Genomic DNA, 72,089 nt, shown 5'->3' with positions numbered 1-72,089 from the left:
TCACCCCAAGTGGCAAGGGTATGCCCAGACATGACTCTTGTGCTCACTGCGCCACTGGATTCAAGCTAGCCTGGCTGATGAGGGGTGATACCCCAAAACAGTCACAGGATGCTTGTTTCCGGTTCAGGGAGGGCCTGGCTTGGCAGTTTGAGCTTAACTGTTCCCATAAGGAACAGGGTCAAGACTGATTTGCATATGACTGGGTCCAAACTGGGTGGCGTGGTGAGCAAAAGAATGATGGATTAAACCCAGATCCTTGTGACTGGGGGTGAATGTTTGCATTGTTCAGAATCTGTCCATCAATTGTTTCTTTTGCATTTGTTGACCTAAGTGGGAAGGGTATGCCCAGACATGGGTCCCCTGCTCACTGCGCCACTGGATTCAAGCTAGCCTGGCTGATAAAGGGTGATGCCCGAAACAGGTCCCAGGATGCTTGTTTCCGGTCCATGGATGACCTGACTTGGCAGTTCAGGCTGGACTGTTCTAATAAGGAACAGGCTCAAGACTGATTTGTATATGGCTGGGCTGAACTAGGCTGGCATGGTGAGCAAAAGAATGATGGATTAAACCCAGATCCTTGTCACTGGGGGTGAATGTTTGCATTGTTCAGCATTCCGTCCATCAATCGTTTCTTTTGCATTTGTTTCCCTAAGTGGGAAGGGTATGGCCAGACATGGGTCCCTTGCTCACTGCGCCACTGGATTCAAGCTAGCCTGGCTGATGAGGGCTGATGCCCTGAAATTGGTCCCAGGATGCTTGTTTACGCTGCAGGGAGGACCTGGCTTGGCAGTTTGGGCCGGATTGTTCCCATTAGGTACAGGGTCAAGACTGATTTGCATATGGCTGGGTCCAAAGTGGGGTGGCATGGTGAGCAAAAGAACGATGGATTAAACCCAGATCCTTGTGACTGGGGTTGAAGTTTTGCATTGTTCAGCATTTTGTCCATCAATTGTTTTATTTGCATGAATCATTTAAAACATGTAACAGTTTAGGCACATTCCCATGCACCATCTTTGGAACGCCTCCCTGGGGAAGACAAAAGCAACCTAGTTATTTGCACTGCGTTGCATTACTCTGGATTTATCAAGCCCCTCGGGGCCATGCAAGGTTGCCTTGCATGGTTTGAAAAATCTGACTTAGTAGTTGCATCGCACATGCACCCTGTTGCGTGGTGTAACTGCATGATAAATATGGCCCTTAGTGTATGTTTTGCTGGAAATAGAACTCGAGCACAGAAAGAGGCAATTACTGCCTGCATTTCCGAGCTGTGATATCAGCAATACATTCTCTAACTCAGAGATATTTAGAATTAATGTAGGGGCAAACGACACCAGAAAGAAAGACCAACATCCCTTCTGTGCTGAAATGCAGAAAACAGGTTCACAATACAGCTCAAGGTGTACCTTAACTGGTCTTGATTCAGGAAGTGCTGAATAAAGTCGAGTGCATAAACACATCACATTAATTTCCCACGTTTCTGAAAAGTAGCGCTGCAACGTTTTGGAAAAATGCTTAGATGGCATCCCGTTATGATAGCTAATGTCTGGATGTTCAGCATATTCGGGAACAATGATTTTTCTACCACTGCATGGCGGTAAATGATTCTCACTGGAACAAAAGCTGCTGGAGTCCTCACACCAGGCATGCCTATTTCATAATTTCTTACAGATTCTGTCTTGGAAAATATATTTCAAATGTACTGTGCATATGTGCACCATGAACCTTCTTACCACTCGCCCAAATAAGGTTTTATGCTGCAACGGAAGCACTTGCCACTGTGGCTGCCACCATGTTTGCATCAAAGACCAAGTCTGGCAAGAAATATATTTGTTTTTCCATAAGGCTGTACATGTCCACCCTCTGAGACAAGAGAAGGATTCATAAGAGCGCATTCCGTTATCTTGTAGGAAGTGTCACGATTCGAAACATTCTCTGCAGTAACAAATTATTATCCATACCATTCTGCAACAATAAACCCACATGAACACATTCTGGAAAGACGGAAGAGTTCCCACTACGCCATACGTTTTGAATTTATTCTAATCTCAGAATAATTTTTGCAAAATGATATGCTCATAAGCCAAGTGTAAGGGTAACAGTGATGCAGAAAGCTATGTGTATTGGAGAAAGGATGACGTGGAAGAGCATATGCAACTATGAAGCTCAAAGATTCACACAGATGGATCACAATGCCCCCTTCAGACTCGTTCACACAATATCACACGATTTTTGCTTTTAACCCCTTTTTAGGTCTCGCCTGAGCCAGCGCTTTAGCGCTGCTCCGGCGAGAGCTATAGAAAACGGGGATTGGGAAATGCAAACGAGTGCTTTTCAGGCCCCCAACTACAGTGCATGTGCGCCGTGCGCGTGCACCATTTGGCAGCCTGCGTGTACATTTCGCGGGCGCTTTGATGTTCTCAGTGAGCCGCGCGGCCACTGCGAACATCAAAGCGCCCGCGAAATGTACACCATTTGCCACCCCCTCCCTTATCCCACCTCCTGCTTGTTTCACAATGGCGACAGTGCCTAGCTCGCCGGAGGGTCAAGCCCTCACACACCCTATAAACGTCTTCATTGCTTGTAACATCCTGACTCGCGGTCACCACTTTCGGACCCTCACACCCCCTCAACACTCACACCGATGCATTTAACCATCACCACTCGTCATCTTCAATCTGTCGTTCACCCCTCTTTTAAACCTCACGTCAATTCGTCCCTTCCTATCTGTCCTTAAAAAACACTGCTGTGCCCTCTAAGTTCAACACCTTCTGTCATACACCGCTCCTAACACCCGTGCCGCAGGACTCAGAATTCTGCCATCTCTGTTACCCTCACACATCAAGGCTCCCATAGGTCTGCGTCTGAAGCACTTCATTGAGCCAGCAGGCCCTCGTTCTACCTTTACTAACCCTCATACCCTAACCACATGTATTGTGTATATCATAACTTCTTACTCCCACGTAACAATGACTTAGGGATAGGGAAAAAGTTAAGTGCATCACTGTTTCGTTAGGGTACGTGCATTATGATGATGATGGAAACAATGGCCTATAATAAACACGTGGCAATGGCACTTGCTGTATTGTCGGGCGGAGGAATGTTGCAATGTGCATTGTACGCTTAAGACGCACATCGGTATACCGTTCAGTGTTTCGTTTGCAATGTCAACATAAATACACTGAAATATAAAATAATAACTTCTAAATGCCAACAGCAACTCCTAACTGTCGTTTCACCTGGTCTAACCATCACACCAACTCAACCGGCCACCCCCATACTACCTCTGGTCATTCTCATACCGTTAAAACCCCTCAGACTAATAAATCACCACTTCCGGCTGCCTCGTCCATTCTCTGCTCCTTATACCGGCTCTTTCAACATTCGTACCACTGAGTCTTAAAACGTATATCACCCTTTTCTCCCCCTCTTCCAACCTTCAAAGCCATTCATTCCACTTCAAACACTTCCAGCCATTCCTTCCCAATCTTGGGCTGACACTTCCCAGCGCCTAGAGGCTGTCCAGTGCACGACGTCAGACAAGAACAAGCATTTATAATGCAATAGGTCTCGCATTTACGCGGGTTTGAGCTATTGGCATTGTAAATGACAATGCATTTATTTATGTTTTGGGTTTTTAAAACATAAATAAAAGGCATTGTCATTATACAATGCCATTAGCTTAAACTCACGTAAACGCGAGACCTATTGCATTGCAAATGCTTGTTCAGCAGGTTAACCCTCATCAGAGGCTAGAATGTAAGAGCTGAATAGGTGAGACGTTTCTCTCACCTGGTTCATGAGCTGGCACTAGAAGGCAAATAGTGACACTCATCTTGTCTTGCTGTTGTCTTTCCTCCACAAAATGATGCTTTCCGGAGTACTTGTGTTTTTGGAAATGCTGGGGTAACTAGAATGGGGGGTGGGGTGAAAGAGCACTGCTACCATCCATGTGATTTACACAATTCATTTTTAGGTCTTGCCTGACCCAGCGCATGCGCTGGTCTGGCGAGACATTTTGTGAGGGCTCCAAAAAGTGCTACCAGGCCAGCCTAGACCTACAGTGCATGTGCGCGGGCGCGCGCGTCGCGCTTTACCGCTATTACTTTCACTTTCGCGGCCGCACGGCCGCTGTGATGTTTGATAGCGAACGCGATCACATTCGCGGCCGCATGGCCGCTTTGATGTTCTCGGTGAGGCTTCAATAGATTGCAGCAGTTAAAACAAGCATTGGCATAGCCAATAGGTCTTGCTTTTGGGACCTTATAAGTGTTTAGTTATGCAACTGTTGCATGGCTAAACACTTATAAGGTCCCAAAGGCGAGACCTATTGGCTATGCCAATGCTTGTTTACACTTATTGGCAGTACACTCCATGTACTGATCTCCTAACCACGAGAAAGCCTGTGGGTAGTTGTAGCACTCATACACCACATCTCCTCCAAGAAGCACCGCAAGGATGGCGAAGAACGGCACCACGAACACAAGAAACACAAACACCTGGACAAGGAGTGCAGAGCCCATAGGCGTCCCCGCGAGCGAGGTGGTCGTGACCGAAAGACTAGCCGAGGGGGTTCTGCTGCCGTTGAGGGGGCATGCCAGCTGTCACTGCCCCTGTGAGCTCCAGTCGGAGGTTAAAGAAGAAGCTAAACCCAGGATATGAGCAGCAACAGCGAATGATTCAGTGTCACAGCCTTAATGGGTGTGGAATGTATCTTCCTGATACGTATTGAGCAAGGTCGTGTTGGCTGAAGCTTGCCCTGGGAGAAGGTTGCAGCAGCAGCACTGGAGCGATATGAAATGACCGAAATTCCATGTGTGTATGAATAGCTGGCACTGAATCCTTTATAAGTTGCTTTACAGCTGGTAGTACCGGGTATGTATATTCGAAGTGAAGTTCAGCTAGCTGATAATAAGCCATTGAGAGTTTTAATACCACGTACACCTTTTCATTGAACTTGTAACTTGATATATCTCCCACACTGTGCCCTCTCCAGAATGGCATGCAACGTTCTCATAGATATATCAAATAAAACAGCAAACAAGTGCTTGTTTTATTGCACTTATGTACCTTACAGGAGTCATAACTTTTTATGACCCCTGCCATAAATCACAAATTGAGAACTGTCATACATTGCTTGTCATAAATCACTTGCTTTGCTTCTCATAAATCATTTGCTGTCATAAATCATTTGCACATCATACATTCGTAAATCACTGAGTTTGTGGTTCCACTCATTTGCAGGCTACCCTTATTTCTTGCAGTGGCGTAACGAAAGTTGAGGGTGCCCCCCTGCCACGCACACAGAGGGGCCCCCGCTCCGGATTTAATTCGAGCTATTGGGCCTGAGTACTGTGCTGAGGGGGCCTGAGTTACGCCCCTGATTTCTTGCCACTTTTGGGGTCTGAAGATTGTTCTGTTTGTTTTTGTGCCCTTTGCATGTGGAGGGGCATCTTCTCCCCGGAGTTAGGCCCCAATTCGCTACCTTGTTAGTCTCTTTTTGTGCCCTGCATCTGGCGGAGTCTGGGCTGCAAGCGCCATCTCCGTTTGCTGCCCCCCTTTTGGCAGGCCTACTCACCCTGCCGTAAGGCATCCCAAAGTGAGTGGCCCTCCTCCTCCACACCGCCCCGTCGGTGTGCTGCCATAACCAACCAATGAACCCCCTCTTATCCGCTGCCTTGAACGTGGTACAGCACTGCGACACTGCTGTTCCTAAGGTGTGGGTGGGACAAGAATTGCAGCTGTACCGCTACCACAGCTTCACAGTGATAACAAGGAGCTGCATTGGGGAACTGCGTCTTTATATTCCCTTGCAGCTTTTCCCAACACTACAGGGCAGATTGCCCCCATTGGGGGATTCAAAAATCAATTGTGTCTCTCATTGGCCCAGTGACCTGGCGCCTCTCAGTCGCACTTTTCGGGGCAAAGAGAGCCACCCCCTTCCTAACTACGCAATTTGCAGCGACCTAAACCGGATCCTTCCGGGGCCCCAGCAGCTGCTATGGCACCGGCTCTCGAGCCCCCTTTGGGGTGGCCTTTGCAATAACGCTTGTGAACCAATAATAAGCCTTTAGTAAGGTGTGTATCGCATACAGTCTGCCGCTGAGCTTTCAAGTGAATTAGATCTATGTCTGTTTTCATGATTGTAAAGCAGGCGCGCTTAACAACCACTGAAGTGAATCTTTGAGGGTATGTTACTGACTTACGAGTGTGTGAGGTGTAGGGCAACCATATGTAAAGCCTCTGAATTGGTGTAGTCTGCGAAAAGCTGGCACATTCCCTGTGTGAGTATAAACAATATCCAACTCTGTATTCTATGAGTGTTTGTAGAGCGCGCATCTCACCTAAGAGGGTATCCAGGCGGTAGAAAGAAGGGACTGTCGGCTTTGACAGGTGCCTAATGGATATCATACTCTGTACACCTTAAAACTCCCCCCACCCCTTGTGCCTATGTCATCCTGCCCCTACCCTCTCCCCACAACTTTATACATCCTCATGCCCCCTACTAGTGTCATTCGTCTTTCTATCCCGCATTGTTGTTGATTTATTGTTTTTGCACATGTATTCCTTTGCTGTTCCATGTATACTAACTGATTTTTGAAAAGCCCCATAATACCGTATGGTTCATAGAAATTATAAATAAATAAACCTGTGATAGATTGCATCTCACCTTCAGCTTGGTGAAGTTCAGCCGCCTAGGTCTTTATTACTACATTCAGCAAGATATTTTTGAAATCCGAGTCAGTGTATAATACCAGTTAAGTGAATCTGAACATATGAAGGCGTTGTATCCCGTGGATAGCCTTGTACTTGGAGGCCCTTTCAGTATGTAATTCATACTTGCGATATTTGGCCTTCTAAAGATCTAATTTGTAATTGACAAACCTGGCCCTGAACCGTTGTGGTTTACACACATCACATAACTACTAACAAGCCTTCATTATGTCCCTTTAACCATGGATATCTCTATATCGAACCTGCTAGCATTAGTGCATGCCAACTGCAGAAATGCTAACTAAATGGTCAAGTTTTAATTTTGTATTCTCCAACATCAGCTAACTGTTTCCGAGCATATGATTCCCAGATGCACTTCTAGGCACGGTTTTAAAACTGATAACACTACATTCCAACCTATGCGTTCTGGGTGACCTCAACATTTGGTTTGAAAAAAAAAAATATGCCCCATCCGAAAACAATCATCACAGGCCTAGAGGCACTGAACCTGCATCAGATCGTCCACAAACCCACACAAATCGCTGGACACATCCTAGATGTCATTATTGCTAATACAGAACTAGTTACCTTTCAAACAATGACTCCAGTCACATGGTCAGACCACTTTTGGCTTGCCTTCTAACATAAAACAAAACTAAGCAATGCACCTAAAACCACCTTACGTGCATCCACCTATCGGCCATGGAACAAACTCAATTTGGAACACTTAGAAACACAACTGGCATCTAATAGAGATCTAGAAACAATCATTCTGTTAAAAAACTATATGAGTGGCTACAGGAAGCTTTTGATATCCTGATACCACTAAAAACCACACAGCAGAACAAAAGGAAACGAGCACCTTGGAGAAATTCAGAGATAAAAGAGATAAAACAACAAATTAGAAAGCTGGAAAGTGCCTGACTCAAAACAAACACCAACCATGACAAAATTCGCCTACAGAAAATTAACATATTTTACAAGTCGACAGGATTCAAAATGCTAAATGTGCAAATAAAGAATTCTATAAAACTCACAATAAATTTCATAAACCAAATTGCCTAGAAGCAGCTCATCCCATTACTCAAGAGTTCACAGACAAAGCAGACACGTTGGACTCGTATTTAAAACAGAGACAAATCATCAGGACTTACCCTTTTACAAAGCTACAATCCAAGAATACTCAAACCCAACCCCTCTGTTCCTACCAACACATTTCACATGATGAATTTATGTACCTGGTAAAAAGCAAGCAGGCCTGCCGGCAGCCCTTCTGACCTGCGTCCACCACAAACCTTCAAGACAATTCTTCTAACAACCTCTTCTGCCACTCCCATAAGAAGAATCATCAACAACTCCTTAACTACTGGAATATTTCCAGAAGAACTCAAAAATTCATACATACGCCCCTTACTGAAGAAAACTAACTTGGACAGCTAAACCCTGACAACTACAGACCGATTTCAAATGGACCTTTCCTGTGCAAACTGATAGAAAGAGCAGCTTTCTCCCAGATGTCACATTTCATTGAAGAGAATTCCATACTTTCAGAATTCCAAACGGGATTCCGTCCAGGAAGAGGCACAGAATCTGCCCTCCTTGCCATCTGGGATGGCCTGAAGAACACAGTTGACTGCAACGGGGTTGCTTCGCTGCTTCTCCTGGACCTGTCGGCTGCCTTTGACACAGTTGACCAAGACACTGTGATACAAAGACTACATGAAGCCGGCTAGAGGAGACTGCTCTAGACTGGATCACGCCCTACCTATGCAACAGAATTAATGTCATCCATACCCCACCCTTCTTGTCCAAACCGTATTTCACAAAAGCAGATGTCCCTCAAGGCTCTATTATCTCACCCATGCTATTCAACATCTACATGAAGTCTTTACCGGCACTGATAAATCAATTTTAACTCATGTGCTATAACTATGCAGATGAAATGCAAATACTACTTCAACTGCAATGCCCCAAAGATATTGGAAACTCACCAATTTTCAGCTGTCTCAGTGCTGTGGATCAATGGATGATGTGGAGCCATCTCAAATTGAATGCTTCCAAAACGGAAATACTCATGTGTGGTAATTGGAAACATTATGACCCACTTGCCATGTGGCCTGATAATCTGGGAACACTGCCTAAAATATCGAAGGAAGTAAGAAACCTCAGAATGACCATGGACTCCAAGCTAATGATGATGGCCCAAGTGGACAAACTAGCAAGATCAAGCTTTGTTACTATAAAAACTCTGTAACCTCTCTTTCCTCCTTTGGGATTTTCACACAAACTCCAGGCAGCTATCTCCCTTGTTTTGTTCAAACTCGATTACGCCAATAGCCTCTACCATGGATCACCTTTAACAACCATGAAAAGACTACAACGGATTCTGAACTCGGCTGTCAGACTACTGTTACATATAAAACTGCAAGATCACATCTCCCCTGCCTTGAAAGCCCTGCATTGTTTACCTGTTGCCAGAAGATCCACATTCAATCCAGGGGCGTAACGCAGGCCCCCGCATCCCCCGTGGTGCTGGGGGGCCCGACCTGCAGGGGGCCCCCTTAGCACAGTACTTAAACCTGAGCGCTCCATTTTAAATCCGGAGAGGGGGCCCCTCTGTGTACATTACACCACTGATTCAAGCTGCTTAGTATCACTCACCAAGCAATACACGGAACAGGACAACTCTTCATCTGGAAGAAAATCACCAAACACATTCAACAAAGGAACCTCTGCTCTAGAGTGGCACCTCACATCAAAATCCTAAAATACAAGAAAAAAACAATGGGTGGCACATTATTCTCTCTTCAAGCAGCCAAACTATGGAACCCTTTACCCCACCCAACATAAGATCCACAGATCACCATCTTATCTTCAGAAAACAACTCAAGAATTGTCTCTTGCCCACATAACCACCAAACGCAAACAGAAAAATATACAGCATATCTCTCTGTATATAAGCATTTATTTGTACTATAGATATGTACATATACATGTGTATTACTTTGTATAAATGAGTAGAATGTTTATGTTTAAAGTATTATATATAGATATTCATTAGTTCTGCTTCACAAATGTATATATTACTGATAGTTACATTATTCTGTGTTTTTAACATGTATATAAGTGACTGCATAAAATACTAAATCTTTATATCATAACTATTTATCTACAAGTACTTAACCTTGATCTTCAAAACAAATATATATGTATATAAAAATAAATAAAACTAATTTTTAGTACAACACTTGAAAGCCAAAGTTTATTTAATGCATTTTTAACCTACATATGCTACCTTCCTTTTATGTATCTATTTACCTTCCATGTACTTACGAATCTATATCTTTTTTACTTTTGGATCTATATATTTATTATTTTTACTTATTTATTACTTTTCTTCTAACTCAGCATATCTAATGCACTACTCTATTTTCACCCTATACCACTCTCAATATATCCTCCAGCTCAACTCTCTGACTCATCTCAAACCTCGTTCTACTACTTGTTCCAATGCACTAGCCTATTTTTCACCCTTTTCCTCTATCAATATATCCTTACCCTCCACTCTCTCATTCATCCTAAACCCCATACCACTACTTTGATCCCCAAAATACCCTACTCCACCCCTCCTTGCATCATCTAATACCTCTTTTTACTATTCCGAGCCCCAAAACATGCCTTTCTAAACCCTCCCTTTTACTCATCCCCCTCCACCTCCTTTTTACTCATCCCCTTCCACCTCCCTTTTACTCATTCCAAGCCTCCTCCTACTGCTATGAGGGCCGAAAAAAAATCTAAATCATTTCCTTCTATCCCTCTAATATCCTTTTCAATCTAAATAACAGACTAACATGTCCACCACTCAAATTAATTTCATATTTCCCTATACAAATCCCCATTATCCTTTATGAGTTCCAGAGTAGGGTGCTACTCGCTCAAAAAGTACTTCAACACCCAATCAGGGGTAGCAAGCGCTATACAAATGCAAACTCTTTTTCCTCTTCTACTCTTTCGTTATCCTTTCAAATCCAAATAACTTACTAACAGATCCACCAGTCAAATTACTTTCATATTTCACAACACTAATTTACCACTAACACTGTATGGGTTCCAGAGTAGCGTGCTACTCACCGAATAAAACCCATTTCAACCCCCATCAGGGACAGCAAGCGCTATAGAAATGCAAACTCTTTTCCCTTCTATATCCCTCCACTATCCTTCTCAATCCAAATAACTGACTAACATAGCCACCATTCAAATTAATTTCCTTTTTTCACTATACTAATTCATCACCAATCCTTTCTGGGTTCCGAAGTAGTGTGCTACTTGCCTAAAAAGTGCTTCAACAACCCATCAAGGGTAGCAAGCGCTATATAAATGCAAACCTTTTTCCCTCTTCTATCCCTCCACTATCCTTCTCAATCCAAATAACTGACTAACATATCCTTCAGTCAAATTAGTTTCATACTTTCACTATACTAATTCCCCACTAATCCTTTATGGGTTCAGGAGTAACGTGCAACTAGCTGAAAAAGTGCTTTGACACCTCATCAGAGGTAGTAAGCACTCTATAAATGCAATTACAATACAATACAATACATACTTATTCGCTTAGTACCTTTTGGTGGTTGAACGTATGCCCTTAAATGGGGGCGTTTGCAGCCATTGGTTTAGCCAAGTACCTCCATTTGCTGGTGCCCGATAGGCATCATCTTTTAGGTAACACTTACCTGATGTGCTCTGGAATGGTCCATATCCCTTAAAAGGACAAAATGTATCCCATCTTTCCCACCAGCCAATGTAACACCTTGGGCAAAGTTTCAGTGTTGTTGTCACCGCCAGGGACCCAAACGTGAGCATTGAAATCAGAGATTGCCCTGCAGATTCCACAGACTGAGAATTACAGGCCTTGCTTGAGCACCAGCAGTCACAACACATTCACAACACACTCTACCAGGGTTGGCCCAGCCCTTACCTAAAGGAAATGGATTATGGGTGGCTCCCTAAAACTTTACTTTGTAACGATACCATGAAGTTATAATATCCTTTTAAGGCAGTTATTTGTGGTACTTACAATTGAGTGAGCTCTGAGATTGCTACATTTTTATATAAAAATGAACTAAGGTGTACATAGAATAGTCTGCTATATACAGTGACAAATCTGCAGTTAGAACAGGCGAATATTTAAATTAGCTGAGCATTAATATTCACTACTGGACACTAAACAACATGCTTTCCCAATAAATACCACCAAAATCTGAAGAAACAAGATATTGTCACAAATTCAGTATTTAATATCTATCTCTTAAAGGATGATTTCTCTATAATTAGTGAATCTATTTTCAGCTTTTAATTCTTGGCAGTTGCTGAACTCAAGCTCTGCACACTAGCTCAGGAAGCATTAGCTCTGACTGTAGCTATCTCTATATGACCAGGGGGTATTGGTGACCTTGTCAATTGAATAATCAGTCATGCTAAATGATCAATACTAATTATATCTTCAAAAGTGTATCTACTCAAGGGTAACTTCACTGAGAGAGAAGCACACACACACACACACACACGCACACGCACACGCACACACACACACACACACACACACACGCACACATATGTATTCAACAAAAAAAGGTTAAAGATTAGGTATTCGATTAGTTATAGTAAGGGAAATGTGTTTCATTCTTTCTATACAAACCAAACTTAAACTAAACAAACATTAGAAATTCTAAAGCAATAGATGTAAGGTATAATTATAATTTATAGAATGTCTTTGTTTAGATTAGGTTAGATTTGTATGGAAAGACTAAAAAAGGTTTCCCTAACTATAACTAATCTTTACAACTTTGTTATTTAATTGAATTTGAAATGTTGTCATTTTGTAATAGAAAAGTGCTTCAAATTGTAGAGTGGAGTGTCTTCAAGTGGAGTATCTTTAAGTGACTGTCATAAAGTAGAGTGGAGTAGAGTGTAGTGTTGTACAGTGGAGTCTCATAGAATGGAGTGGAGTGAAGTGAAGTGAAGTGGTGTGGAGTGGCATAGACTTGAATAGCGTAGAGTTGGAATAGCATAGAGGTGCAATGGCATAGAGTGTAGTGGTGTAGAGTGGAGTGGTGTAGAGTGGAGGGGCCTAGAGTGGAGTGGCATAGAATGACGTATAGTGGAATGGAATAGGATAGAGTGAAGTGGTGTAGAGTGGACTCGTACAGATTGGAGTGGCTTACAGTAGATTGGCGCAGACAGAGCGGTGTAGAGTGGAGAGGTGTAGAGTGGAGTAGCATAGAGTGGAATAGCAGTAGAGTGGAGTTGCATAGAGTAGCGTGGAATAGTCTAGAGTGGAGTGGCATAGAGTAGTTTACAGTGGAATAGCATACATTGGAGTGGCATAGAGTGGAGTGGCATAGAGTCGAGTGGTGTACAATAGAGTGGCATAAAGGGGAGTACTATTGAGTGGAATAGCATAAAGTGAAGTAGCATAGAGTGGAATAGCGTAGAATGGCATATTGTAGAGTGGAGTGGTGTATAGAGCAGTGCCGTAGAGTGGAGTGGCATAGTGTGGAGTGGTATAGAGTGCAATAGCATACAATGTAGTGGCATGGAGTTGAATACCGTAGAGTGGAGTGGCATGGAGTGTAATAGCAAAGATCAGCATGACAGAGTAGAGTGGCGTAGAGTAGAGTATCATACAGTACAGTGGCATAGAGTGGAGTGGCATAAAGTGGAATGGTGTAGAGTGATGTGGCATAGAGTGGAGTAAAGATGAGTAATTCACTGTGGAATAGCATACAGTGGAGTGGTGTAGAGTGCAGTGGCATAGAGTGGAGTGGCGTACATTACATTGATATATAGTGGAGTGGCATAGAGTGGAATAGCATAGAGTGTAGTAGCACAGAGTGAAGTTGTGTGAAGTGGAATAGCTTAGAGTGGAGTAGCATAAAGTAAAGTGGTGTAAAGTGGAATAGCGTATAGTGCAGTGAAGCATGGTAACAGGGACGATTTGGTTGCCTTTATAGAATGGATCAATTTTGGAGATCCCAACGCAAACTTTATTTCCACAGTTAGCCAATCCTATTGTGACTTTTAAGACCTCAAAATCAATGGTGTAGATGGTATATTAGAAGTGGAACTTTTTACCAAACCATCAGATCGAACACTGTTCTCCATTATACTAGTAATCATCTGCATTGTCAGACGGATAAAATACCCTTTGGGCAATTCTTGCGACTCAGAAGATACTGTACAAATAGGGCCAGTTTTGAGATACATGTAGAAGCCCTAAAGGGGAAACTTCTAAACAGAGAATAATCGGGCATGCTTACAAAAGGGCTAAATACTAAATACTGATAGCCTTTTTGAAACAAAAATGAAAAAACAGGAGAGTCAGCAGAGGATAATAATGAATTTCTTATGCATGAGTAATAAAATTAAGAATTTGATTATTAGGAATTGGTCTTCACTGAATGAGGTAGGTAAGGAAAGTTTAGAAAAACATCTGTTCGCATATAGAACGCATAGAACAATCAGAAATTGTTGCGTTCATACACACAGAGTACCAAAAAGGGCCACAACAAAGGAGTATCATCAGTGGTGATAAAGTAACAGGGAACTTTCCATGTGGTAATTTTGGCAACTGTAATTCTATGATGACAGGCAGGGATAGAAAATTGAATAATGTTAAACACCACTTTAATACAATGATGAAATGCAGAACATAACACATAATATATCTGATCATTTGTCCCTGCAAGAAAGGATATGTAGGTCAGTCATCTAGAGAAGCATGAATAAGATTAAATGAACATATATCAGAACTGAAAAGAAGAATGCACCTTTGACGGAGGATTGGTTAGAACATAGACATAAAGAGAGTGATTTAAAATGGTGTATCCTGGATCTTTTTCATACAAGGAGCAGACTTACCTTTTAATATGCACATGGCCCCTTTAGTTTGATGAAATCACATGCTCTTGAAGAAACATGATTGTTTATATATGACTGTGGTGGTTGGATGCCATTAAGCGTATACTGATACATTGCACTGCAGCCAGATGTTTATGACAATATACAGGTGCATTCTGGTACTTGCATGCATCTTTCTGACACAGTCATGTGCTAAATTGGATTTATAAGTACCTGGGTATCTTATATCATTATGTTACTCACCTGTGAACAAGGCTAACCTAACAGCCGAAACGCGTCCGGATTTTGAATTGCTGCCACTTGCCAATATTAAATACACGCTTTGCTGGTCCCAAGAATCTGGCTTCGGCAATTTTCTTCTGTTGTTAAGTGTTTTCAGAAAGCTAGGTCCCCATAGCTGAAGCCTCCCTTTAGAGTTGGGAGCCCTCATCGATGGAGACTATTGTGCTGGATTTATATGGAGGGTATGACCCGCTTGCCTCCGTGAAGGATTTACCTTATATTTGCAAGACGGAGGTGAGAATGGTAAACAAGAGGGGTAAACTTTCTCCTCTCAGTGATTCCTGATTTCTTGCATTTTGAAAGGCACTACATCAGAAGTGGCAGCAAAAACTAATGAGCGATGATTTTGAGAGTATTAATTAAATGGACCAGACTTACCTTTTCATATGCACCTGGCCACTTTATTTTGATGAAATCAAATGCAATGGAAGAAACATGATTGTTTATATATGAGTGTGGTGGTTGGACACTATTAAGCATCTACTGATACATTGCACTGCAGCCAGATGATATTGACAATTTAAAGGTGCATTCTGGTACTTGTGTGAATCTTTCTGACACAGTCATGTGCTACATTGGATTTATAAGTACCTGGGTATCATATATCATTATGATGCTCACCTGTGAACAAGGCTAATCTAACAGCTGAAATGAGTCAGGATTTTGAACTGCTGCCACTTGCCAATATTAAATAAATGCTTGGCTGCTCCCAGGAATCTGGCTTCGGTGTTCTCCTGTTCATATATATATATCCACTGAAATAAATCACAGGTTTCAGGGACGTTATAGATAGGAATTAGCATTTAAAATAAATTTAGAAATTCACAGAAAAAAACACAGGTTGCAGGAACTTGAACTAGCTCTTGGACTCTATTGCTACCACTTTCTGATGTAGGGATTTTAACAAGCTGGTATCTTTGTCATGATGTTCTTTAAAATTCCTTGCTATGGGGTATTGTTTGTCCTCCTTTCAAATTGCTCTTAGATGTTTCTAAAACCCTTTTCTTGGCTTTGTGGATTGTACTGCCTATTAAAAGAGAGAACACGGGCAACTTAATGCATATACACAAAAGTCCAAATTACATGTCAGATGTTTTCGTATGATAAATGTTTTTTTCGTCTTTGATAACTGCAGTTGTTTATAGATTTTTCTGTGTTTACAGGCCTTACATTCACCACAGGTAAAGAAACCTTGTATGATTTTAGTATCTCTTTGTGGATGTACCATTCTATTACTTAGAACATCCTTCAATTAAGTACCTTTTCTAAAGGTTACTTGTAGATTTTGCCCCTAATGATTTTGATAAAGTTTCATCAGTCTTCAAAACTTGCCAAAATGTATTAAGGCTTCTCTTTATCTCCCATGCCTGAGAACTGAATGTAAAATGTAGTTATAAATCTAGGTTTTTCATCCTCAATCTCCCTTTTGATTTTAGGTGTCAATAGATCTTCCCTTTTCACTTCTCTCACCTTTTTACATGCTTGATCAATTACTTTACATGAATATCCTCTCTCTTTAAATCTTTGTCTCATTTCCATAATTTCATTCTGAAAACCTTCCTCAGAACTATAATTCCTCCTTGCTCTAAGCCCTGATCACGACTACCCCTCCAGACAATAAAGAGATCATCTATGTACCGTGCCTATAAAATAATATGGGCACTGTATTCTTAATAAGACCTGGGTGACTGTTGCTCTCACCACCCCGTCATAAGATTGGCATAACTCATAGAAAAACAGGTGCCCATGGCACTCTCCTGTGTTTGTCTAAAAAAAGTTTCATTGAAGACAAATAATTTGTTATTGAGACAAAATTCGATCATAGTGATCAACATGTCAGTGTGGTGTAAGTAGGCAATAGGAGCATTACTTCAAAAGTGTTTGCATGGCTGTACACCATCAGAATGTTTAATGGAGGTGTACAGGATGCATACATCCAATGTGATCAACAGGTAGTCTTGTTGCCATGTAATGTTCTGGATTTCATGTAAAAAATCTTTACGATCTTGAAGATATGATGGAAGTGTAAGAACATATGGATGCAAAGAAAAATCAATATCTTTAGAAGTATGTCCAAATAAGGAGCCTATAGATGACATAACCGGTCTCCCAGGTGTTCTCAAGGGGGCTTTATGAAGCTTAGGTAAGAGGTACTGTATAGCAATTTTAAGAAATCTGTTAAGCAAAAAGGCAATTCATCCAGTTCAAGAAGACCTTTCTTATGCCAGTCCCCTAGCATATGATGGTATGTGGCATTGGATTGTTCTATTACTTCTTTAGAGACCATTGTTTAACAGTCCGGATGGTCCAACTGTCTCATACCCTTTGTGAGATAATCTTGAGTATTATGGTCCACAGCAGTGCCTCCCTTGTCGGACTGACAGGTGGCAATGCTCTGGTCTATCTGTAGAGTTATTTAAGTCAATCTTTGTTTCCAGGAAAACTGTCAACCTTCCAATTGTTTTTCTTGGCTAAATGTTTGAAATCAGTGACCACTAATGCTTCAAATGTATCAATGGCACCAGGGGGAAGAGTGGGGTTAAATGTGGATTTTGGTTTAAAATTGTTAGGGCAACTGTTACTTACTGCAAAACCCTTCATGGTAATGTAAATTGGAACCTTGTTCGTATCATCAATCAATCAATAAAGCTTTATTCGACAGTTGAGTCATAAAAGCACATTACAATCATAACAGAGAAAACATATAAATTATCTAAAATTTTTAAGACTAAGATTAAATTCATATTACAACCATCGCTGAAGCTAAAATCGATCTAAAACCCATACAAATATGGTATCATCACTATTCAATTCATTGAGGGTAATTAATGTGTCAGTGTCCCCATTAGTTATGTCATTAGATATAGATGTGTTCAATAATTTGGGGGCAGTAGTGCTTTTGACTTTTAATTTATGCCATTTATGTAGTTTTTATTTCCTCACAAAATGAAACAGGTCAATTCTGCTTTGGGTATAGTTAAAGAGAATGTATGGACAAAGGGATAAGCCGTACTATAAAACTTTCATCTCTGTGTCATTGAGAGGACATTTAGATAAATGTACCACGTTCTTCTTAATCATCCTTTCTTTTGCCCCGTTTTTTCCATTCCAACTAGGATTGCTGATGCATCGCTCCATCTACCTCTCCTGATTTTTTTTTTTTGGAGATGATGTTTTGTCCTTGCTTCCTTTGCCCTGCCACTCCCTCTGCCTCTTCAACCTTGACCTCTTCCTATGCCCCAGCCCCTGATCTTTCTGCCACATTTGTTGGTTTTTGCCTTGGTTGAGCAGACAAACTTCCTCCCCAAAATGTGTTGGGTAAGCTATGTCTTTATCCATTGCCTGTATCACATCCCCAGAGACCTCATTCTCATTGATGTCACTTCTATATTGGCCAAGTCCACCAGTTGATGGAATCATTGAGATATGTACAGGGTTTATGTTGCTTCTCATAGTGTCATACCTATGGCTGAATGTAAAAATTCTGCCTGCTTGATAGTCCTGTTGGTCTAAGGCTAATTTTCTCTGCTTTTTTCAATGATTTCCTCTTCATGTTTTTCAATTCTTTTTGTTATTTCTTCTAATTTGGTTTCCCATGTTTCTTTACTGTCTTCCTTCAAGATTTCTTCTTTGAATTCTTCAATAGAGTTTAGGAGAGCTTCATGTTCCTTCCATGCTAATTTTATGAGTAGGGACATTATGCGGTTGGAACAGTCCATTAGATTGGTGGCCCATCCTTTGTTAGTTCAGGATCTGGCTGTTCAACAAGGGAGCAATTAGAATGCTCAAGCCTCCTGGGACTCTTTCTTGTTCTAAGTATTTTTCAAGAGTAATCACCTCCCACCACTTAGATGTTTCTTTCCTAATTAATTTTCCTAATTTGTAATATTTCTGGCTGACTGAGATTAAACCACAGTACCATTAGATGTAAGGATCGGGTTGTTCACATTAATGAACATGGCATTTGCTTTTTGCCTTCTCTTGTTTGCGAAATGTTTTCCATATTAGCTCTACCAGACTTCAATAAACAAGTAGAATATTCTTTAAGTGTATGCTCTGTGTATGGAGGCCCTGAAAAGCCCTGCACGTGTTGTGCTCAGGCTAAATAGAGATGTCTGCAAAAATCACTTCAATATCAAAGCAACGAGGCGGGTGATCAGCGTGTGTGCACTTGGTCTGCTACATGCAAACTCTTTAATACTTTACATTCCTTTCCGATCCTACTGAGAAAAGGAAAAAAAAACCCTGTGGGGACGCGAACTCACCTCTTGTATTGTGGTTTGTGGTTCCTTCTTTGCATCCTCCGCGAATATATATATATATATATATATAGATATATATATATATATATATATATATATATATATATTCAATGAAAAAACCATAGGTTTCACACATGTTATAGTTAGCTGGAAATTTTACTGATAAAAAACCAATGAAATTCCCCCGTTATAGTTACTGTAGGCAACTATAACTCACGCGACCGCAATCCTCTGGTGATGACATATGACCTATGGTTTTTTCATTGAATTAGCAAGGTTTTTTAAATGCTAATTCCTAACTATAACGTGTGTGAAACCTATGGTTTTTTCAGTGAATTTGTACGGTTTTTTAAATGCTAAGTTACTTTACGCCATTCGTGGCGTGCACGCCCACTTAACGCAGTTCGTTCCGTGCGCGCACGGTGCGCTTCGCGCACCGTGCGCGCACAGTGAGCACGCGGTGCGCTTCGCGCACCGCGCGCCCACTTTACGCAGTTAGTGCCGTACACGCAAGGTGGGCATGCACCGTGCGCACATGGAGGACATATTATGCGCTTCCTTGTGATAGGTAATCTGTTAAATTTAATTTGTAAGCGATGACAATAATATGCCATGCACAGAGAGTGTTTTTTTTTTTTATTAAAATTTTTAGCGTAAGCGCACTGTACGCGTACGGTAAGCGTAATCGGCGAAATTTTCAAAAAATAAAAATTTACAGTTTTTGGCCTTGGGGGATCTTTGAGGACTCAACTAACATGGCTATGTGCATGGGCGCTGTCTAAACAGCCCCTTTATATGTTTTTTGCCTTTGTTTACAGCCCCCCCCTCAGAGTGCGAGAGAGAAAATGGCGGCCGCCGCTTCCTGGTTTCGGCCGATTCGAATGTTTACTAAGATCTAACAGCCAATCAGAATCGCGCTCGCGCACGCCACCGTACGCGTACGGTAAGCTTACGGTAAGCGTACCGTAAGCTGGCTCAGATATATATATTGATTTAAAGGCTATTTTCTCAGAATCTACTGAACAGATTTACACCAAACCTACAAAAGGCACTTCCTTGACCTGAGGACTACCTCTCTGCCAAATTTCTAGTAATTCTGTTCAGCCGTTCGGGCTGTAGCCCTGTCTAAAGGTCCTATGGAAAAATGCATGGGAAAAACGCGTTTTGGGACCCCCCTTTTATCTCAGCCCCCGCTTGACGAATCCCCCCGAGACTTTCAGGGTAGGAGCGGAGCGTAGCGCCCCACCTATTTTGAGAAATTCGCGAGGATTCGTCGACCGGCGCCAAAGTTATTCAAAATAGAATGTTGCGGATTTCCTATGGAAACAGGGTCCTAACTATAACTACCTACTGGCGACCGCCAGTAGGTAATATATATATATATATATATATATATATATTGACATCACTGATGACATCTCAAATTACATCACTGATGACATCATCCAGTGAATGTGGTTTGGTTCATTATTTAAATATGTATTATATATATATATATATATATATATATATATATATATATATACATATACATAGCAATTTGCATTGAAAAATGAGTGTATGTGTATATATATATTATCTACTGGCGGTCGCCAGTAGATAGTTATAGTTAGGACCGAGTTCCCATAGGAAATCTGAAAATTCTATTTTGAATAACTTTGGCGCCTGTTGACTTATCTTCGTGAAATGTTCAAAACTAATGGGGCGCTCCGCTCAGCTCCTACCCTGAAAGTCTCGGGGTGATTCGTCAAGCGGGGGCTGAGAAAAAAGGGGGGTCCCAAAACGCGTTTTCCCCATGCATTTTCCCATAGGACCTTTAGTCGAAGGTACAGCCAGAACGGCTGAACAGAATTACTTGAAATTTGGCAAAGAGGTAGTCCTCAGGTCAGGCATGTGCCTTTTGCTTAAATGATGTAAATCCGTTTAGTAGTTCCTGAGAAAATCAAAAGTAAAATCACATATATATCTGGGCGGAGCCTAACCACACATCTCATCGTGAGATCTGATTGGCTGTCAGCACTTCATCCAAGAAGTGTTGGCAGCCATCTTGGGACCAATATACATGATCGCACCTCATTAAAAAGCATTGCAGTTAATAGAAGGTTTTAAGACTTTAGTTACATTATAAATCATTTGTTGATGGTACTGTAGTAAGGACTCCCTTAATACGTACATACATTGTTAAGTTAGCATAACCACGTCAGAAGTTGGAAAGCCATCTTGCTGCTTTTGCACACGACACTGCGTTCACATGTTATTGCTTAAACGAACTGCTGACTCGAGTTTTGCCTCACACGAGAGCAATCTGTTGTTACCATCCCGAGCTCTGCGAAGCGACCTTGGTCTGCACACGATGTGACAAACAGTCTGAGTTGTTAGACAATGCATGTTTTCCACTCTAGGTTGATCGACCCACTATTTAGTCATAACACACGAGCAGCTGCACATACCTGAAAGTTGGTGCTTTTAATATCACGGACATCATGTTTATTATTCAGACCGAAGACGAGCCTTCATGCGAGAAGACTCCTGATGCTCCTGTGATGTGATTTCACTAAGCTGATCTTTGAGGTATGGGGTCCCCTATTCAAGCCTAAGAGACCTTCTGTTAGACTAATAATAATATTAGCTTCTTAGTAAAGGGAAAGTGGTAGTATCCACTGTCATTATAACATGATCACCCCTTTTATATTCTATGGAATTGTAACTATGTTGATGGTTTTGATTTTAATCATTTGTCTGCTTGTATTAGCCAAAGTACTGCATATTAGGACACGTGGTCTATAAAAATAAACTCTTTTTATTTTCACCGTGTCTGTTGATTCTTGTTGTGGACTGATGTGAGAATAATATACAAACAGGTATTTCCGATTCCCACCATTCCTGAGTATGTACTGAGTCGCGTGTTCTGGGTTGTCTTTTCATTGGGACCGCCGAGCTAAATCTCGGCTAACGAATGGGACACTTATGCTAGCCGGATACTGGGTTCTGGGTTCTGAGGTGAGTTTCTGGTACACCACAACTCACTGAGGTCCTGGGGTTCTACGCATAGTTCTGTGTATAAGCAGAATCCCTGCAACATGGCGCACCTAACGTTTGGTCTATGAGTTGAAACGCCTTAGTAGTGCTCGCGTTTGTCCACAACACCCTCATTCTTGTTTCCGGATAACAAGTCTGACGGATTTAAACCTACCTAGGTCTATTGATATAGGTTCTTTCAAGCTTGATAATTAAAAAGGTTATTGAACCCTTGTGCTACTGATAGTTTCAAGTGTGTGTTGTCCTAATGTCGGTGGATATTGCGGTGCATAGCCGTGCAGCTCTGAAACGTCATTTGACGCAGTATGGGGTACCGGACACTGGTATGAACGTCATCTTTGTAGTGGGAGCCGATGCGGCTCATCCCTATGAGTTGTTCTACTCTTGGGTGACGATTCCAGCGGTGGGGGATGATGACACCTTTCATTCTTACACTGCCGCTGCAGTGCCGGCGAACTATACGCCGTATAGGACACAGGAAATACCAATATCTGCTTGGCAGCACCATATTTGGTTTAATGGCGCCCTTCCCCATGTGGTTATACCGCCGAGAATGGGCCCTTTATCAATTGCAGGGGCCACTTGGCCGGTACTAGCCGGATTTACGCCTCATCCCCGTTACCTCACGGTGACGGTGGCTGAGCTGCGTGTACTACACACTGCCCTCATTACGGTATATAGGGCGTTAGTGCAGTATGTGTCGCGCAATATGCAGGCGGGGGCACCTGCTGTTGTGGGACAGCCTACTGATCATCACGCGGTGGTCATTAGTCCTGTTATGGTCAATTCTGTTATGGGCAAGCGCCCCCAAACTAGGGATGGTTTCCCCTTTTGGCTTGCTGAAAAATTTGACCAAATAGAAGCGGTTTACCCGAATACTACTCCTGTGGAGAAACACAGGATCCTCACCATTAGTTTGCCTAAAGACTTGGTCCCCCACATAGATAATTGTGCAAATTGGGGCAAGGTCTTTGCAGCGACGTACGCGCAGTGCTATGGCACTCCGTCTATGTTGCAGCTGCCCTCCGTAATCAAAAGAGTTCAAGAGAACCATGGTGCGGAGTCTGCGATAGAGTTAGGGATGCGGCTCCTCGGGCAATTTGACCTGGTGGCTTCCATGATAATTGGTAACCTGAAGGGTGATGCTTTGCATTTCCAGGTTCGTAATGAACTGAAACGAGTTCCTGAGGAGGACAAACCGCAGGAATTTGCAAAAATAATCGCAGAGGCATATCGGGATTTGGGTCGTAGCTCTTTAGGGGTTAAGCCTGTAATAAAGAATCCCGATCTAAAACAGCAGGGTAAGGCAGAAACGTCTGGTAAGGACGACCGGCCCTTTTTTCCTAAACAAAAGTGGCAGGCTAAACAACAGGGAAAGCAGCAGCAGCAGAAACAGGGCTCTCGGCCTGCCTCTCCCGTACAGTCAAGTAGCGAACGCACTTATGATCTGCGCGATCGTGCTGCTATAAAGTCTCCTGATAGATTTCAGGTTTCTGAACAGCGCTCTCCTCGTTCTTCACAGGAAACATCGGCTACACAGTCCGGTGGCGGAGGCGGTGGCAAAGGTCGGGGTGCTCCACAACAGCGTGACCAGCCCCGACAGACTGAGGGTAAAGGCAAGCAGGACGAATTTGCACGACAAAGACCCCCGTTTCAGAAGAAGAAAGTGGCGGCTCTGACGGCAAGGTATGCCTCAGATAGTGCGGACACAGCTTCGGAACCGGACATGGGCGCTGACGCTCCTGGACAGCGCAGCGGAAATTACCATAGTCCGTCAAGCTCTGCGTCCATTTCTGGCGGTGACAGCAACTGATATATCGGTTACTGTGGAAACAGCTGACACCAGAGTGGCTCCCCCTGATAGACTTTATGAAATAGTCTTATTAATTGAGGGTGACATACAACGTACAATAAAAGGGATTTTTTGGGATAATCTGACCACCACCTATGATATCCTCCTAGCGGAGGCAGATTGGCCCCCAGCTTTCATTTTAGAGGCTCCTAGAGGGGAGGAAGTAATCCTCCCGTCCTTTGCGCACACAGTGCCTAAGGACCAAGCTGAAGTGTATGCTGAGGAGTGGGCGCTTGCGCTTGCGCCGGCGGTGTATCGTACTCAGGTGGGATGGGACAGATTGTCCCCCTGCCATGAGATTCCATTGCAGTCTATGCCCCAGCCTCAACCTCAATATCCTATGCGTCGTGAAGCGAGACCCCACGTCGCGGCAATCCTTGAACAATTGGAATATCAGGGTGTTATTGAAACATGTGTGTCCCCTATGAATAACCCTTTATTCACTGTAACGAAGCCTGACGGCTCGTACCGTTTAGTTTTGGATTACCGGCACCTAAACTCCCATTGCCGGACCTGCGCGGTACAAAATACACATAGCTCGGCTTTGGTCGACAGTCTCGTGCGTAAAAGATTTAAAACGACACTTGACATTTCCAATGGCTTTTTTAGCCACAACCTGTCCACACTGAGTAGCCAGTGGACAGCGTTTACTTCAGGCGGAAAACAAAAACAGTTTACAAGATTAGCCATGGGTTACAAAAATAGCCCTGGCGTCTTTTCTGCTCGCGTGGTTTCTCTTTTAGAAAGAATAGACCCAACTGGCCCATAGAAAGGAATTGGGAAGAAAGTGGCATAAGGTCACCTGCGCTACCCTGGATCCCATATTCCACTACCATTCGGAGTACCTCTCCCCGGACATTGATGAAAATGTCTCCAGGTTAAATTCTACTCTCCTTAAGGCTATTGATTCTATTTCCCCCCAGATAACCATCTCCTCCACCAGGTCGCGGCCCTCTGCTCCCTGGTTCTCCACCTCCCTTCGGGAGGAGAAAAGCAAATGTAAGGCCCTTGAGCGCAAGTGGAGGCTCAACTACGACTCTGAAGCCAAACATCTTTACAGAACGGCACTTAAACAATTTCTCAAACTTAAAAAAGGCGCGATGAAAGACCACTTTGCCGCTCAAATTAATAAAGCCAAAAACTCTTCAAAAACGCTCTTTAGCGTCGTCAAAGACTTTATTAACCCTCCGGCTAGAGCCCCCCAGAACACCGCCAGTCAGGCCCTTTGTGAGGGACTCTCAGATTTTTTTCTAGAAAAAATAAACAAACTGTGTGTCTCCTTCCCCACTGAGTCAGTCACTCCATCTCCTACTTCTAGCCCCCCTGAGTCTCCATCTTTCCCTGCATTCAACAAACTAAACATGGACGAGGCTATTAGACTGCTCATCGCCTGCAAATCTGGCGCCCCCTCTGATCCTGTTCCCGCCAAAATCATGGGAGAACTGGCACCTTCACTGGCCTGCCCTTTCCTTACCGTCTGGAATGCCTCCCTTCACCATGGCTTCTTCCCCACCACCTGGAAGGAGGCACTGGTGATCCCTATTTTGAAAAAGGCAGACGCAGACCCCACTGTCTTCTCTAACTACCGTCCCATCTCCCTCCTTCCCAAACCTGCCAAAGTCCTGGAAAAAGCAGTACAGCTCCAACTTACGGACTATCTGGAAAACCACTCTCTGCTTCATGGATCCCAATCCGGTTTCAGAGCAGGATTCAGTACCGAAACGGCCCTGCTGGAGGTATCTGAGACCATTCGGGAGTGTGTGGACAGGGGCGAGGAGGCCATGCTGGTTCTCCTCGACCTGTCCGCAGCTTTCGATACGGTCTCTCACCCCATCCTCCTGGACCGCCTCAGGCAGATAGGCATCGGTGGCTCTGCCCTCGGATGGATCAAGTCCTTTCTCTCAGCCAGAAGCCAAAGAGTACTACTACGCCCCTTCAAGTCAGAGGAAAAACCTCTGTCATGTGGGGTGCCACAGGGCTCCGCCCTTAGCCCCCTATTCTTCAACGTCTATCTGGCCCCCCTGGCTGACGTCGTTGAGTCCTACGGAGTCAGGGTGGTATCCTACGCCGACGACACACAGTTGGTGTTTTCTTTCCGGGACCACTCGGACTCCGCATTCCTCAACTTTCGCCAATGCCTGAATAACATCAGCGGCTGGATGACTACGAACCACTTGAGATTAAATGCAGATAAAACGGAGGTCCTGTTTTTCAATCAGAACACCTCTATTCCCTCTTCTTGGTGGTGGCCGACAGCTCTCGATCCTGCCCCTACCCCGGTTCGCTCGGCGCGGAATCTGGGCTTCCAATTCGATGACTCCTTGTCATGTAAAACCCAGATCAATAAGGTTACCTCCGCCTGCTTCATGAAACTACGGATGATAAAAAAGATCCTCCCGTACCTTCCCACGGATTCCCGCCGTACAGTCACCCAGGCCCTCATTACGTCCCACCTGGACTATGCTAATAGCCTCTATGCAGGGGCTCCGCAGTACCTGATTGGTCGACTGCAGATTGTCCAGAATGCTGCAGCCAGACTGATCGGTAACATCCCTTACCGTCAATCTGTCTCTGCATATCGAAGGCAACTCCACTGGCTCCCTGTGGCTAGCCGCATCCAGTTTAAGGTTCTCACCCTTACATATCGAGCCGTCAACAACTTCGGCCCTACTTACCTGAAAAATCGGGCTTCGATATCCTGCTCCACCAGATCCTTGAGGTCCAATGACCTCCGCCTCCTGATCTCGCCCCGTTTTAGACTGTCCAGAACCGGAGGCAGAGGTTTCGGTGTCATTGCTGCCAGACTTTGGAACTCCCTTCCACTTGAGCTGAGGTTCTGCCCCTCTGAAACCATCTTCCGAGCCAAACTCAAAACCTGGCTCTTCTCCGGACTTTAGATTCCCTTGCATCACATTTTCTTCTCTCCCCTTTTCCACTCAGTAACCCCTGGATTTTAGCGCCGGGACACCCCTTCGGGGGTAGCTGCGCGCTCTACAAATTCCATAAAATAAAATAAAATAAGCATACTCATATGTTGACGATATCTATCTTACGGATGATGAGCTGATGCCGCATCTGTCTCGGGTTGACAATATTATCGTGAGTTTTGCAGACTATGGCTACAAATTCAATTTTGCGAAGTCACACATCGCAGAATATACGGTGTTGTTTTTGGGCTACGAGCTCAACAATGAAGGTAAGGGGTTAGCCCCCCACTTTCTGGAAAAGTGTGCACGCTTAAGTGCTCCTACGACACTGAAGAAATTACAATCTCTGCTGGGTTTTCTGAATTTCGGCCGTACGTACATTCCTGATTATGCCCAGCGTATCAAGCCGCTTTACGCCTTGGTACAGCCTTCGTTTTCGAAATCTAGCTGGCAGCTAGAACACTCTGCTATTTTACAGTCTTTACAGGCTGACCTTCTTGCTTCACAATACTTGCTGACACGTGATAACTGCACTAACCTGGTAATAAGAATAGTACCAGGCGCCGTGGGGTTCACGTATTTGACATTTAATGAGGGCGACACAGTCCCCATTGCGTACAAATCCCACTTGTACACCTCTGCTGAATTACGTTTTTCCACGGTCGAAAAAGTTCTGACTGCTGTGCAGATGGCGATCCTCAAGGAACGCGCACTGTCGCATGGGAAACAGATTCTGGTTGTAACTCCATATCCTGCTTTAGAGGCAGTGACTAAAGCAAGTGTACCCAATTCTAAAGCTTTGCATCCACGGTGGATACAATGGGCTACAACACTGACGTCGCCAGACGTCACTTACATCTTTGATGCCTCATTACAGACTCAAGAGTACTTGCAGTATGAATTCGTTCATCCGGCACCTCTGTCTTTGCGCCCGCTCGAAGAATACCATTGTGTCATATACACTGACGGGTCTGCGCAACCCGCAATTGGATCAAAGCACGCTTATTCTGCGGCTTGCGCAATTGTCGTAGGTACATTCGTAAATGGTGAATTCCAATCTGATGCAGTGCATACGCAGTCATTGGGTGATTGTACCGCGCAATTGGCAGAGCTCCGGGCTCTGGTGCTTGCACTGGAGTTTGCTGATCCCCGAGTCACTACTCTTATAGTGAGTGACTCCTTCTACTGTGTCCAGTCCTACAATGACAATTTACACTTCTGGTCTCAGAATGATTACCGCGACACTAAAGGTAGCACAATTAAGCATAAAACGCTTTGGGTTCGAGTGGCGGACTTTAAAGAACGTCTCCCTCTCGTAAGTGTTATTCACACTCTTGGTCACCAGCGGCTTGGTGTCCATGCTGTCGGCAACAGCTTAGCTGACGAGGCAGCGAAAACAGCAGTGGCTACATACTTAGTGGCAGCAGTTACAAGATCCAAAAGTAAGATTGATGATGACATCTTGGCAGCTATTGCTGCTACAGAGAAGGGAGGAGATTACCCGAAGGGTTTTCCCTCTCGGTATATTTATCATTTAAGTCCTGATAACGTCCCATTAGTGAGGATTAACGACGTTGGTGATAGAATAATTCCCAACGCGGACTGCAGACCAGCACTGATCTTGGCTGCGCACGAGGGGTTGGCGTCCGCCCACGCCGGTGTGTCAGCTACAATATCTCTGCTACAACAACGTTACTGGTGGTTTAGTTTATATAAACAAGCGCGCGCATATGTTCTTGATTGTGACATTTGCCAACAGATTAAACCTTCTACTGTTGCGCGCCCACCACAGACACAGCTGTACATCTCTAATAAGCCATTTGGTTGTGTTTATTTAGATCACTGCGGTCCTTTTTCTTCTGATACTGCGTACAAGTACATCTTGGTTGCAGTGGATTCGTGCACACGTTTTCTATGGGTATGGCCACAAAGGAGTGCTGACTCGCGGACTGTCATCAGGGATTTGCGTGTCTTTGTGGGAACTTTTGCGTGTGGTACCTTCCATTCTGATCAGGGCCCTGCGTTCGCCTCGAAGGCTTACAAGGAGGCTATGAAAAATTTGGGGGTCCTTGTCAAATTTTCGTCTCCCTACCGACCTGAGGGTAATAGTGTGGTGGAGCGAATGAACCGTGACTTAAAGCAATCATTGACGGCACGTGTTTTAGGCACAGGCCGGAACTGGCTAGCCCATTTGTATAACGTCCAACGTGCACTAAATAATCTCCCTAGAAGGTCTCTGGGTGGGCGGACCCCGTACATGATGCTCTTCGGAATCAGAATGTTTGTTCCAGACCTTGATGGTCTAGACATTGCGGCGTCGACCGCACCCTTTGACGTAGATGATCACTGTGCTGTTTTGCAGACTCTACAAGAAGCCAGAGACTCTCTTTCGAAAGAACATTTGCCCTCCACGTCTGAAGCTGAGGTTCAGATTCCGGTAGTCGGCTGGCTACCCCGAGTTGGTGATCTGGTCCGTGAGAAGGTGGAGAACAAGAAGGAGTTCGGCCCCTCTTATCGTGCACCAGTTCCAGTGCTTGGAGTGCAGGGTACAAGAACAGTCATTTTACCTCCACTTCCTGGTCGCAAAGAAAACAGGTACATCTCTATTGACAATGTCAAACTTCAGCGAGTGGCCGATACTTCTTAGTATGACTCCGGCAGTTTCATGCCAGACAATGCAAAGAAATTCAATGATGGTTCCTGCTTCTACCACCTTGTCTGATGTTGCAATCGAGATGCATTCAGTTAATGATCCCTTGCTGATACCACCGGCTGGTGGTTTGTCCGATGAGACTGAGTATGCTTATCCTACACGTGGACCTTCGCCTGTTTTACAATCTACGGCAGTTGGCCAGTCCCGTTTTTCCTTTGACACTAACTCTTTGCCTTCAGCTCCCCCATCAAACATTGCTGTTTTTGTGAGCTGGTTTAAGAAACATTTTTTGATAGCTCCTTGGACATACATCTGGTTGATGCTTTTTGGTATTTTTTTGTTTATGTCCATTGGATTTGTTGTAGTGTTCTTCCGTTTGGTGGATGGCCATTATCTCAAAGAGAGATCGACAATTAGACTTATCAATGGAACTTTGGCCCCCCACTCCTCATCCCACATCATGAAAAGGGACCAGACTTTTGTGAATATTACTGCCTGGCCCGTCATGGATGGAATCGCATGGGATGCAGTTAAATTTCAAATTCATGGGCCTACAGAGGTCATTAATGTGCCTAATGTATTTCGTGTTTATATGGGTGATGTAGTTAAACAGAACATACGTTCTGATGATTGGGATGTACACGCCATTGAAGCACTGTTTTCAGATTTGAAATATTATGCCGCTTTTGATGCAGAGGATTTGTATGACAATGCGGCTAATTATGCAGAACAGTATTGTTTTCAACATTATGGCAATCACTTCCTGCATAAATCGAATTCGTTTAGAAATTTTGTAAATTTTACCCAGTGGGAACATTGTCCCACCCCCTCGTTTGGCAGTTCACACACATTAGTTGATAAGTTTACTTATTTTACTGATTTCAGTGTTTCAGCCCCGGCATCCTTTTATTTTAAAGTTAAGCCTGAGTCTGCCTCCAAGGTTAGACTGACACACACCAAATTGCTATATTCTAAGTCCTTTATGGATGAGTTGTCAATCAAAGGTTATGATCTATGGAAGGCTACTATTGATCTTAAGTCGGTTTGGGGTTCCAAACCGTGGCAGGTTCAGGGAACTGAAGCTTTACACCGTGCCTGTCTAGTACCAAATCATATGTTGTTTTTAAATGCAACCATCTTCCAAACCACCTGTTTCGGATTGGCCACTTCTAAAAAACTAAATTCGCCTTCTATGCCGGATCTGGGTGCTTACCCAAATTGGTATAATCACACAGATCTGTCCCTTCCTGCTTTGCAGTTATTGGTTTCCAATTCGTCTTTCAATATTTCGAAATTAAATAGTGAGGGATGGTTAATTTGGCAAAGCAGTTCTGATACCTGTCAACGTCGTTTTCTAGGACTGAAACCGGGGTATCCTCAAGATCGCGTGGACCCCCGGTTTGAGTCGTCACATACTGTAACTACATACTCTGTGGGGAAATTATGTCAGTCCTGGCTGCGACATTCCACCTTGGCATCTGTCAAAGTTCATTTATCAAAGTTACATGACAAAATAGATTTGAATGATTTTGTTAAAGGTCCTGTGGGTGGCAGATCCAAGAGATGGGCGTATGCTATTTACAACGAAGTATGGAAACTGTCGCAAATTGAGGCGGCTTCAAGATTGAGAGCTATTGATCAGGCTAATATGGAAAAAGTATTAGCAGTTATTGATAACAGCATTAACACTCTTTCTTCTCGCATTTATACATTAGATAATATTGTATCTTCAATTGTGGATATTGTGCAGGATGATATGTCTGTGTTGTATCATGGACAAAACCAGTTGCGTTCTGTTATGCAGTTTGCATGGACGTTACAAACATTGAAGGCAGGGAAGGTCCCTTGGGACTATCTGAATACAACATCGTTATTTCTTCCCTTTAACCTTACTGACAAACAGCAGTTCATGTCCATGAAGGATGCTACATATTCCTTGCTCCATATTGAGAAATTGGAGCCGTTACCTTTTTCTGTTGCGGAAGTCGATTCCGCTGTGTGGCTCTTACACGGATTGATAAGTCTACCGTTTGCGCTTTTTAAGTTTACCTCTTGTATGAAACACTATGCTTTGGGTAGATATGAACAGCTGGGCACCGCTTTCATACATGAAGTCTGGTCCCTCCCCTTTACGTATAGATGTACAAGGGACGGTACTGAGGTTTATCTGAAGGGTGAGGAATGTACAACGTCACCTGATCATTCTGTTGTGTGTAGGAACATTCAATTGCACGGTGCTTGTAATGTACACGCTCCGAACTTGGCCTGCGTCCTCAAAGGTATCCCGGTACCAGTGATTACGCCATCTTTCACGCTGCTTGCAAACGGTAGTTATTTAATTTTGAACAATGAAGCTTGCTGCGGGATGTTAGTAGGGATCCCGTATATAGTAACTGTAACACAGAGGGTTGTCTGCTGCAATAACGTCCTGTTTCCACCCCCGCATGGGAGGCTGGATGCTTCTATCTGGCCTTCAATTCCAACCTTGAAAGCAGAGTTCGACAAAATGAGCAGAATAAGAGCGCTATTGTCCCAAAAGGAGGTGCCATTGACTTCCTCCCGGGAAACATTTGTCCTTCACGTAGAAAATACGCGCACCGAGGTACAGGCGCTTTTGAATACTGACCTCCCCCTGCATTTTGGTGCTTTGATCCAAACAATTTTCAATGCCTTGTCCACGACTGGTCTGGCTCATTTTTTTAAGCTTGTGGGCTCGGGCCTCGTGACCTCTTTCCAAACTATTTTTGGTGTGATTCCGGCATTTTTTCATTCTATTTTCTCCAGCGTCTTTGGAGGTGTCCCGTTAATTCTGGCTCTAGTGGCAGGTGTGCTACTTTTACTTTTCATCTTGCGGAATGGCTGCTCTTTCTGTGCCACACGACAGCCTGTCCCGTCTGCAGCTTCTTCGTGACAGGATGCTTGATTATTATGGTGTCCTGCCGTTGGCGACTTTGAGCCTGGCATATGGATTATCCTTCCGGTATTCCTACTTCACCTGTGTGCAACCTGTCTTCCACTGCCTAGATTGTCCCTTTGAATGGCCTATGGATTTGTGTTTAACCAACATGGTATCTACGGACCCGGATTATGATCGACTGATGAGGCCCTTAGTGTCTCACGAGTCTGCCTGTTCTGGTGTTCGGATTATGGCCTGCGGTGCGGCACATGGTATCCTGGGTAATTGGGACGTCGTGAGAGCGGCATATAACTTCTTGAATATGAGTTACTTGGAAGTACACGCTGGTTGCCCTCTGATGGTGCTAGAGGCTCCGCTGATAGAAGAACACGTATGTTCCTTTTCTTTACTTAACTGGATGGCTGAAACCTTCAGTGGCCGTGCCAATGATTTTCTGCTGGAGGCTGTGGCCACATATGCTGCATATACTTTCATGGATTGAGTGAACTATCGTCCACTGTGTTTTCCTCACGTGTCTTGAACTGTCCCTGTACGTCTGCACTTCAGCCCGGTGAGGCGTTTTTTCATTTTTTCACCCCCCACGGCACGTTTGAGGTTTTTGTTTTTTCTTTCCATTTTTGGTTTTTTCCTGTTCGGACTTTGCCTGAACTGATCAATGTTTTTTAAATTGGACACGACTTGTTCTGCTCTGTCGCGCTTAAACTCTGCGTTCTCTCTTTTCTTGCATACTAAGTAGTGCTTCGATCAAGGGGGCATGTAGTAAGGACTCCCTTAATACGTACATACATTGTTAAGTTAGCATAACCACGTCAGAAGTTGGAAAGCCATCTTGCTGCTTTTGCACACGACACTGCGTTCACATGTTATTGCTTAAACGAACTGCTGACTCGAGTTTTGCCTCACACGAGAGCAATCTGTTGTTACCATCCCGAGCTCTGCGAAGCGACCTTGGTCTGCACACGATGTGACAAACAGTCTGAGTTGTTAGACAATGCATGTTTTCCACTCTAGGTTGATCGACCCACTATTTAGTCATAACACACGAGCAGCTGCACATACCTGAAAGTTGGTGCTTTTAATATCACGGACATCATGTTTATTATTCAGACCGAAGACGAGCCTTCATGCGAGAAGACTCCTGATGCTCCTGTGATGTGATTTCACTAAGCTGATCTTTGAGGTATGGGGTCCCCTATTCAAGCCTAAGAGACCTTCTGTTAGACTAATAATAATATTAGCTTCTTAGTAAAGGGAAAGTGGTAGTATCCACTGTCATTATAACATGATCACCCCTTTTATATTCTATGGAATTGTAACTATGTTGATGGTTTTGATTTTAATCATTTGTCTGCTTGTATTAGCCAAAGTACTGCATATTAGGACACGTGGTCTATAAAAATAAACTCTTTTTATTTTCACCGTGTCTCTGTTGATTTTTGTTGTGGACTGATGTGAGAATAATATACGAACAGGTATTTCCGATTCCCACCATTCCTGAGTATGTACTGAGTCGCGTGTTCTGGGTTGTCTTTTCATTGGGACCGCCGAGCTAAATCTCGGCTAACGAATGGGACACTTATGCTAGCCGGATACTGGGTTCTGGGTTCTGAGGTGAGTTTCTGGTACACCACAACTCACTGAGGTCCTGGGGTTCTACGCATAGTTCTGTGTATAAGCAGAATCCCTGCAACAGTACCATACTCATTTTAGGAATTGTGGTGTGTTCTAAGGTGATTTTACCATGTGAAAAAGCCTTCTGCTGTGATATCATGAATCATGTTTGAGAGAAAACTATGTTCTCATGCTTTTCCCACAGAGGTTTGGAAGGTGATCTATAAGCTAACTGAGAGCATAGTTTCTGTAAATTCACATTATCTTTCTCAGTCATGTGAGAATGAAGTCTGACATTCTCAGACGTATGGCACACCTGAAGCCATCTTGGTTGGAATAAAGTGGTAATTCTTAAAACATTTAATTTAAAAAGGAACAAAATGAGGGGGTTCATTTTGCCATAGAAAGTATGATTAGTGCTGCAGAAAGAAAAATTAGGGCACATTTTGAGTCACTTCTCAAATCCTCTTCTATGTCATAAAAAAAGTCTGACATGCAGACTGAAACATGCACTTTGAATACCAGCAGCAGACTTCCCTGGTGAGCAGTAGCTTTTTTTTTTTGATAAACTTCTTTTTATTGTGTTTTGCGGCATAAAGAACAATATCAGGAATAATATACAGCAGTGCAGTGAACAAGGCATCAGTATCTGCAATCAGGAAAGCATCAACAGGCAAGTGCAAAAACCCTCCCGCCCCCTCCCATCCCCCGTCCCCCCCCCCTGTGCACCCACCCTTCAAAACAGGCCCCCCAACCATTTCCCCCATATCTTGCGTAATTTTTTGGGGCAGCCCCGTGCAGCGTATAGCGACCGCTCCTGAGCTGCACACCAATCCACCCCTCTACTCCAGGTAGCCACTCTGGGCGGGTCTGGCTGTGACCACACCGCCGCTATGTCTCTTTTAGCCACCATAAGGGCAGTGGTGAGGAAGTACTTCTCATTGTGGGACCCGTCCATCCCGTCCATGATGCCCAGCAGGGCCATTCTAGGCTCGTGGGGGACCTCCCAACCCAGGACCTCCGCTAGATCGGCCTCGATCGCTGCCCAGTAGTCCCCCAGACGAGGGCAAGACCACACCATGTGGAAAAAATCTGCCGGAACCTCCCCGCAGCGAGTGCAAGAGGCGTCCGCGCGGAGGCCCGCACGATACAGGCGGTCCGGGGTCAAATAGGCAGTGTGGAGGTAATAAAGTTGGATAAGCCGCAGCCTAGCGGAGGTGGTAAGCGATCGAGGGCCCATAAGGGCGTCCCTCCAGTCCGCCTCATCCAGGGGTCCCACCCAAGCCTCCCATCGCTGCTTTAGCCCGCTCCAATCCACCGGTGTATTGTTAATTAGGGATTTGAGCAGTAGCTTTACTACAGTGATCTAATGAGCAACTAGAGTGCTAACATTCAGAATTTATGGCAAATGTGTGACACATCTGAATGCCTTCTTGTTGGAACCAAGTAAAAAACTGAAAGTATTTCCTACTGAGGAGACTGCAGTAAATGAGGAAATTAGGAAACTTCATAACAAATAAATCTCCCAAGATGGCCACCAGAGACAAAAGAGCCCAAATGTAGCCCAAATATCACCCAGATGTAGCCCAAGTATAGCCCAATGACAGAATGTCCCAGGGTGTTCTAACGAACAACTAGAGCGCTAACAGTCTTACTTATGACATAAGTATTACACACCTGAAGCCATCTTGATTGGAATAAAGTGGTAACACTTAAAACATTTAATTTAAAAATGAACACAATGAGGGGGTTCATTTTGCCATAGAAATTATGATTAGTGCTGAAGAAAGAAAAATTAGGGCACATTTTGAGTGACTTCTCAAATCCTCTTCTATTTCATTAAAAAATTCTGATATGCAGACTGAAACATGCACTTTTAATACCAGCAGCAGACTTCCGTGGTGAGCAGTAGCTTTACTACAGTGATCTAATGAGCAACTAGAGTGCTAACATTCAGAATTTATGGCAAATATGTGACATATCTGAATACCTTCTTGATGGAATCAAAGTAAAAAACTGAAAGCATTTCCTACTGAGGAGACTGCAGTAAATTAGGAAATTAGGAAACTTCATAACAAATAAATCTCCCAAGATGGCCACCAGACACAAAAGAGCCTAAATGCAGCACAAATATCACCCAGATGTAGCCCACATGTAGCCCAATGACAGAAGTGTGCAAAACACTTATTTTTTTGTGTATTTCCAAAATACACAATGTTCGCAAGTATAGTACATTGAATCATGGTAGGCACATGGACTCGGATAACAGAGGACAGGAGGGACATGGAGAGGTGCACCAAACTGACCCTACAGGGCAGGCATCAGGGTTTGCAGCAGCACAATACACCACACAGCGCATGCGGGACGGGAGTGCAGCACAACAATCCATAGAAAGCAATAGGGAGGGGACAGGACCATGCACATGGACAACAGAGAACAGATGGGAAAGAGGCAATGGTAGCTAGCTGACCATAATGGACAGACAGGAGAGAAAGCTGCAGCATAACAGACCATAAAGGGCAGGAGGGACGGATCAGGGGCATTACAATGGAACAGACAAGCCAGGAGGGAGGGAATAGGGGGTCTGCACATGGAAACAGAGGGCTGGGGGCAAGGTGGCAGGGTAGGAGCAGCAAGATGACCATGGAGGTCAGGCAGGATGGGCCCTAGAAACAAGACACACCATGGAGAGCAACAATGAGACTATGGTGGCATACACACAGACCATGGAGGGAAGATGGGAGGGGGTCAGGGGCAGCTAGCTGACCACACAGGGAAGGTGGGAGGGGCCATGGCAGCACAGAAGACCATGCATGGCAAGCGGGAGGGTTAGTGGCAGCTTAATGGCTATGATGGTCAAGAAGGAGGGTGCAGGGGCATGCACAAAGGACCATGGAGGATAGAAGGGAGGGTCAGGACCTGGGCACAGACAAGAGAGTTCAGGGGAAGGGGCCTCACAACAGACCACGCGGGGCAGGCAGGAGGAGCAGTTGCAGCACAACAGATCAGGGAGGGCAGAAGGGTGTGGCAGTAAAATAGACCATGGAGGACAGGAGGAAGGGGATAGGGGCATGGCATGTGGACAGGCAGGGTGGAGGTGGCAGGGACAGGTTACAGTCATCTGACAATGCTAGGCAGGTGGGAGGGGAGTGGCAGCTCAACAGAACACTCAGAGTAGATAGGAGTGGCAGGTCCATGGAACATAGTGGGCAAAAAGGATGGAGCAGGGGCATGCACAAAGACATCGGAGGGCAGGGGGAAGGAGAATAGGGGCAGCAAGCTAAGCCCAGAGGCTAAGCAGGAGGTCAATGATGGGCCATAGAATTGGGCAATGGAGGGCAGGAGGAGTGGACTGGTACATCATGCTAAATGGAGGGCAGTGGTAGCACATCAGACCATGCATGGCTGGAGGGAGGAGGCTAGTCCATGGATTCAGACAACAGAGGATAGGGAGGAGGTGGATGGGGCAGCAAGCTAACTGTTCAGAGAAGGTGGGTATTAGGAACTTTATTGTTTTTAAAATGTGTGTCTGTGCGAACTACTTAAAATATGAACAAGTATGCAGCATAATCTCACTTTTATTCAGGAAGAAGAGGACGTTTGTGACTATGACTCCGGGCTCACTTGGCAGAAACACCCCCTGACCCTCCTCCCCCATCGCAAAATGTAATGCCTGTGAAAAGGATAGGTGGATGCAGTGTTATATAGAACATAGTCCTAAGAGCACGATTGTAAATGAAAACTAGATGTAGTATATGGTATAAACTATGCACCAAAAAGTGTGATATAAGATGAACCGGGGCGTGAAATATAATATGCAATACATTGTGCGCAATGACAGATTCATTGGAAAGCGCGAGATAGCACAGGAACTAGCGCGTGCTATGCGATATGCGCCTTGGAGTGTAATATGCACAGGGCAGTGTTGTGTAACATAACTAGTCTCTAAAGTTGTAATATAAAATATGTGCTGGGGAGTGTAACGTTGCATATGCACTGTGACAAAGATATGGATCCCAGATTGTAATATGTATGGCATAGCGCTGTGCATTATAACATACACATCGAGGAAGGCACGTTAGATGGGGCAATATAACCCGTGCAAAGGCAAGTGTGGCATGACATATACATGGGGTGGTGTTACAGTGCACATGGGCTAGAGAGTGTCATAGCATACGCACTAGCTGGTGGAATACAACACAGAGGTGTGAGGCAATCGGCAGGCACTGGTGGGTGTAACACAGCATTGGGCTCAGCTAGGAGCACGCTGTGACTCTCAAGTGAGGTTCGTCTCCTTTCCAGAGAGTAAAATAAAAAGTATTAAACATCCGGCGGTGGATGTGTTTTTTATTAACCGTGAGGGGGGTTTCTTGCATAGTTTGGTCGAATTTTTGTCGAATCCCCTTTGAATGGCTTGGTGTGCGTGTATATTAAATGTGCCCGTCAATAGCTACCCATGTTTGTATAAATAAACGACAAGGGTGTCTACTTGGAGAGTACCCACCGGCGGGGGCGCCGGGATTAGGCACGGTAGGGCGTCAGACACGTCAGAGCTTCACTAGCGGTGTAAATACATTCCATGTGGATTCATTCTATGCATAGTCGCCTTTTAATGAATATCACGCAAATCGTCATGGTGATAGGTACATACGGTTTGTCCAGCATGTCCTAGGTGTTTCTATAAATATATATATTTTTAAAATAATAAAAAACAGGCCAGCCCCGGGGGATGGGGTCCCCGGAGCCATAAGTGGCCTGAGGAGGGGGGCAACGCAGCCCCCTCCTAAAGAATTTAAATTAAAAAAATGCCATGACCCGGGGGTTGGGGTCCCCGGGGCCGATTAAGGCCTTGGGAGGGCCAAATTTATTTTTTTCAGCAAAAGAAATTAGGGTGCAGGCCATGGGGGATGGGGTCCCCAGGGCCAGTAAATTAGAAAAAGAAGGGGGGCCACACAGCCCTCCTTCTTAAAAAAATAAAATAAATAAAAGACCGGCATCGCGCTGGAGGCCATGCCCCCTCCTTGCAGCACTCTGCAAACGCGCCCCCTGGCCAGTTGTAAGTTGGGGAATTAATTCCCCTTCAAAACTGAGGGTCCCTGAGGGCCAACTAGCCCAACCGGTATCTACAGTGTGCGCCAGGAAGCTCCGTTGCAGACAGGTGTTCTGAGGCCACGCCCCTTTTTACACCTCTGTGCAACGCAGCTCTGTGGCGCTTACTGGAGGTACCTAGTGGTCTAGTTTGACCCTAGGGACCCTTAGGATTCCAGGGGACTTAATCTCTCAACTTAAAAAATGGCCACAGGGCATGTTTACACAGTGGTGAAGGGAGGGGATGGGGCCTGAGGTGACGTGTGCAAACACGCACTGTGGCGCGTTTTAACTTGGGGAAATAATTCCCTTTTAATCCTGAGGACCCTGGGGGCCAACTAGCCCACCAGGTGCTTCCAGTAAGTGCCACTTCTCTGCGTTGCAAAGAGGTGGTGCAGGCCGTGCCCCTTTTTACACCTCTCTGCAATGGTGCTTACTGGACGTACCTTGTGGGCTATTTTGCCCCTAGGGATCCTCAGGATTCAAGGGGACTTAATCTCCCAACTTAAAAAACGGCCACAGGGCATGTTTACACAGTGGGGAAGGAAGGGGACGGGGCCTGAGGTGACGTGTGCAAACATGCCCTATGGCGCGTTTTAAGTTGGGGAAATAATTCCCCTTCAATCCTGAGGGCCCCTGGGGGCTAACTAGCCCACCAGGTGCTTCCAGTAAGTGCCACTGAGCTGCGTTGCAGAGAGGTGGTCCAGGCCGTGCCACTTTTTACACCTCTCTGCAACGCAGCTCTCTGGCGCATACTGGAGGTACCTAGTGGGCTAGTTGGACCCTAGGGACCCTCAGGATTCAAATGAACTTAATCTCCCAACTAAAAACGGCCACAGGGCGTGTTTACACAGTGGTGAAGGGAGGGGATGGGGCCTGAGGTGACGTGTGCAAACACGCCCTGTGGCGTGTTTCAAGAGGTAGTTTTAATCCCCTGCCCTATTATATACTAGGGGCTTACAGAGGAGGTCATGCTGATCACAGACCCCAACGCATAGTGTTCCCTAGTGTATGTAGGTGTTTTCACTGTATTCTGAGTGTCTTTTAACATAGCACTGGCTCTAGGACTGGTTAGTCAGACTCAGTTACCACCAGTATCCGTCTGAAAAAGTTGAGGGTACAGGATGATTTTGCAACAAGGCTTCTTTCTGCTCTTCTGTTTGTTCTTTCTGCACGTTATCCTTCTTCCTGCACTTTTCTTCGTCTTTGAGGACTTCTGTTGCTTCTTTCTGCATTTCTTTTTTTTCTTTCTGTGCGTTTTTTCTTCTTTCTTCACATGTCCTATCTCTGTAGGCATAGTTAGAAATTAGCATTTAAAAAACCTTTGAAATTCACTGAAAAAACCATAGGTTTCAGGCACATTATAGTTAGGAAATAGCATTTAAAAAACCTTAGAAATTCACTGAAAAAACCATAGGTTTCAGGGGCGTTATAGTTAGCTGGACTTTTCACTCGTACAAAACCATTGAAATTCCCCCGTTATAGTTAGTTCAGCTAACTATAACTCGCGCGCCCGCAATGCACTGCTGATGACGTCACATATTACATCACTCATGACATGGTCAGTGACATCACTCATGACATCACTGATGACATCTCAAATGACATCACTAATGACATCACTGATGACATCATCCTTGTGATAGAGTGGCAGACCTCCTCTTCCCCTAATATAACCTTTGATACACACATTCAAAAATAGAAACTACAATGTTCAAAACAATGGACATACCAATACCAGTTACAACAACCTATTCAGTAATTCTAAGATCCACATACACATCCACTCATTCACCAACAATCCTATACAGTCACTCATACATGTACTCACTCATCATATGTACTCACACACCTATACATCCTGTTACACAACGCCACTCATCCATAGAGTTACTCACACACATAGTCACTCATGCTAATAAAGAATCAAATATCCATTTACTTGCATATACAGTTATACACACACCACCACACTTACTTCTACAGAAACTTACACATACTTAGTCTTTTAAACAATCACTTATAGAAACACATACTTATTCATACAGGAACTCTTTCAATCTCTCACATATACTCACTTATATACACCAATAGTCACATATACTAGTTTAAAACATATGTAGTTACTCATAAAGACACTATTGAGACAGTCTATCACTCACTAACACACCCATGCACACACTCATCCACCCATACAGTCCTGCACACATGCTGTCTTCAACACATACAAACAGTGAGTCACTCATTCATGCACCTATGCACTACGTAATACCCCCACCGAACCATACAGACACTCAGACACTCATACTGATACTCAAAAAACCAACTAATAACCTATATAGACACTCATGTAGCTACTCACCAACCCATGCAGCCACTTATACACAAAGTGAGAGACTGATACAGATATTTACACATTTAAACATTACTCACTAAGCCATGTATTCACTAAGATGCACTTAATCAGTCCGTTATACAATCAATTTTTCAAAAACAAATCATCCATTTAGACACTTATATACCCATTTATTCTTCCATTGACCTTGAGATATACATATATAAAACATATGTAATTTTCAGAAAAACACACATTCACTGGATGATGTCATCAGTGATGTCATTTGAGATGTCATCAGTGATGTCACTGACCATGTCATGAGTGATGTAATATGTGACGTCATCAGCAGTGCATTGCGGTCGCGCGAGTTATAGTTAGCTGAACTAACTATAACGGGGGAATTTCAATGGTTTTGTACGAGTGAAAAGTCCAGCTAACTATAACGCCCCTGAAACCTATGGTTTTTTCAGTGAATATATATATATTAATTCTGGATGGAGAATTTAGTAGCAGTGTGATTGACTGTTTACTTGACTAATTTATAGTGTCTCCCTAAATATATTGGATAGTGACTAAACTGTGTGAATATCTGTATCACTTTGTCAGTTGTTGTGTAAACTGCTGCACCAGTTGGTTACTAGCTACGTGAAAATCAATATTAGTTATAGATTAGTTAACTGAGTATTTGTATGGGAGAGTGAATGTGTGTGTGGTTCGGTGGGGGGTGTGCGACAGCTCAAAGATGTGTGAATAGTTGATTCAGTAGGTATATGAAGTTAAAACTAAATGTTATAACAGTTGTTTGGGTGAGTGAATATCTTTATGGGTGTGGTGATGAACCAATATATGTCTCAATGGTACTTGTCCAACAAACTAAAAAAATAAAAGCCAGTGTATGTGTCAGTTGTATATAAATAAGTATACATAAGACTCAGTGATTGTATGGGTGACTGTATGGATAACTGTATACTTGTAATAGTGTTTTTATAACACACTAAGTATGAGTTATTATCTATATGAATAGATGAAGTGATGTTTTTATAAGTGTATAGCTAAGTAAAAGTAAGTATGATCCATTGTTTGCATAAGTGATTAGGATGACTTCATAAGTGATTAGGATGTGTGCTGGTGTGTAATGTCGATATAGGTGTATAAGTATATTTGATAGTGTTCTATTGATCATTTACAGCATGTATGAGTGAATCTATAGGTAAGTGATTAGAAGTGGGTATAGATCTACGAATCACTGAGTGGGTGTTTAAAAACTTGTATTGGTGTGTCAATGGTTTTAAATTTGGCACTCTGTATTTTACAGTGAGTGATGAAAGGTTATACTAGTGTATGATGAGGTGTATCTGATTGTCACGTGGATGATGTCATCAGTGATGTCATCAGTGATTTCACTTGAGATGTGATCAGTGATGTCACTGACCATGTCATGAATGATGTAATATGTGACATCATCAGCAGTGGATTGCTGGCGTGCGAAATGTAGTTAGTACAACTAACTATATCGGAGGAATTTCAATGGTTTTGTTCGAGTGAAATGTCCAGGTAACTATAACACCCCTAAAAGCTATTGTTTTTTCAGTGAATTTCTAAGGTTTTTTAAATGCTAATTACTAACTATATCAGGCCTGAAACCTATGGTTTTTTCTGTGAATTTCAAAGGTTTTTTAAATGCTAGTTCCTAACTATATCAGGCCTGAAACCTATGGTTTTTTCAGTGAATTTCAAAGGTTTTGTAAATGACAATTTTTAATGTATTAATTGTTATACTGATTTTTTTTATACTGATTTACTACATTTTTTAAACTATTTATATTTAGATTTTTTTTTAATGACATTATAATTACATTATACATTACATTACAAAATATACTTTCTCAGAATGAATTGCTTTAGTTTAAATACTTTGCAAATAGGCAATAGACTTTTAAGTACAGTAGTAACAGTTGTTGCAATGGGCAACACAATTTCAAACACAATGCAACATTGAGCTCAATGTGAATTTCTAGTCAAATGCAATTAGTTACTTTATGGATTACTTTTCTAACCACAGGACAGGATCCTAGATTCAGTCCTTGGACATCTCCTGTAAACAGTTGAGTAAAAGCGCTTTGGTTATAGTAGTGGTTTTTAAGGAATAATATTGTATTTTAAAAGGTGACAGACATTTTTTTCACATAGAATCACCAATGTTATCCAATGGCAGAAAATTCACTTAGCAGGTAAGTAGTGTTATCGTTACTTTTTCTTACTCAGTGGTGGATCCTGGATTCAGCACTGGTGAATCTCCTGTAAACAGTTGCAAGAATGTGTATAAGTCATACAGACGATTTTTTAGGAATATTTTTAGTTTGTGAAAACCACACAATGGATTCCTATGGAAGGAAATACAAGTTACTGGTAAGTACGCTTAGAATTACTTTCCAGGGTCAGTGCTGGGCTAAAAGATGAAGCCCTGGGTTCTCTCCTGATAACAGGTGAGTAAATCATAATTCGTAGGTTGGCTGATTTTAGAGGAATATTTGTACAATGGTGAAGGAAGGGAGCGGGGCCTGAGGTGACGTGTGCATACACGCCCTGGGGCGCGTTTTAAGTTGGGGAATTAATTCCTCTTCAATGCTGCGGTCCCCTGGGGGCCAACTAGCCCACCAGGTACCTCCAGTATGCGCTAGGAAGCTGCGTTGCAGAGAGGCGTTCACAGGTCACGCACCTTTTTACAACACTCTGCAACGCAGCTCTGTGGCGCTTACTGGAGGTACTTGGTGGGCTAGTTGGCCCCCAGGGGACCTCTGGATTGAAGAGGAATGAATTCCCCGACTTAAAACGCACCACAGGGCATGTTTGCACACATATCACCTCCGGCCCCGCCCCCTACCCTCACCACTATGCAAACGCGCTCCGTGGTGTTTTTTAAGTTGGGGGGATTAAGTCCCCTTGAATCCTGAGGTCCCCTGGCGGCCAACTAGCCCACCAGGTACCTCCAGTATGCGCCAGGGAACTGCATTGCAGAGAGGTGTTCAGAGGCCACGCCCCTTTTACACCTCTCTGCAACGCAGCTCCGTGGCGCTTAGTGGAGGTACCTGGTGGGCTAGTTGGCCCCTAGGGGACCTCTGGATTGAAGAGGAATGAATTCCCCAACTTAAAACACGCCACAGGGCGTGTTTGCACACATATCACCTCAGCCCCCGTCCCCTACCTTCACCACTGTGCAAACGTGCCCCGTGGTGCATTTTAAGTTGGGGGATTAAGTCCCCTTGAATCCTGAGGTCCCCTGGCGGCCAACTAGGCCACCAGGTACCTCCAGTAAGCACCACGGAGCTGCGTTGCGGAGAGGTGTAAAAAGGGGCGTGGCCTCATTACACCTCTCTGCAACGCAGCTCCCTGGCGCATACTGGAGGCCCCCCTCCCGGGCCACTTATGGCCCCGGGGACCCCATCCCCTGGGGCCTGGCCACCTCGTTGGGGACCGTGGGGGGTCCCAATCCCCCCCAAGGTCCCAGCCGGCTGCCCGCTTCCTGCGGGAGCCGGCATTGCTTTTCCACATGGGGAGCAGCTAACATGCTGCTCCCTATGTGGAAAAGCAATCTGCCTTGCTTCATTGAAGGGAGAGCAGGTTTACCTGCTCTCGCTTCAATGAAGCAAAGCAGTTTGCAATGGCAGGATGGGAGCCACGAGGCTCCCGCCCTGCCATTGCAAACAGCAGTATCCTGGGGGTGGGCACCCCGGGACACTGCAGGAGCTGGCCCTGGGGAGTTGCGGTCCCCAGGGCCTGTACCAGGCTCCAGGAGGGGGGCCACGTGGCCCCCTCACACATATTAAAGTTGCCCTGGGGGTGGCGGTCCCTGGGGCTGGGGGGGCCTGAGAACCCCCCACCTATTTAAAAATTGCCCTGGGGGTGGCAGTCCCCAGGGCTGGGGGGGCCTGAGAGCCCCCCCACCCATTGTTAAGAAGCCCCGGGGGGTGGCAGTCCCCGGGACTGCAAGGAGGCCATGAGCCCCCCGCCTACTTTATGTGCATGGGATTGGGACCCCCACACTTTTTTTAAATTATGCCCCCGGGGACAAATTAGCATATTCAGCGCGGGAGACCGCGCTGAATTTTTATTTTATTTTCGGCCGAAATTCGCGCTGGGTGAGAGAATCTCGCCGATTTAAAAAAAAATAAAAAAAAAAAAAAAAATAATCTTTTTTGGGCCCTGTGGGTCCTTGTGGGACCCCCTGAGCAGGTCTAGGGGCTCAGGGTGTTTCTACCCTGCCCCCTTGTTGCGTTTTGTGCCTTTTTTTGGGGGGGTTTTCTTGTGCTGCCAACACTTCCTGATTCAGAGTGTTGGCAGCCAATTAGCGTACAGCTCATGCTTGGGAGGGTGCGGGGAGGGTGCACGGATCCTCCGAGGCCGTAGATATATATGTACTTTTACCTCTAATTTTCTCAGGAACTACTGAACGGATTTACACCATTTAAGCAAAAAAGACACGAGTCTGAACTGAGGACTACCTCTTTGCCAAATTTGGTGTAATCCCGTTCAGCAGTTCGGGCTGTAGCTGCGTCAAAAGTTCCTATGGGAAAGTGCATGGGGAAAACGAGTTTTGGGACCCCTCTTTATTCTCGGCCCCTGCTTGACGAATCACTGTCAATTTTCAGGATAGGAGCGGACCGGAGCTGGCCAAAAGTTTGGAAAATTTTGCAAAGATTCGTCAATCGGTGCCAACGTTATTCCAAATAGAATGTTGCGGATTTTCTACGGAAAATAGGTCCTAACTATGTCTACCTACTGGCGACCGCCAGTAGGTAGGTAGGTAGGTAGGTAGGTATATATATATATATATTTATATATATATATATATATATATCACGTTGTAACCGTTTGAAGAATCTTCGTTGCTTTCTCCAGAGTAACGGGCACGGACCCAAACTGGTGCTTAGTAAGTCTTTATTTCACCGTCGCCATGACGCGTTTCAGCTCCGTAGAGCCTTGATCACATATATATCTATATCCTACTGGCGGTCGCAAGGAGATAGTTATAGTTAGGACCTACTTTCCATAGGAAAAGCATTTATTATTTTGCAAATAACTTTGGCGCTGTTTGACAAATCCTCACGAACGTTTCAGAACTAGTATGACACTCACTCCAGCTGCTGTCTTGAAAGTCTGATGTTGATCCTTCAAGTGGGGGCTGAAAGAAAATGGGGGTGGCGGCCGTCACCAACCAAGATGGCCAAATGAACGTTATCCATGAGGGCTTCGTGGCATCCCATGAAATAAAGGGGCTATTTAGGCTCAGCGAAGGGAATGGAGACAAGAGGGGACTGTCAAAGCCTCTGAAAAGTGTGGGACACTGGGCTGGGGAGGACAACGACTGGCCTCCCTGCAGATGCAGGAGGATTGTGACTATCTTTGGAAAGGGCCTATCAACGGAGAGGCCCTGTCGGGTCTCTTTATGGGAGAGCTCCCGTAGGAGTCGGGGAATCATATCATAGGGCCGAGCAGGGTCCTGGGGCCTCTCTCTGGACAGTGGTGAAGTGTCAGAGGTAGGAGGGTGCCTGAAAAAACCCCAATGCTGCATGGACAGCCCCCAGGCAGAGCAGGTCCCCAACCAGCAACTGGCCTGAGAAACAAGGCTGGTAGGTGGTTGGGTTGGAGGGCCTCCCCTGGAGCAGCGGGGTTTACCAAATTTGACAGGGGCCAGGGTTGGGGCTGAGAAGGGGGATGAGAGATGTGAGTCTGGTCGCTATCAGGAACTGTGGAATGCCCTTCGGCACCTGGTGCCAGATCCTAAGATGGTGCCCTGGAGGATTGTGGAGGAGCTTTCCCAGTCCGGGAGCACTGCTGCCTAGACCATGCTGATCGAGTGAGGGGGAGTCACCTGGTGGCCTCGAAGGGGGGGGGAGTTGAGTAACTGCTCGGCCCCCCACTCTTCGCTGTGGGCTGCGCCTCTGGTAGGGCCTGAATTTTGAATGTGTCTGAAATTGCTTCCTACCACCCCACCAGAATTTGGTAATGGAAATATCCGTGTCCTGGGAGAGAACTGGCAGCTGAAGGGAGGCCCTATTGACGGTAAACAAGATCCTCATTTCGAAACCAGTCTTCAAGCATGACCATGGCACTGTCAGGCTGGTGATCACCGCTACTTGGGCCACACACTGAGCAACAAGATCACAGACACCCAGCATATGAATCAGGTACAGGGGCTGGTAAGTACCCATCATAGGCACTTGGACACTGGGGTACGGCCTGAAGAGACCCTGTGCATAGGATTTGCCATGATCTCCAGCTCATCAGACCGACCTGGTCGGGCTGTGAGAGTCTCTATGCCACCAAAGAAAGCACTCATTAACCGGGTATATAGCTATATCACCCTGGTGGACCCTCGTGGAACTTCCACAGAGCTTTATACAGTAGAGGCTCTAACTAAAGAAGACCTTCTTAGCTCTTTTAATTTTTTTAAAAGAAAACTTCATTAAGAGCTAAAAGGCGGATATGGCTTCCTCCCTGGAATTTCTGAGCTCAGACATTAACAATCGCATAGCGACCCTTCAAAATAATGTTGATTCGGTGGGCACGAAGACTCTGGAATGGAGTCCAAGCTGCAGGACCTAGAACAACACACTCACCATTTTGAGGAAAAAGTGAATATTCTCAAGGGGCAACTTCAGCCTCCATACTGAAATTTAAAGACTTTGAAAACAGGTCCCACAGGGAAAATATTTGAATCTGCAATCTAGCAGGAGGGACAGAAGGCCTTTGTGGTTGGGCTGTTATGTGAATTATTGGGGGAGACCCACCTGAAGGTGAAAATTGACAGGGTGCACAGAGTGGGCTCACTGCAGGCTTGGGAGAAAAACCACCCAAGGGATGTGCTTTTCAAGCTCCGCTCTATTAAAGTGAAAGCTGCCATTCTTCATACCACACAGAGACAAGAGCAGGTCTCCTTCCATGGTGCTTCTTGTTCTATCTTTCAAGACATCGCCCCGGCTACTTTTGCGCGTCATCTACAGTTTTGCTAGGTCACGGATAAGCTATGGCAAGACAGCCGTTGGTATCGCTGTACTGACGCCTTTGGGCTGGCGCTTGAGCTTCACAATAAAGCGCGCCATGTTACAGAACTGCAAGAAGCAACACGGATCTTGGGTATTACGCCTTCCTTGGGAGAGGCTATGGAGGGGAGTTGTGGGGAAGCTTTAGGTTCACCACCCCCCAGTGACAAGAGACAAAAGTCAGTAGCAGACCCAGTTGAGACCAATGTCACTGAAAAAGAGTTGAACTGAGTGAAGTTGGGAATCCACCAGGAATTCTGGGACACTGAATGATGGTTTATTTACGCAGGGGACTCTGTATTCTCACAGGGTAATGTTGGTGAACCTGGGAGTTTGGGTGGTGATGGGGTGGGGGCTCTAGCGGGTGGCTTGTTCTTAAGCTTTTTTATTGAATTTATCTCTTGCGCTACTCTTAATTTGTTTAATTCCCATTGACATATGCTTCTATGATGATGCCTAAGCAGGTGATGACCAATACGCCTGAGAAGAGGCATCACCTTTTTGGTAATGCATTGCCTAGAAGTATGTGCTAGTTCATCTGCTGTTGTTCTGGGGTTTGTTTTGTTTGCACCACGGTACATGAGGTTTTTATTTGATCAGGCTCGGAATGGTGGGAGGGGGAGGAGGGGTACCTACATCTATTCACCATAGAGGAAGGAGAGAACGGTGGGTAGGTCTGCTCCCAGGCTATCTAAGTTACACATCTCTAGTTTTTCGGTCATGATGGTCACTAGACTAACTTGGAATTTGAAAGGCCTTAATTTCCCTACAAAGAGACATAAAGGGGCATATTTACAATGAAAGTGGAGAAGTGTATCGTTAACCCTAGAACAGTGGTTCCCAAACTTTTGACTCCTGAGGACCCCCATTGAGTCACCACTGGAAGCCGGGGACCCCCAAGCAATTTGTATGATTTAAATGTTTCGAAAATTAAAACAGTAATTTAAAAAAATAAAACACACATGTGCACACAAAACAAATACTCAAATTACTAAGAATTTTAGTATTTTACATTGACCTTTTTTTCACAAAATGAAAACATTTAATGGGAAGGTTAGTGCTGCATCTCCATGACTAACTTTTAAATGGTTGGTTTTATTTCGCAGTACTAGGCTCCTGCTCCTGCCAGGGCCAGACTGGAAACCCAAAGCAGCCGTGGCAAATGTTTTCAGACCAGTCCCCATACGGTGCACACCAAGTGCAGTGAGTGAGCCTGATCACTACAAAGGGGGCTTTGGGAAGTTCTCCCCCCAAAACATTAAGGAAACAATAGTGCATTCTACAACACATTTATCATTATATATTGAATTGTATTAGCTTTTAAAGAATAGTAAATGATGACCTTACTATGCACCAGGATACGACAATCTTTGTAGGGGTTCTTCAATGATTACCTTATTATCACCCTCCAACAGTGCCTCTCATCTCTCCATAGCCCCTCTGTCACATGAATTTCATTTGTTTTATAGCATCTCTCATACCATTGTAGGATGTCAGAGCACCTTACATCACACACATATAGAGACAATGAATCATACGTGTAAATCGTGTATAGAAAATGTTACATAAGGCAAAGGGGACTACAAGGTGTAGAATTCACATGTCATTCATACTGTTTGGCATTTTTGAAGAGTGCTTGGTCTGGAGAAGCAGAAACCCAGTATTCAGAACACAACACAGTGGTTAGCATTGACTTTAACAATAAAAATATATTTCCACCCATATAAACCTTTTTAGCAGCATCAAGCTAATGAAAGACTGGGAAAAAACATAAGTTACTAACTTGTACCATGCAGTTTGCAAGCATCTCTTTGATGATAGTTTATAGGTCACTGTGCTAGATTATGGTTGTCACTTATGAACTGCACAGTAACAAAATAATCTATGTGACAAAAGCAGTGACCCACTGACCTATGTACATAAAATACAGTTTTTTAAAATGCATGGTACACGTTCTTTGCAGTAGGCATATTAACCTCTTGTGCTACATTAGATAAGTCAAAGCTGCCACTGGACAAAACTCTCATCTCTCTCCAGCAGGTACATTAATCACTAGCATTATCTTGACCCTTTTATTGTTGCTCGAAAACTGCTAATTATACAGGGAACTTTGCAGTGCTTTTAAAACTGCTGCCTGAGAACCCCCTAGGAATGTGTCAGGGACCCCTGCGGGTCCGCGAACCACAGTTTAGGAAACACTGCCCTAGAAGGCTAAGGACACGCTCTGCCACTTACAAAATGCAGGGCTGCACCATATTCACAAGAATATGGTGCAGCTCTGCGTTTCCCCCTGCATTGGCAATAACTTTATCTGCCAAGCGCCAGCGCAGACACCCTTGCACCAAAGTGCAAGGGTGTCTGCATGCAGGGGAAGATAATTTATGTGCAGGAAGGTCCCCTTTCCTGCACATAAACAATTGTGAAAAACAGTTTAGTAACTCCTATGTGTGCTGTTAAATGTAGCACACATAGAAGTTGTATAACAGCATTTTTAAAAATTATTGTTTATGTGGAGGAAGGGGGACCTTCGTGCACATAAACAATCTTAGGCAATTTGCTGTTTCTATGTGTGCTGCACAGGGCAGCACACATAGAAACAGCAAAAACAAGGAGAAATATAGCATTTCTCCTCATTTCGCCTGATTAAGACCAGGTTTTCCCTGGTCTTAATTTTGGCGCTGCCTCCTGTTTACGCTGCCCTTGAAAATAGGAGGCAGCTTCAAAATCAATGGGTGATGCACTGCAACACCCATTGCCCTCCCCTTTCATGCTAAACACAGGTGAAAGGGTGCCTTATTTACAAGGCAGCGTTAAGCCACGTTAAGTGAGTTAACGCTGCCTTGTAAATAAGGCGAGGCCCCAATCGCCATCACAACGTCACTAAAAGTGACGTGGTGATGGCGATAGGGGCTTGTAAATATCTTGTAAATATCTCTCAAAGTGTGGAAGTATATTTTAGCCCAAAGGCATGATGTGTTGGCCGTCCAAGAAACGCACCTTAAACACTCTGAAGACCATAGATTAAGACATAGGTACTACCCGATAATGTATAATTCCTCTGCACCCTCCAAACATAATGGAGTGGCCCTTTTTGCCACTCAATGCTACAATCCACCCAATGGGATGTAAGACTGACAGAGAAGGGAGGTCATGGTGAAAGGCTTTCTCCGAGGAGGCATGAGCACTTTTGCCTCCCTATATGCTCCTAACAAGCACCATTTTTACACTCCTTTCTGTCTATGCCGGGGGAATTTGTAGAAGGTGAGGTCATTGTTATGGGCTACTTTAATCTTACATGGAACTCGGTAATAAATAGCACCCACCCCCTTAGATCTGTTAAAGGGAGCTTTCCTAAATTAAAGAGAGCGTATGGCAGATCATGTACCCTACAGATAGGGACTATACCTTTTTTTCACACTCCCATAGGAGCTATTCCCACCTAGACTACGCCTTCATCACTAATTCATTAGTGCAGGCTATAAGGTCAGTAGCCTTTCACCCTATCGTCTTATTGGCTATGAGCCTGGAGTGGAAGGCTCCTCCTTCTAAGTATAAGCACTGGTTCTTCCTGGGGTCCCTAGCTTGAGATAGGCTAATGTGCGATGACCTGAGAAAAATGATCAAGGAATATTTTTTATTGAACAATACCGATGATACTTCCCCCCGCAACGATTGGGACACCTTCAAAGCAGTATTGAGAGGAAATTGTATAGCCCTGAATTCCTTACTAAATAAACAGAGGACTAAGGAAAGACTGACATTTGGGGCAGAGCTCCAAGCTTCAGAACAGTTACATAAAAAAAACCCTCTATCTCCCACCAAAGGAAGGTGAAAGCACTTAGGGGGAAACTCAGTGCTATTTATACCAATTGGGTCAACATTACTCTCTTGAAACACCAAAGTCGAACTTTTGATCAGGGTAACAAGGTGGGTACCATCTGGCATGGCAGCTGTGGGTTAAAAAGGGAAAGGGATACCTAGGGGATATATTAGGTGACCCAGGGGGTGTTAATCTTCAGACGCTGAGAAAGCATGTATTTATGGGCCCTTTTATGAAAGTTTGTATGCGGCGGAGGGGTCTGCAGGGTATCACCCTACCCTAAGTTACAGATAGGCTATCTGGTTTTAGGTTTAAACCTATAATAACTGATAAAACCCCACCGAAAGGAAAATAGCCATCACCGGTGTAAACATATGAACACTGAAAAACATCATACAACCACAAACTAAGTGCCATTCAAAGAATGGAAAAGATGAGTGAAAGAGTCCCTTTTATTTCTTCCTGAAGGGGCCAATACAATGTAACTTTGTTATACAAGGTACCATCAAGAAAGACTGGGCTAACATTACTCTGCTTGAGTTTTGTTGTTTAGGGATGTCACTAAAACATTGTATCTTCTTCCTTCTGCTTTTTACAGTTTTGTGGTCTTTGGTCTAAAGATGCATTGTTTAGATGCATGTTTTAGGTCTTAGTTATTTTATAAACTGTAGAGAATCAGGATATATTAAAATCATATTTGATATTTTGGCTACATTTGATTTCACTGATAGGTAAAATGGCTAGCTTCATAAGAATCTTTCCTAATATGTATCATCACATTTACCCACAGACAGAGAATAGGTGAAATCCTTTGATACATCAGCCCCCTTTTCTAGTGACTCAGTACAGATTGTAAGTAAATTGCCAAACACCCCAGGCTTTAAACATTCAATGCAAGATGTAGTGACAGGTATATGTGAAAAGTATGTTGTCACCAAGCATCTGGGATAGTGGTGAAAACATGACACCAGATGTTTGGTAAACATGGAACACAGTGTCACATGGAATGCTGCTGAAAAAAGTTCCTACCAAGTTCAATGAAGATTGGAGTGATAGTGTTTGTATTTGCAGTAATTCAGCTACGTATATGAAAACGTTGTATAATGGCCTGTCAAAATCGATACATGAGCTGAAGTGCTTCCCTGGAAGAGATCGTTGTCACTTTTTAGATGGAATGCTGAAAGCATCTTAACAATCTTCAGAAATAATGAAGAATGCTATTGACTTTGTAGTCCATTCTGGTGCAGTAAAAATGTATTTGGACCTCATATTCCCTTTGCGCACACTATCTACACACATGCACTATCAGTGCGGAAGGCAAGCAATGATTAAAATTAAATTAAAATTCCATAAACACCAGAAAAAACACTGTTTCTGTTGTTTTTTTAACTGCGCGAAAATGTGTCACCACTGATAGCCACTGTTTTTTAAGGTATTGATAAAACTGAAAAAACCCCACCAGAATTTACCAAAAATACAAACTGAAAACAGGAAAGGCTAGTTACACATCATCAAAATGAAATTCTGGGGAGTCCGATTTCAGACGAGAAGGTCCACAGGGTGATAGGAGACCGTAAGCCTCATAAATCACCTGGGGCTGATGGGCCAACAGCCAAGATTTACAAAACTTTATGTTCTGAGCTCACCCCACAGCTGGGTACACTTTTTAATCTCATGGCAACCTCTGCGGCAGTTACTACCTCTATGGGTGGAGCTACCATTTCTGTGTTACCGAAGCAGGTCAAAGATCTCAAGGCATGTTGTTCCTACCGACCTATTGCTCTCCTGAACCTCGATGCTAAACTGTAGTAAAAAATCTTGGCAGCTAGATTAGATGACTTACTTCCTGATTTAATCCATCCGAACCAATCCGTTTTTTTTAAAGGTTTTCATACACATGACAACATTCGGAGAGTGATCCACCTGAATGAGAAGGCCTGCAAAAATGTTATCCCGGCGGTCTTGCTGGCACTAGACGCAGAGAAGGCTTTCAACCGGGAAGATTGGACATTTTTAATACCTTGCAGAGATTTGGCTTCTGTGATCAATTTATTACCATAATTAAGGCGAACTATGTGATGCCTAGAGCCAAGTTTCTGATAGGTAAGGTGAGTTCTGACCTCTGTCGCTTGAGAAGAGGGATGAGGCAGGGGTGACCGTTGTCACCCCTGCTGTTTGCTTGAAGTATAGAGCCATCGGTGGCTAGGATTCGCTCCTCCTCGCAGATTTAGGGTATACGGTTTGGCTCCATAGAACATAAGATCTCATTGTTCGGGTGAGATACACTGTTATCTCTAACTGCACCTTGGACTTCTAATGGAGGCCTTAATGGGAGTGTTACACCATTTTGAAGAGGTAGCTGGATTCATGGTTAATCTATCCAAATCTTTCCTACTCGGTCTGACTCTACCACCCTTGGAGAGAATCAATGTTGTCAAAAATGACAGTGATACTTGGAGAACAGTCCGGACTGGGTGAAATAGGTGGCGCTGGGTCCGATTGTGCCATGGGAGGCTGGCTGGAATGCAGTGTGGTGTCATTGGTGTGGTTTAGCGGTGGTTGGGCGGTGGTTGGGAAGAAAATGCAATAGAGTTAAGGGTGCCAAGAGAAGTTTGAGGTTCTAGCGATAGCCTGCGCTTGGTTAATTGGATCTTGTGCATTAACGCTGATTCTGCCCTAGAAAGGAAAGCGTCAAGTGTACCCACAACCCCCGTACCCACTCCGCCTTGCGTTTGCTCATAATACTAGACCCTAGCCTCCAATATATACACTAGGATTCTATTTCTGTTGTATACAGCACAAGCTTACTGTTCAGATGTTAGTGAGATGGCCCAGCCCAGCCTCTTCCAGTCTCTGACGGGCTCACACGGGCCCGCCCTTGGCGCTGCGTGGGCAAGTCGCACTCTTGTAGAGCGTGGGTGATGTGTGCTCCTCACTCCTGGGAGAGCGAGGGATTCTGGTGGCAGTAGTTCCGCAAACGAGGAAACCAGCAATCAGCAGGAAAGGCAGCAATTGGGGCGTCCAGCACTGCATGGGCCAGGCGTGCTCTTGTAGTGCGTGGCTGATGTGTGCTCCTCCCTCCTGGGAGAGTGAGGGATTCTGTTGGCAGTATTCCCACAAACGAGGAAACCAGCAGTCAAGCAGGAAAGGCAGCAATTAGCACATCCTGCGCTGCGTGGGCCAGGCGCGCTCTTGTAGCACGTGGGTGATGTGTGCTCCTCCCTCCTGGGAGAGCGAGGGATTCTGGTGGCACTAGTCCCGCAAACAAGGAAACCAGCAGTTAAGCGGGAAAGGCAGCAATTAGCACGTGTACTCACTCACTCATAAAGCTACCTACACAACTACTTGCTTACTTATATACCACTCTTACCTACATCACTGACTTATACATACAGCTACCCACACACTCTCACCCATACAGCAACTCACACACTCACCCATACAGCCATTCTCAAACTCATTCCCTCACCCATATAGCATCCACATACCCACTCACTAATGTATACAGCCACTCACACACTCACTCACCCATACTGCCACCTACACACCCATTCACTCACCCATGCACACACTCACTCAGTCATACTTACTGTCCTTAACACACCCACTCACTCATCTATACGGCCACTCACACACCCACTCAAACACTCCAACAGCTACTCACTATCACACTCATTTACCCATAGAGATACTCATACACTCATTCAGTCACCCGTACTGCTACTCACACACACTCACTACTCCATACAGCCACTCACACACTCACTTACTTACCAGTACAGCTACGGTCACATACACTCACTTATCTTTTGGACTTGGCCCTTTTTGCAGAGTCATCCAAGAACCTTTTGCCTTCTTCCTGTATTTTTCTGACCTGTTGTTTTTGGTTTTATGACTCTGGGCACTTCACCACTGCTGATCAGTGCTAAAGTGCATGTGCTCTCTCTGGTAAACTTGGTAAGATTGGCCTACACCTGTTTGGCATATTTAATTTACCTGTAAGTCCCTTTCTACAGTGGTATCCGATATACCCAGGGCTTGTAAATTAAATGCTACTTGTGGGCTTGCAGCGCTGCTTGCGCCACCCACTGAAGTAGCCTTTCAAACCTGTCTCAGGCCTCTGCCGCTGCGGGATCTGTGCACACAGTTTACTGCTGCAATGACGTCGCATGTAAAGTGGTTGCCATGTCTGCAACTCCCTTTTTACTACATATAAGTCACCCTTAAGGTAGGCGCTAACTAGCCCTAGGGGCAGGGTGCTGTGTAGGTAAAAGGTAGCACATGTGCCTTAACTGTTTGGCAAGTCATGGTAGTAAGAAACAGCCTATTTGGTTTCTCACTGTTTAGAGGCTACCCTCTCATAGGTTTACATTGGGGATTCCCTGATATGTGCTTCAGTAGTAATTTCTGATATGAGGGGCGTAGCGTGACCATATTTGGAATGTTTGGAATGGTAGTGATAAATTCTGTTTATTGGTGAAAGTGGATTTGTCTTTATTATTTTAGAAATGCCACTTTTAGAAATGGGCCTTTCTGTGTGCTCATGTGTCTTTGTGCCTTGCCTGAATGTGTACTAACCTTCTCGTTTTGACTGACAGGAGAGAAGGGATGTGCATTCACTCTAGACAGTCACGAGGGGAGTTGAGGTGTGTCCTGCCTTTCCTGGGTGACTCAGCCCTAGGCTGACTAGAGTAGCAGGAAGAGATTTCCTTCACCTGAATAGGACTGGAAGGACTGTGGCCACAAATGCACCATGAATGGTATAGGGCAAGAGATAGGGGCATGGGCTTGGACATCAGAAGGCAAGTGCAACACACTTACCATGCAGGGCAAGTGGTAGAGTCAGTGGCAGTACAACGGACCATGCAGCATTAGCTGGTAGGAAAGTGGGCGCACAGTAGACCATTGAGGGCATGCACTTGGAGAATGGAGGGCAGGGAATGGGGCAGGGGCAGGGCTAGCAAGAAGACCATAGAGGACAAGCCGGGATGGGCAGTGCAATGGACCAGTGAGAGAAGGCAAGAGGGGGCAGGGGCACAAAGACAGAGAACAGAGGTGGGCAAGGTCAGAAAGCTGACCACAGAAAGCAGGCATAAGGAGCTGGGGCATGCAGATTGAGAATAGAGGACAGGTGGAAAGGGACAGGGCAGCAAGCTGACAACAGAGGGAAGGAGATGTGACTGTAGTGCAAAGATGGAGAATAGATGGAAAGCAGGATGGGAGCAAAGGCAAGGGCAGCAATCCATTTAAAAATCAAGGTTAAAGTGACATGATAATTGGGTATAGTAATGGGATCTTGGCTTATGGCAAAAAAAAAAAATAGAAAATCACTGAAAATTGCAAAGGTTAAAGTCAGTCAAATTGGCTTTATTTCGATATAAAACATATCTTTAAAAGCAATACATTACATCATTCTTTAAAAAAACTAAAACGCCAATTCATAAGAAAACAGTTATACAGGATCAGGATACGAATGGCAAGAATAAATTACATAAAAATCCAATTTTAAAACCATGATTAAACAACACACAAAAGCCTTTTTGTTCTGATCAACCATGCCCAGTTTAAAAACTTCGCCAAACCACAGACAAATAGAGGGCGAGTGTCAGATTTTAAAATATGATAGGCCTCACTACATTGTCTTGTGCCTAGCTCTTTACAGAGGGGTTTCAACCACCTAAGGCGAGGGGCTTTATATGCAGGGCATTCGAATAAAAGGTAAGGGACCGACTCAATCCTGGTCTCGCAGAAAGGGCAAAAAGGAGTAGTCTGTACTGGTACCTTCCATCTAGCGGTCAGCTCACACACGGGCAGTGTACCTATCCTGAATTTAAAATATAAGGCCCTATCTCTAGATTTTGAAATAATATCGAGATAGGGCTCGAGTAGTGCCACCTCCTTTACTAATAAGAAATCAGCAGCACATCTACATAGATTAGGATTAGTGTTTCTGGAATCCATTACCCATTTCCAGTACAGTTTTTTTAGGACAGACTTGGGCGGTGCGGTCCTGGACTGCCAGGCCTCTCCAAGACCCAACTCGCCCAGCAGTCGTTTAACATCCCTCAACCATCCTATTTTGTACCAGCCAGGCATTGATAAAACCTCATTTAGCCCCTCCGCATAACTAACAAGCTCCGGAACTCCCCATAAGCGACCCCAAAGAAGTGGAGGGCGCAACCTTGCCTGGTCTTTAATAGGGCAACAGCCCATGTCAAGGAATAGGGGAAGGGTGGGGGTACTATAGGGAAGGCCCATTATATCTTTCAAAAAAAATTTTTCTGAACGGGTCAACTGATCCACATTCTGCGCCCCCCAAAGCTCTGCTCCATAAAGCGCCGCACTCACCCCTCTTGCCTTATAGATGTCAAGTACTGGGGCAATTGGTTTGAGGGTGGAGGACCGTTGTTCTTTTAGCAGAGCCCCCACCACCCTTTTGTGGTTTAACAGCATTTTATGGAGGTGACAATTCCACCTCATGGTGTCAGAGAGGCGGATTCCTAAATAGTCAAACTCCTTGACCCTTTCTAGGGGCACTGAGTTCAGTACAGGTGGCCTGCCCCTTTTCTTCGGGGGATTCAGGACCAAATATTTGGTCTTTCCCGTGTTAATTTCTAATCCCCTCAGATTGCAAAACATTTGGAACCTATCAAGAAGGCTCTGCAACCCTACTGGGGTCTTGGAGATCAAGAGAGTGTCGTCTGCAAATAATAGAGTAGGTATTCTCCTGCCCGCCAGGGATGGAGCATCAGAAGGATTTTGTAAGAGATGCTCCACCACTCCATTGACGTATAATGAGAACAGAGTGGGGGCTAAAACACAGCCCTGGCGGACACCTCTATTTACAGTTATTCGGGCAGTCTTTTGACCCTGGTTACCCCACCGAACCTGAGCAAAATTATCCGCATGAAACTTAATTATCAAAGATAATAGGTACGGTGGCATACCCAGATCTGCCAACACCCTCCATAGGCAGCTGCGGGGCACTAGGTCAAAGGCAGTCCGTAAATCTATGAAAGCAAGGTACAGACTACCTTTGCCCAGCACAACTACCTTCCAATATAACAACAGCAGACGAAATGACTGCTCAATGGTCCCAGTACCTGACCAAAGCCCGCCTGAAAATCAGAAAGTATCCTATTCTCCTCTGCCCACTGGAGTATCCTCCCTAAGACCACCTTTCCTGCCACCTTTTGCGATGAATCCAATAAGCTTATAGGGCGATAGTTAGCTGGATCGTCCCGACTCCCTTTTTTAAAAATCGGGACGACCTCCGCGCCCATCCAGGAATCTGGGAGAGGGGCATCATAGAAGCTTGCGTTGAGCAATGCTGCTATGAGCTTTCCCCATTCTAATGAATTCATGCGAATCAAATCCCCAGGTATCCCATCCGGCCCCGCAGCTTTATTTGGGATAAGGCACGAAATCGCATCCTCTACTTCCTTCCCTGTAAACAGGAGATCCTCACTCAACCCTGAAGAATCAACCAAAAAAGTTTCGACTGGATCTACTCCAACCCCCGTTATCACAGTATAAAGGTTGGAAAAATGGTCAAACCATGACGCCTCAGGGATATTACATGTTATAAGGGAATCCATGGGTTTGTCCCTGGTTCTTATTAAATCCCAAAAACCCTTCGAATCCCTCCCAGCACTTGCCAATTTTAGGTCGCTCCAGAACTGGTTCTCCCATTCTTTCTTCGCCTTGCTAATAGCACCCTTGTACAACTTCCTGGCTATACTAATCAATACGGTATCCTTGAGTTTAACTGCGATAATTAAATCCCTTTTCGCACTTCTGCAGGGAGCAGAATACCAGCCAGGGTTACCCTTGGGGCGCCCTGTCTTGTTGGCCCTATGACCTGGGTCTCGCATAGTGAAGAGATCACCTAGTGCATTGGTAGTATGGTTAAAAAGAGTGGAGATCTCATGGTCATTTGGCATGAAGGAATCTAGTCTGAACAAGGCATTGGTCATGATTGATCTTATTTCCACGATCTTGCCTTCGTCAAGAGCCACATTTTTCCATTTAAGGCGCCTCCCGCAATTCGAGGGGCAAACATCACTTGTTGACTTCCACACATGATGGGCTTGCAGTTTCTCCACAACTGTCCACATAGGGGACAGTGTCAAAGACAGCGGATTGTGATCGCTGTCAGATGAGGGGAGGACTGCCATATCCAACAGATGACCCCAGAGCTTAAAATTCAACAGGATGTAGTCAATTCGAGATGAATGTCCTACCCTGTTGAAGGTATGGGCCCCACAAAAGTCCGACTTTGACCGTCCATTTACTGCCCTCAAGCCATATTCCAGGGTTAGGGCATTTAAATGGATAGCAGTTTGGGTCCAGCTCTTGATGGGTGGAATTGACAGGGATGGAATCCCTCTCCTAACATCTTCTTCTTGGGTGCCTAGTATGTCATCCTCAGCTAGGGGTTCAAAAGTGCAATTGAAGTCCCCTGCTAACATGACATACGAATCAGTCCTACAAGATCTGAGTGCATCCTCTAAGCCCAGTAGGGTCAATGAGGGCGTGCCCCCTTTCGGGGATCTAACATAAACATTAAAGATCTCTAAAGTCCGCCCCCCGGAAGACCCTCTAACCACTAATCTCTGCAAGTCTGGGGACTTAATTTCTATGCACCTTATGTGATACCCTAATAAGATGCTTACCCAGATTAATAGACCGCCTGAAGGTCGACCTCTCCCAGCGGACGAAGGAATTGCAGGTACAAAGTAGGTAGTATAGCCAACCTTGTATCGGGGTTCCAGACACCAGGTTTCCTGGAATAAACATATCCCGAATGACTCAATAAAAGAGTTCCATTCCGGTATGTCCAAATTACGAGAAATGCCCGCTATGTTCCAGCTGACAATCTTCAAAACCTCGACATCAACTGCAGCCTGTGCAGGGGGTAGCCTCTGCACAGGTAGACTATCCTGAAATGCAGAGATGGTTGGTACATCGCTCGCCAGTTCCACCTGGTTTGCGGCATCAGAGGCAAACTCATCGGGATTTGAATAACCTGTTAACTCCACGATAAGGAACGGAGCACTACCCTCAAAAGGAGATGGGTTATGACAAGGTGGGTCCAAAACTGCCCCTTTACAATCTATAACAACACTCTCTTTTTCAACATATACGGCAGGTGACTTCGTGAGAGGTCGGTCACTCTTTTGTCAACAATTCTGCCAGGGCCAAGTGGGGTATGGGCATGAATTTTTGGTGGGGATAATAAGAGGTATGCCTGCCATTCCATCCCTCCCAACTAGCCGCTCTAGCAGACCGTAGAATGGCTGCATGTTGATTAAAAAAACTAAGGTCACGTGTACCAATTCCTATATTTGAGCCCATACTTCCCTCACTATTATTAAAGCTGCAAACATAGGTGGCTACCCTAGGGTCTTCAAAATTGACTATAATGCAGTCCCCCATTATGTCTTTGGGCCGGGTGCCTAACCAGCGAACCCTCCTCACATGGATAACCCGACCACCCAGTAAACGAGGGAGAGGTCTATTTTCTTTCAGCCAAAATAAGGTTTTATTCTTAAGTTCGGCATAAGACTCCTGTTTGCCTGGTTTCAGCACAGGGACCCCAGTAAGTACTGCCACAAATGGCTGGCAGTCAGGGGGTAAATTAGGAATGGGGACAGGCACGATGCTTGAGGCATTTCTTAATTGAGAAGTGTGAGTTGAAGTTATTTTGCCAGATTTAGTATTACTAGTACCAGTACAGTTATTATCGCTAAGTTTATTTATCATAGCGGTACCGCTTGTGCTTGGGCCCACAAACCCCGCAGTCATCACTGGATGGGCAATGTTACCCAGTGCTGCATTAGATTTCGCTGAGACCCCCACTGTGGCCGCCCCAACCTTTGGAATAGCCCCAGAGGAGGCCGCAGTTTGTACAACAGGGCTATTTTCCTTCAACCACCCCCTTGGCTGCCCCACAGGTATTAGATAGACTTATTGGGGCAGTAGGTAGTTCACGCGGAGCAGGATTCCCAGTTAAGCCATCCTCCCTAATTCTAGAATTAAGTTTAATAAGAGATTTTAGGGAGAAGAAATTGTCAAGGGTGACTTGTTCAAATCTGTCCAGTCGTTCTGTTAGCCCCTTCACTCTCTCTAGTACCGGGATCAACAATGATTTCACGATTTTTTTCAAGCTGGGTGATTAATGGGATTTCGGTAATTTGTAATTTGTAACTGGGTTTTGTATCGCGCCAACTCACCGACAGGTCTCAAAGCGCTACTGACCAAGTACAGCAACAAAGATGAAATAAGAATATAGAGGTGTCTGATCTAGTAACCGACTATTGAGATGGGAATGCGTCTTTAAAGAGTAAGGTTTTCAAGGACTTCCTAAAATGGAGAAGATTGGGTTCTCTGCGAAGTGCCTCCGGTAGCTTATTCCAGATGGTAGGAGCCTGAACTGAAAAAGATCTGCCTCCTTTTGTTGTTAACTTGAAACGTGGACAGGATAGCAGAAAAGATCCGGACGATCGCAGGGCACGCTTAGGTTCGTATATTTCGAGCCTTTCTTTTATGTAGGCTGGCGCCTGTCCATGGATTGCTTTGTGGCAGATACACATACTCTTAAATTCGACTCTCTGCACCATAGGCAGCCAATGTAGCCTATGGAGCAGAGGGGAGGCATGAGTCCTCCTCGGCATTCCAAAAATCAGACGTGCTGCGTCATTTAGGATAATCTGAAGACGGTTGATGGAGTTCTTTGGAAGGCCGAGGTACAACGCATTGCCATAGTCTATTCTAGACACTATTGTGGCTGAGACAATGGTTCGCAGCATATTCCTCGAGAGCAGGGGGGTGAGTTTACGTAGTTGCCTGATCAGATTGGTGCAGGAACCAACTACAGCGGATACTTGGTTGGCCATCGAGAGTTCCTGATCGATTTTCATCCCAAGACTCTTGACACTAGGGCACGGTTTTGGAGTAGGTCCTAGTTCTTGTGGCCAAAACAAATCATTCCAGGGGGAAGTAGAGGTTGAGATTACGAGGACTTCCGTTTTGTCTGGATTGATTTTCAGCAAATTGGACGACATCCAGTTCACTGTAAATCGTAGTATGTCTTGGGCCGTGGACTGAGCCGATGGTGTATTATCGATACTCAGCAACAGCTGAGTATCGTCGGCATAGTTAAAAACTTTACAATTCATGTTTTCCAGGGACTCTATCAATGGTTGTAGGTAAAGATTAAATAGGAGCGGAGAGAGCGCTGATCCCTGCGGGACTCCACAGGCTAACATGCCCACGTCTGAGACCTGGTCTGCCAACTGGATCTTCTGCGTCCTTCTTGTTAAGAAGGCTGTTAACCATTTGAGGGCTTGCTCTCCTATCCCAAACCTAGCCAGTCTGTCCAGGAGCAGTGCATGGCTGACAGTATCAAACGCCGCTGAAAGGTCTAATAATATCAGGGCGCTTGGTTTTTTACTGTCAGCCATGCATCTTAGCTCATCCAGTACCGACAGCATTACTAGTTCTGTGCTATGGTGGGCACGAAAACCAGCTTGCCGCTCCTGGAGAAGGTGGTGAGATTCCAGGAGGGATGACAGGGATTTTAGTACGTGCTGTTCTAGTACCTTTGACAGAAATGGCAGCTGGGAGATTGGCCTGTAGTTCTTCAGGCTAGTTGGATCAGCTCCAGGCTTTTTTATCAGGGGTCTGACGCGTGCCTCTTTGAAGGTAGATGGTAATGATCCAGTGGCTAGTGAGGTGTTTAAAAGATCTAAAATCTGGTCTTCTAGAATCGGTATTGCTAGCCGAAGGATGTCGGGTGGGCAGGGATCAGCGGGGGAACCTGATTTGGTGGATACTACAAGTTGTCTCAGAATGGTGGAATCAATTTCGGGGAAGCTGGTAAAGACAGGGATTGAAGAGTTTGAAAGAGGCAGTTGTTCGATGTAGGGGACTGGGTTATCCTTCTTGATATCAGACAAGATGGTCGCTACTTTTTCGAGGAAATATCCTTGAAAGGTATCGCAGTCGATCAAGATATCTGCCTTTTCCTCCTTCTTACTCAGCTCTTTCAGGATTTGGAAGGTCTCTCTCTGAATGTTAGTAGCGTTGTTAATGCGTGTCTCATAATAATCCTTCTTGGCTGATATAATAAGCTTTTTGTATAATTGAAACGATGTTCTATATGATTCCCTGTCGGTATCCTTTTTGGATTGGGGCCTTCAGTAGATACAGGGGGTCAGACGTCAAGTCCACACATGTCTTCTCTACAATAATACCAGTGGCTACTCCCCCCTTTTTGCCCCTGGGGATGACCGGGACCCACCCCTGCACCCTTATGAGACCAACCCACCCTACTTCCAACTCTCCTAGGTTTCTTAAAGGGTTTTAGATAACTGCCCTTACGCGGACTAGCCGGACGTTTCCTTTTACTAGCAGCTAGGCCATTTGCTGCCAGTGGTAAGGGCACAGAAGGGGCGGAAGAATCCTCCTGGCGAGGTAAGGTGGCAACAGGAAGCAAAAGTGCAGAAGTCTCAATCGGCCGTGGCTCTAGCGGGACGCTCTCACCTCCCATCGGAACCGCAGCAGACAAGCTCTCTAGCCGGTCCAGGCTGGCCCTGATCGCGACAACCCTTGGATGGTTAGGGTCTAATAAGTCGTTAACTAAAGGATCAGGTGCATGAGCAGGTGAGACATTAACTAGAGGGACAGTTGGGCGTACTGGGGAGGGGGCTAGTGCCAGAGAGCCCAACGATGAGCGTTTGCCAATCAGGGGTTCCCGAGAAAGACGCCGTTCTGTCATGGCAATTTCTTTTTCAATTACCGTGACAACCCGGGTAATAAATTGGTCCATAGTCCCGGAGACGCAACCAGCACCAGCCCCAACTACCCCCCTCGAGCCCCTACCAGATCGCGTACACATTGGCATAAACGCCTCAGCAAAGATAATTAAATGAACCTCTAGCTGTGCCTAGTAAAGGAATTCTTCCAGTTGACAGTCACATAAAATACAATACTTGCTAACCGTGCACCTCCTAGAACACTTTTCAGAGGGGAGGCCCAGCCCAGGACGGCCACAGACGGCCCGCCCTTTGCCCGGGCTTCGCCCGGCTCGTCCCGCGCGCTTCCCGCGATGCGCGGTGCTGGGGTTGAATTTATCCCACCGGTAGAGGGCGGGACGGGGAGGCGGCTTCAGGCCCAGAAGGATTGTGGGCGATGTAGTGAGCCTTCCTCTGGTCCGCGGTTCCCCCAGCTGCGAGCGTTTCCCGCGAAGCGGGAAACACAAGTGGGAACAGCAACAACAAGATGATCACAGGACAGCAGCAAAAAGGGAAATGCAGGAGCGTGGTTCTCCTCTCCTCGTGGCCCCCAATGTTCAAACAAACAATCCTCTCAGGAACAGTGGACAGAGTCTACCGCGATGCGCGGTGCAGGGGTTGAATTTATCCCACCTGTAGAGGGCGGGACGGGGAGGCGGCTTCAGGCCCAGATGGATTGTGGGCGATGTAGTGAGCCTTCCTCTGGTCCGCGGTCCCCCCCAGCTGCGAGCGTTTCCCGCGAAGCGGGAAACACGAGTGGGAACAGCAACAACATGATGATCACAGGACAGCAGCAAAAAGGGAAATGCAGGAGCGTGGTTCTCCTCTCCTCGTGGCGACGTGTTCAAACAAACAATCCTCTCAGGAACAGTGGACAGAGTCTCAAAGGTTAAAGTAACATTATAGATAGGTGTGTTAGGTTATAGTTAGATACATATTAATGCTTAAAAAACAAAAATACACTGAAATTCTCCAGTTATAGTTCAGTGAGCTTACTATATGTATTAAATGACATAATTGATGACATCACTGATGACATCATCCAAGCTGCACCTCCTCAAGTTACTCAATAGACCAATTGATCATTTTAGAAAGCAAAGTAGGCAGTAAACGGCTCACAAATATATACAGTATTCATTGACTGTATGTATGTTTGCATCTATGAAATATACATAATGTAGTCCTGGAGACAAGTATTTCAGTATGGGAAAAGGTATTTGGTGCACAGTTTAACTACTAGCAAATCTTTATGTACACACAGTGATTTATTTAAACAAGGCACACAGAGTGCAACTAGTGTGAGACGTACATTATCAATAGGTTGTGGCTCAAATCAAATTCCTGTTGCAGAAATATTTTAGAAAAATAAAGCATAGCATAGGTTTACAATACATTATTCATCTGTGGATTTCAATGCACATGCTGACATTAAAGAGTTGTCATGGAGTGCTAGCAACAATTTTAATATAAACTTGAGACTTATAAGGTACAGATGTTTATTTTCGGAAGTTCAATGAAACTTCGGAGACGGTTTACCTTGTTGAAGAATATATAACCTATTGTTGACTCGCAAACGATTCAAGTCTCAGAATCATTGTAAGCGTTGTTGTAAGGATGAACACGATTCTGCTCATTTCAAGAATGTGTGTAAGCTTTCTGTACAAACATACCTTGTCAGTGGCTAGAGCATGAGTGTGAAGCTGTTGACTCAAAATTCTTTGTCAGATTAGGTATTTAACAGGTACTTTACATAAGATCAAAATGACCAAACACTCTTTTGAACGGTATTGAAGGCATTATGAACTGCTGATTGCATTCCTGGCTGCAGAGATATTATGTAGCTTAAGCATGTGCTTACAGTAAAATAAGAGCAGAATGTCCACTAGATGTGGATGCTTGCACAGGTATAATTTAACATGCTCTAAAAGGTTACACCCATTAGCACTACAGTGGTGGTAGAGAATTGGGTCAAGGTGTAGCACACTGATACCTTCCAGTATGACAAGCATATAAACTTGACACCATATCAGACAATCTGATAACATAAAGATAAAGTGCCTTTGCAGGAGTTCAGGCCATGTTCCCCTCAAGAATAGATGAGGAAATATACCCCTTAAGATAAGATTCAAAACAACATTTCAAATAGCAATCAATAAAGAATTAGCCTTGACTCAAAGAGACTCAAGATCAGTAATTTCAGAAACCATGAAGGATTCTTAAAATATTCAAGTACAATACAAGAGGCAGAAATAGATAGTCTAAAATGTCAAAATAAATTAGCATAGGTCATTAACTTAGCAATGTGAGCAAAGTCTGGGCAAAACAGTCTAAGTCCTGCACATACAGCAAATCATATAGCTTCCTTAGCTCAGAGAAATGATACAAAAGACTTCTGGCTCATCCCCAAAAACATGTAGTTTTATAAATATATTCTCAATAGAAAGCAATGAAAAATGCATAGTTCAGGATAGAGTAAACAATTGTATCAATACATCATCAAATCATAACACAGCATTATAAAACGCCAAATAATATCACCATCTTAACACTAGGCCTGGGCGGAGTTCGTGGAATTATGTTACTCAGAGCTCCGCAAAGTGACTCAAAAACTCTGCGATGCTACATGGAGTTCCGCAAGCAGTGGGGTGCATTAGATCATGCCGTTTGTACAGATTTTTTGTGCCGGGTGTTTGTCCCATGCTGGAAATTCAGTGCAAACGGCACCATGCGCAGAGCAAGAGGGTGCTGCTTCTTTCTGCGGTTTGAGTAGAGTTTCCAATCTCACTGAACCAGGGAACAACTGATTCCCACAAGCCATGCTCTTCAAGAACCGTTGCCTCATGAGAAATATTAGTAGTGTTACTAATATATTCATAAAGAAGCATACAGTTATCAAGGATGAAAGTAGAGTACATTTGTACTTTCAACACACAACAGACTCCGTAGTCTTTCACGAGCAAACTGTCTAAAGCAAGATGATTTTGCATGATTATAGCATGCAGAGCCATTAATTCCTCATTAATATAAATGGATGCTTCAGAAGTATTAGAAGAAGGCAATCTACAAGCATAGACAACTTCCTAATGTTCACTCTATTCAAAGCCACACCAAGACACAGAATCGGAGAACCAAACACATCATAGACTCCCCTTCTAAATCCTTACCCACAGAGGTAATTGCCAAATAAGTTCACTTGGATGTTCTATATTTTATATTTGAAACTCTTACTCTCATTGGTCTTTTGGCTGCAGGTGGTTCACTTTCACTATTATCAGAATCGAATTCTATTGTCTCTGGCTCTCTGGCTTTCTCTGATGACTTAAGCCTTTGAATTTTCTCATACAGTCTTGTGTTTCTTCTCACAGATTAAGAACAAGTGGCTTTGTCTGTTAGAGTTCCATTCTTACTCTCGGATTTGTTTGTGACTACTACTGAATCGTCTTCTCTAATAACTTGATTTGCGCTTTCATCTGTATCAGCAGTTTGTCTCACAGTAAAGCATTTTCTCTTGAAAGTTTCTTTGAATCAAACTTTCAGCCTCACTTCCTTTTCACAGATGGGAGTTTCAGTCTCTTGTTCTTCGTGTCCTTTTTCTTGATTTAGATTTTAATCCCCTTCTGGAAGTTCAGAATCTTCACCTTCTCCCTCTCTGAATCCATGCAGCAAACTATAGCTTCACACTGTGAATCAGTGATTGTTGTCACAATTTCTTCATCTGCAAGCCCCACTCTCTTTGTGTGAACCACATGGCTTGACTGTGGGATAGCAGCACCCTTCACAGTAGTGTTAGCCATAAGAATCACTTGGTGGTAAGGATGGGTGGTGAACTCTGCTCTGCCAGCAGAGTTTGCTGAGTTTTCCCAACTCCGAGCTCTGCTGGGAGCACGGAGTTTGGCAAAAAACTCTGATTCTGCTGTGTGGCGGAGTTTGCCTCGCCACCCACTCCTAGTACTACAAAGTGCTGTCTAGCCTTTCTGCTGCTCTGGCTTTCCTAAGTCCATTGCAGGGTAGGGGTCTGCTTTCAAGGTTTGAGGCGTTGTCGTAACTCAGCCATACCCCCATGAGCCATTCTTGTCACGGTCTCCTGCAGCCTGGGGTTGGTGAGAATGTTTTTTCCAAGTCTGATTTGGGGTTCCAGTCTGTCTCTGGTGGGCATCTCTTTGAGGTGCGTGAATGTGACCTTCGCTTCTGGCCACAGGTAGGTTAGAATTCCAACATGACTTTTGGTTTCCTGAGACCGCTGATCTTTCTTTCTCCACATAGCCTAGGTGTTGCTGCTAATGGAAGGAACGGAATGGCAGGGATTGAGAGGCAGCCATGGCAAGAAATAATAAATAATTTTTTTAAAAGCAGGACTGCTGCAGTAATTACAGCTGTTTTTATCAGAAATCTCTGCTGACAATGTAACTCCATTAACACACTGCAGGGAAAATCATCACACCTGCCAGTCTGTCCTACTGAACATGACTTGGACATCTTATCTAGTCTGCTTGTTTCCCCCAACAAAAATAGCCACCGTATCTCTCTCCCCCTGCCCAAAACACATGATTGCTTAGGTGGGTGTTTCTATGCACAGTGGTCATGTTACGGTCGTCGAGTTCAATGCTCTCAGAATCTGAGGTGCAGCCTTTGTCCAGCATTATCCCACACAAATCGATGCTGGAGCTGACCCTAACATGGCCGCCAAACCAGGATACTATGCGCCACTTACACATACGCAGTTCGAGGTGACCTGGTGTGTGTGGGGGTCAGTGGGGCACCATTCTGGGCTAACTAGGCTGTGGGGGCTTGAGGTGCAGGGAGAACAGGGATGAAACAGTAGCATCAGTTTTTCCATTCCTGTACTACTTGTGCATTGCAATGCATTCCGACACTCTAGGACTTGTAGTCTAACTCTAAGTGGTGTTCTGGTGATATGTAGGGTACAGCATAATTCTGTGGAATTTCAGAGTTTTTATGCAACTCCACAGAATTCTCTGTAGTGCAACCCCACAAACTCTGGCTATCCCTGCTGGGTGGCGGCCCAGCCACCTTGGTTCAAACTATTTGTTTGATTGTGCTTCTTTACCAGCACCTAATCGCCAGGCTGAAGTACATGGCACACATCTTCTTTTGCTGATGGTGTTGCCTAATTCACTTGATGAGAGATGGATCGCACCACATCAACCAGACCCTTGCAGTAATGTAGCGCAATGTCATCACTTATTATCACAAGTGCAGGTGAGGAAATCCAAGAGATTTTTATAGCCTTACACATGATCACTTTGTGTGGTAAAAGGCCAGTTTCTGTATCTGGAGTGCTTCTTGTACTCTTTGACACAAGTGGAAGAGCATTTGACCACTTCAAGAAAGTCGAGGCACATGCTTTAGCCAGTTTGTATTTTAGAGTGCCATCCATTCATTTGGCCAATTCTGATGCTTCTAGTCTGTAGCTGCAATGAAACGTCTGCTCAAAACTGTGCACAATAAATTGAGAACCTAATTTTTAAAATGTGTTCCTCTGTCTCTCTCAATAGAAGTATCCATGCCAAATCTAGGGATCAATTCCCTGAGTAATAGTTTGGGCACCGTCATGGTGTCACATCTCTTAGTTAGGTAGTCCTCTACCTATTTCAAGGATGAGCAAAGTATTACTAACATTTACCTAAGACTATTGTGAACAGGCATCTCGACCTAAATCACTTGTGTAGGACCATGAATCAAGCAAGCCATTGCTGGTAACACTGAATCAGGGAGAACATATTTATTGTCAGCTGTTATCCAGACATTACAATCTTTGTTACAGCCAGTTGTTTCCCTTTTTTCTTTACATCTTTTGGTACATCCTCTTTTTTCCTCTTGAAACTCTCTAAGCTCACTCAATGTTGTCTTACAGGATTCAGGAAAAACAATTGCAATTTACATTGTTAGATTTGCCAATCTAAGTTTTACATTTTACATCTTGCGATTGTGAATTGATTGTTACAGTTTCAAGAGCACATTACCTACCAACTTCATCAGCTTACCTATTCCCGATGATGATCATGTCATCACCACTCTTACGAGCAATACAATTTACAACTGATATTTCTTTTGGTTGTTGTAAAGCTTCCAACAAGTTCAGAATGTATGTCCCATTTTGATTGGGGTACCAGAAGATGTCATAAAACCCTTCTATGACCATACCTGTCCAAAATCATGCACCACACCAAAACCATACTGGCTGTCTCCATAGGTCACCATACTAATTTCTTACAATGTATTGGACAGACAGCATGCTCTTGTAAGGGCAATCAATTTTGCTCCTATGCTGAAGTTACATTACAGATGTATGATGCTGCAACAATTTCTGAAATGGAGCAAACTCCATATGTTTCTCTCAATATTTCATGATCATTTCTCAGATAAGAACCATACACAAAAGGAGTTAGATCAGCCACTTTGAGTGGAATATCTTTTATATCTGGTCTTGGTTTGGGACACAATTTGGTCAGATCTATGTCTTCGTGGTCACAATCCTCATCAACCTCATCTTTGCTCAGCGTCGTCAGCAGTTTTGCAGGATTCAAAGTATTGCCCCAACAGGTCCTCTGTGTCACTGTGGGTAAGCCTCACTAAATGCTTTGAATAAATGACAACATTTGGAATGCACTGTCTACAGTAGCCAACCACTCCTAAAAACATTGTCACTTCCCTCTGGGTAGTCAGAGAATTTATTCTCAGGATTGCAGAAAAACATCCTTAAGACACTTTCCTTGCACCTTTCTCAGTGTGGTGTCTAAAGTAGGTAACCTCTTTCATGCAGTACTGTATTTTTGTAAGAGACATAATGTGCCTATTATCTGCAAGTTGG

This window comes from Triturus cristatus, chromosome 1_2, assembly GCF_964204655.1.
Source record: "Triturus cristatus chromosome 1_2, aTriCri1.1, whole genome shotgun sequence".
Classification (NCBI taxonomy): Eukaryota; Metazoa; Chordata; class Amphibia; order Caudata; family Salamandridae; genus Triturus; species Triturus cristatus.
This window is presented reverse-complemented; position numbering follows the sequence as displayed.